Source organism: Crassostrea angulata, chromosome 8, assembly GCF_025612915.1.
Source record: "Crassostrea angulata isolate pt1a10 chromosome 8, ASM2561291v2, whole genome shotgun sequence".
Classification (NCBI taxonomy): Eukaryota; Metazoa; Mollusca; class Bivalvia; order Ostreida; family Ostreidae; genus Magallana; species Magallana angulata.
This window is the reverse complement of record NC_069118.1, coordinates 4,726,386-4,798,474: the sequence shown is the minus strand read 5'-3', so window position 1 is coordinate 4,798,474 and position 72,089 is coordinate 4,726,386. Positions and strand designations below refer to the sequence as shown.

The 72,089-nt window shown below is 32.8% G+C and overlaps 3 protein-coding genes and 2 pseudogenes across 4 annotated transcripts; 4 read left to right on the top strand and 1 right to left on the bottom strand.

The window, feature by feature from the left end:
- Positions 1-2,800: 2,800 nt before the first annotated feature.
- LOC128157728 (uncharacterized) lies at positions 2,801-8,576 on the top strand. 2 transcript variants are annotated; one of them, XM_052820332.1, is made up of 5 exons: positions 2,801-2,873; positions 5,918-6,003; positions 6,830-6,920; positions 7,193-7,260; positions 7,553-8,576. In XM_052820332.1, exons 1-5 carry the CDS (start codon positions 2,857-2,859, stop codon positions 7,810-7,812), a joined length of 522 nt encoding a protein of 173 aa, XP_052676292.1. In that variant the 5' UTR covers positions 2,801-2,856; the 3' UTR covers positions 7,813-8,576. The 2 variants fall into 2 exon arrangements, with proteins under 2 accessions (XP_052676292.1, XP_052676291.1); XM_052820331.1 differs by lacking the exons at positions 2,801-2,873; positions 5,918-6,003 and adding an exon at positions 6,252-6,426.
- An 11,491-nt stretch (positions 8,577-20,067) lies between these two features.
- On the top strand, positions 20,068-28,503 carry LOC128160391 (uncharacterized). The gene is made up of 9 exons (XM_052823704.1): positions 20,068-21,364; positions 21,954-22,039; positions 22,306-22,533; positions 23,020-23,110; positions 23,393-23,460; positions 23,766-23,999; positions 24,346-24,430; positions 26,590-26,692; positions 28,150-28,503. Exons 1-9 carry the CDS (start codon positions 21,348-21,350, stop codon positions 28,441-28,443), a joined length of 1,206 nt encoding a protein of 401 aa, XP_052679664.1. The 5' UTR covers positions 20,068-21,347; the 3' UTR covers positions 28,444-28,503.
- Positions 28,504-31,727: 3,224 nt separating this feature from the next.
- LOC128159189 (uncharacterized) lies at positions 31,728-34,126 on the top strand (annotated as a pseudogene).
- A 12,026-nt stretch (positions 34,127-46,152) lies between these two features.
- LOC128160138 (uncharacterized) lies at positions 46,153-50,392 on the top strand (annotated as a pseudogene).
- Positions 50,393-52,450: 2,058 nt separating this feature from the next.
- Positions 52,451-53,652, bottom strand: LOC128158464 (uncharacterized). The gene is made up of 2 exons (XM_052821320.1): positions 53,481-53,652; positions 52,451-52,753 (listed from the first exon to the last, which is right to left on the bottom strand). Exons 1-2 carry the CDS (start codon positions 53,650-53,652, stop codon positions 52,554-52,556), a joined length of 372 nt encoding a protein of 123 aa, XP_052677280.1. The 3' UTR covers positions 52,451-52,553.
- Positions 53,653-72,089: the final 18,437 nt, after the last annotated feature.

Genomic DNA, 72,089 nt, shown 5'->3' with positions numbered 1-72,089 from the left:
ATTTGCTCGATGTACGTGTTCTAATTACGTAACCAAAGTTCTTACGTTCACTCATCATCATGTATGGATTATGTGAAATAAACAGACTGTCATTTCTTTGTCTTATTTCCACCTTACTTGCGAAAGGTTAAGAATAATGTAGCAATCCTTACTACCGGATGCGACCTGAGACATTCGCATTTACTGGATATCATAAACACTTCCGGTTTGGTTTTCCCCAGAGCTTTAGGATTGTTGTTAGTTGCGATGGAAATGATGATACGCTTTAGGGCATTAAAAAATAAGTAAAGGTTGATACATATTGCCTCATATTGAAACAAATTTCAAGGACGAAATGCAGATTTAAAGTGAGTACCACATGTTACTCAACAATTCAGATACTTTCAATCTATCGTCTCCGGTGTTTTCTTTCAATCTTAATTAAGTGGGTTTTTTTTTTATTTAACACTATTAATAAAGACTTACATATATCCCAAAAGGTTGTCATTAAGTATGCAGAATGTGCTGCAAAATACCAAATTTTTTTTTCGAGGTTTATCCGGATAAATGATTCCATTCAGTATAATTTTTTAAATACGCTGTTGTTTAGAAGACATAACGTTACGAACTGCTGACTTTTTTTTTTATATTACTCCAGTTTATGTTTTTAAAAACGATTCTATATATCAGGTTGAACACTTAGAAGTTTTGTTAAGTGTTAACAGATTATTATTTAGCATATCTACAAATTGTGATTACCTAATGCATGTATGCAATTTCTTCGAAATGTTTATCATTTCCCTTGAATAATTAATATCAATACCTTAATATACCAGCTATGTTTATCACATGCATGAACAACGTTTTATGTTTATGAGGTTTAAAATCCAGAAAGACACACAGCTCCTTGGTGCATCAACATTTATAGCCCTCCCTACTTTGAAAAGTAGCACGCTGGGTTGACTGCAACCGTGCTACGGATGCAATTAAACGCAAATTTGATAATATAGTTGTATTACATAATTTTGATTTTCTTCACTCAAATGTCTTATTAGCCACATACTATATCTTTATACATCAACATCAACCACAACAAACCCACTACATACTAAGAACGGTTCGATGGTTAAATTGAAGGTGACAATTACGCCCTCTCGACCACTGTGACGTAGCAATAACCCAAAGGGAGCTGCTATCCAGGTCACCATCATCGGACCATTTACCCAGCTATCTGCTTAAAAAGAAAAAAGCAAAAACCAAACGGCAGCAAACTACATGTATTTCGTTGCATCAAATAACTGAATAAACTCGATGTACATGTAGTATGTCATAAAATTTTGTAAAAAAAAAAAAAAAAAAAAAGAAGAAAAAATTCAACAATACATAAAAACAAAGGTTGGGTTGAGCGGGTATTTCGAAATGTTCAAGATATTTTCAGCTCCTTTATGTATGAAAAAGAGGAGATAATCGGGAAATAAATAGCATAAATACCAAACCCGTGCGATCGGATAATAAAAACCTGGCTGCATTATCTACAGAGGTTGATATAAAATTAAGATGATTATTGCGGGGGAAGAGCTTTGATAACGGCGCATATTACGAGACAAGCTCAAATATGCGCTATTACATTCATAATAAAACAGTCTCTTCTGAAACTATTTTCAAGAATGCATTATACATTAAATGTAAAGCGTTGGTTCCTAAACATCATATATCTAGAATTCTAATATCCAAATGTAAACAATAAGAATGTTATAGCGTAAAACAGAGAAAAAATCTGATAGGACCACTGAGGAATGTTGGTACCCTGAAGCTTTATACCCTTTATAAATATACCAACACTGTGACACAGTGCCTCTATAAGAGGTTTGATAATGACGGAAATAAGATCATATTTGATCATATGGAAAGTTTCATGCATTCTAAGTCATTATGTATCAGCTAACAAATTCTTAAAACTCATCCGGAATTACACATGTGAACAAATCGAATTGTTTTAAACACTGATTTGAGTATCACGTGATTGCAAGTGCTGTCAAAACAAGTAAAAGTTGGAATGCCGCATTGAGAAAAATTAGAATTCAAAATGTTATTGATTTTTATAGCCAGATGTATGCGTTCAAATAGAGTGTATATTGATAAATAAACAACAACTGTAAGTTTTGAAAAATAATGTTTTGTGTCTTTTTGAAAACAAGAATGAATTAAGTTATAATAAACTGAAGATCTAAGTTCTACCTTTTTTGTTTGAAAATCTCTATCAAATTAGGAAGACGGAAGGACGTAATATCGGGATTTCAATTAATCTGATAGAAGGTGTAATATGTAAAATTATAATTAAACTTTTACCTTTTTTCTTTACTACTAAAAAATGTATTACAATTCATAGCGGGAAAAAGGTCCTGTTGAAAATATGGTAGTCCTGTTAAATTCAATTTAAGGTGTTATTAAATATATTTATCACTAAAATAGGTCGATACCTTTACATGTTTTTGTACATTGTTAAAACATTTCCAGAAAACAAATCCTATTTGAACATTTGGAATACACAATTAAGTAATAATGTGTACTCAGCTATCCAATTTAATCCATTTGATATGGATAATAATACTTAATCTCTGCATTTCATCCGGAACACACTTAATTTCAGGTTTCCTTCCTTGTCATTATATTTGATTTATTTTTAAAATTGTTTATTAATATTTTAAAAGCAAGTACGCACGCAACAAGAAAGTAAGTTTGTTTTTATATACACGTATTTTCGTACAAAATTCAGTTCAGATTTCAAGATTCAATCAAGTTTCATTTTTTACAGTGCATTGTGGACGTTGTGGCGTTCTCGTTTTGTTTTTAATTTGGTACCCCGAGAATTGTTTTATGTGTTGCAGTGAAAGGTATGTGACTTTTCATTCCTTTATTTTGACATTAAAGTATCTCATGATAGCTTTGTAATAGATAAAAATTTACACTATATCACTTACAATTACAACACCACTATTTAAGGTTTCATATATAAACTATTTGTATATAAAATCATGTGCATTGTTAACATTTAGACCATTCTGATGAACATTGAATCTTAAAAATTAAAGACTAATTTTATGCGACCTGTTTTTGTTGGAGTTTTTTCGGTTTTTGAAGGAAGAGGGTTGTATTTTTTTTCCATTTTTGAAGAAGCTATTGTTTTGTTTTATTTCTGGGTGTTTATATATTTAAACAGTAAAATTATTTCTTTGGTGATTCATGCGGAATATGAAGGTAGCGACATTGTAGAAAAAATATATAACCTGCGTAAGCATGTTATGTTATTTTTTTTCTGCATTGATCGCTACCTTCATAAGCCACATTAAACCCTGTTACACCGGAGCTGCGTCTTCACGGCGATCCCACTGCGTCCTAAAATAATGTAAAACGCCAAGGTAAACGCAGTAGAGTCTACTACAGCGCCGTAACAACGCAACGGCATCTTCGTCTGTCGCGGTGGGATCGCCTTGAACATTAAAGAATTCCATGCGACGGCGCGCACTTTGAATATGCACAAAGTACGCGCCGTTGCTCTGCGTTCTGATAAACACGCCGTAGAAGCGTAGTGAGGTCGCAGTGAAACCGCCGAAAGATCTCCAATAGCGCCACGAGAGCTCCGTCGGTGCGCTCAAGGAACGCAGCAAATCACAGTGTAGACGCAGTGATTTGTCAATTGCACTTGCACGGAGACCTCATGGAGTCCTTTGGGATCTCACTGCATCTCTATCGCGCTAGCGCTCTCACTGCGCATCCGCAGCGTTTGAACAAGTTGTTTTTCATTTGGCTGCGTTCACACAGCGATCCCAAAGAGCTGTTGCTGCGTTCATGGCGCTCTGGTGACGTTTCTTCTGCGTTTATACCGCGCTCCCACGGCGTTTCTAGTGCATTGTCATCAAAACCACGAAAACTCGAACAATGGCGGTTGTACAATAGCAAGCGATGTAATAACTATCAAGCTAGATGTAGATGACATTTTAAAAATAGCATTTGCTAATATTCCAAGACCTATCAATGGACGTAGATGGAATTCATGCCATTTGGTTCTGATGTTTACAGATCTTTTCTATGTTTTCTAACAACTAATAACGATCTTTTTTGTAGCCCTGACTACTAAGAGTTTTGTCCTAGTCCTTCACAAATTGTTTAAAATTAGTTATGGTTTAATTACAATGTACCTTTTCATAAAATCAAAACAATTTTTTAATCATTTATTTACTAGTTGTAAATTCTTGTTTCTTACTCATACAATTGTACAAATTAATATTAACCTACCAAGAAGTAAAACACGTCTTGTGTACGCAGTCAGCGCGCAGAGCACGCCGTGGACGCGCGGTAAAAACTAGCGCGTCATGAGCTTTCGATGGAGACTCCGTGAGACCGCAGTTATTCGCCAAGTAGAACTCCGTTGAAACGTAGTTTCACGCCGTGGGAGCTCCGTCAGTACGCCTCGGTCGCCGTCAGGACGCCGTGACATCTCCACTAGTAAAACTTTCAAATAAAACTGTACATTTTTTCTGAATTTTCCTTGCGATCCTACGTCGATTCAATGAATTTTACAACGCCATGAACACGCCGTGTGGACGTAGCTTGTTGTGACAGGGCCTTTAATTACCAAAGAAAGAATGTTATTGTTTGTATTTACATATTATTTCTTTAAACAAATTAATAAATTGGTTGTAAAAAGTAAGTTAAATTAACTAAATTACTGTTTATGTACACCGGTACGTAGCTAAAAGAAACAGCCAAATCGTCTCCCCTGAGTCTGACACTATCATAGTTATTTCTTGTAATTCGTGATTTTTCTTAGATCGCTGTAGGTTTCGACCAATCAATAAACGGGACTTGAAGATGTTGGTCCTGTCAGTTTCCTGTCAGTTTTAGTTGCTAAAGGTTTCGACCAACCGATAAACAGGGCGTATAAATTTCAGTCTGGCTGTTTCTATAGAACTATGAATTAACTATAAGTTTCAGTAAGAAATAGAAGAAATCATATTTGATAAATGTAAATATTATATTGTAAAAGTAAGGAAGAGTTAAGTATTATTATACATTATCGATGTCACAACTTCAAAGAACAAAACTTCAAATCAAAACTTTGAAGACGAAGCAAGCTAATGATAAACAAGTTGATAAAACAAGACTACCAACAGTCTCACTTGAATTCATCTTTTCGTAACTTCTTTGGTCGATACAACGACCTTTTCAGCAAATACAATCTTCCACTGGGTCGCATGTTAACTGACGTTTTTCATACAAATTGTTAGACCATAATTAATCACATAATTGTCTACGGACTTTTCCGATTGTTTTTCCCCGATTACGACAAAGAGCACACGACAGTTGTGATCGGTCAGCAGATAATGCTCATTCCTCCTAGGCACCTGATCCTACCTCTATTTATTTGGAGGTCCGTTTTGCTCTGCTGTGAATTTGTATTTCGTTTTGGATTTTTAAGATGGTTCAAAGTTTGTCAATTTTTCATACATTATTATTATTATTATTATTATTATTATTATTATATATATATATATATATATATATATATATATATATATATATATATATATATATATATATATATATATATATATATATATATATATATATATATATATTACTCATACCCTGATACCAAATAATATCAGCATGTTTTAGAATATGTTCTCTTGAAAACTCTATGTATCAATATCTTTTGTACATGGACATGCTTGGAATTGTTTTAAATGTAATTATGTTGATGATTTATGAATCTGTGAAAGGGTTCCTATTAATACCAATAGAAGTGTCAAACAAATAATTAGACGCGACAGCCGCAACAGCGCAAAGCGTTATTGAATTAAAGACTTGTTATAATAGATTACTCATCTAAACTTTGAAAAAAGCAAATTCTAATATTTCCTGGGTTTGGTTATAGAAATAAAAATGAAGTAAAACGTAACAACAGATACTCAGATGAATGCAGAGTGTCAATTCAAACAATTTGGAGAAATAGAAGAGAAAGTAAGTTAAGAAATATAATACATTATTGCAAGAATTCGTAATTTTAGAGAGCTTAATGATTAATCTTAATGAATACTGACTAAAACTGAATTTAGAATGTGTATATGTTACAAATGAGTAAACTATTCCGATTCAACATTTTCATTTGTTTACTCGGTTGTAACTTTCATTTTAAGAGTGTATTGTTTGTTGGAAAAAAATCAGCAGACTTAATGTACTGCTTACAAATGCAGAGCTGTGCAGTGACTGTCACAAGGAGAAAAAACAATACATGCTTGTGTACGAATAAGATGTGCGCAAAAATTAAATGCACTGTAACTCATAATGATACGGATTGTGCTCGGTTGACAGTAACTTGCAAGATGAAAATAATTAACGCAAATGATGACGATTGTTTCACCTATCATACTGACAATTTAACAGGTAAGATGACCCCATGAATCAGGAATACATTCATGAATCATAAACCAATAAGGGACCAAACAAAATATGAAAAAGCATCTGTTCTAATGAAAGTTTGAATCATAGTTAAGTTGACTATTAAAAATATTTCTATCGCGAACTCTAATGTTCCTCTTTTAAAAAACATCTGTAAAATATGAAATGTACTGTATGAAATATAAGGAAGAAAAACATTCTCTCATAATATGAGGCATTGTTATTGGTATTTTTATGTGAAGCTATCACTATTTCATTGTGCTGTTTATGCGGAAATATGAAATATAAGAGCTTATGCGAGAAACCAATACAATCGAAATGCAGATAGCTCTGTGTTATTAGAAATAATGTCATAATAAATTAAATTGTTGGTTGGGTTTATTTATAGATCAACACATACATATCCTGGAGAAAAACACTTGTATAAAGCATGGGAAGAAGGAATATGAAGTCAAAGATATCCATTTGAGCATTACTAAGTAGGGTTTCTTATCCGATATAGCTGTATATACCATTACAAATTAATTATCGTTTATGACCTTTTATAATTGTTTTTGCATATCAGTAAAGGAAATCTAAAAATGTACTCAATTTAAGATTTGTAAAACATATGTTTTATATTAACTAAAATTGAAATAACAAAAGTTAGTTTATTCAATAAAAGGCAGAAGTATAAGTTGTGTAAGTATGATTTTTATATATTCATTATGTATTTTTTCTTTACTTATGATTTTTGGTTTTTTTTCAACAGTTTTTCAGATACTCAAACAGATGCCATTTTAAATTTCGAAGAAAAAAACAACTCTATAATTCTACGTGGTAGGCAACAGTGTTCACTAAAGTATCGAAATCAAAAGTCTTTAAGAAGACTGGGTGGTCAACAAATTTACTATTAGATCTATCTTAAACTTTGGCATATGATATTGGATTTTTTGGCCAAAAACCAACATTCAGTAAAGAAATATTCCAAATATTTCAGTACAATTTGAATATTTTCCTATAACTTTATACAGAGCTCTTCTTCACAAGGAGGTACAAATAGCCTAAAATGGCCACGGCCATCCAGTCTTCTTAATAGTTAAAACATCACAAAATATTTTCTTTATTTTAGAATTAAAAGATGCAGTGAGTGATCTGCTAATTTCCACTAAACTTCATCGTTCTGTGGTTGTTATAAGTGAAGAATCGTCGGTGTATCTTTGTGTTAATGGGATTCACAAAAAGATATGCATCATCGCCAAATGTATAGAAAAAGAAAACTGTTTCAAAAATAATGAGACAAAAAGCAACGGTACCAAAGACATGCAGTTTTCGTTAACAGATATTTGGAAGCAATGGAAAGGTGAAGTACAAATGTCCATTAATCAATAAAAATACTGACAAGTATGTAGAGTTAAACTTCGGTATCTTAAACACCAATATCTCGAATACTATGGAAATCTCAAGGTACATCTGTGGTGCCGGTGTAATGAAGAATAATGACCCCCGTAGAATAATGACCGGGGTCATTTTTCGACGTAGAATAATAACCCCCCTAGCTGAAGAATAATTGGATTTTTCTGAAGAAAAAAGACCCAGGGGTTATTTTTCTTCATGTCAAACATGAATAAAAATGACCCCATAGAAAAATGACCCCCCCCCCCCCCTACACATGAATAGAAATTCGTTACACCGTATCCAAGATATGACTTTGAAATTTACTTAATTTTTCACTCTGTTCAACTGATTTTGAAGTTATAAACACCGAATTTGTAAATAAATCGCTGTATACAGTTTTTTATATCCGTAGCAGGCACACACAAAACACTCTTATATTGCCACAAATTGATTGTTAACAGTTACGTCACTTCTCTTATCGACATACGGCGGGAAATGACGCTAAGAAAGACAGATTCATACACAATGAGGATATTGTGTGATAATTAACGAACAATAATCATGAAAAAATAATTGTTATCATAATATAAGGAATATTCACTGGCGAATGAATTGTCAATCTTAGAATGATACATGTATAGATCTTTATGGAAAAAGACTAACGGGACAAGTTACAATTGTACGTAGGAATATGAATTCTTCTTATTTACATTTCTTGAGGAAAGTGATTTTTTAAAAATCATTTTGTGTTAGTTTTGTTTTCTTCTACGTGATACATGAACATCAATATTCTAAATATTTGTTGTAATGTTGTATTTGTGATCCTGAATAGACTTTATTCTTTTAGAGCAAATGTGTGAATAGTACCTGACTATAGTAAATCTTAAAACATAATAAAAACTGATCGATTATAATAAGAAAAGATTGTTTCTAAAAGCGTTGATAAGAGGTTAGGGCCCATGTTAGGGGTTTATATCCCCCTTGATTTTGATCACACGATCTTAATTGTATCCAAAGTTACCAATGCTCATACAAACTATTGATGCATTAACCATCTTGATATTAACTAAACTTACTAAAGTATGCCGACGATAAAGTAAAATATAGTTTCTGTACGAGTACTCTCAGTACTTTGACGATTTTCCTTTTTGGCCGTTAACCTCTACTGGCGTAATGGCTGCTGCCAGTGCCTACTAACTTCAGCTTGGTTATAATGCCTAACAGTGGAGTAAACTTTTCATAATTTTGGTTTCATCATTAATTCTGCGTGATGCACTTGCATACCCAGCAGTTTGTAATAGTGGAAATCCTCGATGCAAGTATAATTCTTGAACAATGGGAAGAATATAAAAGATGCGACGGCGAAGATGCGAAGACGAAAGTGCCAAGTTGCGAAGGCGAAGAAGTGATACTACTATCGCTTCATTGCCTTTGCAACTTCGCACTCTCGCCTTCGAATCTTCGCGCTTTCGCTTTTTTAGCTCACCGAGACGAAGTCAAGGGGAGCTTCTGCTATACTCCCGACGTTGGAGTCCGGAGCTGGTTAAAGTTTTTGGTGCAGGTCATGTATCTAAGCTATTACTACTTCACCTAACCCGAATGGATGGTGAGTCTTATGATGCAGATGCACCTGACAGGCATGGATGCTGAATCAGAGCCATAGGTTGGGGATGCTTGAGGAGGTAAAGGTTTTAATTGCTGGTGCCTTCTGATGATGGTATCTTAGTTATTACTGGTCCTAACTTCACCAAACGTGCATGGATGGTGCGTTTTATGATACTGATGCACCTGACAGGCTTGACTGCTGAATCTGAGCCATAGGTTTATGATGCTTGATGAGGTCTAGTTTTTCGGAATAGGTCACATGTTTTATAGATAAAAGTTTGCATAGTTGTTTTAGCTATATTATAAATGAAACGCAGAGGTTGCTTCAGATGCAGAGCCTGATCTCCATCATCAAGTATGCTAAAGAAATCTCCTACCTCACTCAAACCTGCTTGGTAGATAGTTGTAGTTGTTGTTAAATGATATAACATGATTCCTATGATATAGTATTGTATGATATGAAACACTATTGCTTAATAGGATACAATATAATACCATATGTTATATTGTAAAACGTTACATGATACGATATAATATTGTATCATTTTTTTTTTATTTTATGATACAATATTGTATCATAATATTGTTCTGTATAGTATTGTATATTATGATACAATATTGTATAATATTATATTGTTTAATTAATTAATTATTGAATCACATAATACTATAACATATGATATTGCAATATATAATATTGCATCCTATGATATAATATTGTATATTCTATGATATTGTACCATACAGTATTGTATAATATGGTATTGGTTTCTGTTATATAGAATTATGTCCAATGAAATTGTAAATATGATATTGTAACATTATAAAATATCGTATCATACGATATTGTATAATATGATATTGGTTTATATGATATATTACATGAAATTGTATTTTATGATGCTGTAATATATATAATTGTAAAATATGATACAATATGTATAAAATAATTGTTTTATATAATATTTTATTTTATCCAATAATATTGTATCATTTGATATGATTCAATGTTATATCAAATTATATTGTATCATATAATACAATATCATATTTTTTATCAAATATGATACAGTATCAAACAATACAATATCAAACTATATTATACAATATAATAATACATGTTTTAATGTTATGATGTATTATTGCAATATGATATTGTTTCATATAATACTATACTGTATTATGTTTTATGATATTGTATTATTTGATCAAATACAATAATGTATAACACAATACAATGTCATATTAAACGTTACAATATCATATCACAATTTTTGTACGGTATTTTATGGTATTATATGATGTACATGTATATTGTAAGTATGATAGGATGCAATTTTTTATTTTATATAATTGTATTGATTAACATATGATCATATGATTTTCATACAATTTATTAACAGATGATTTACGATAATGTGTCAAAACAGAATCAATGAATATCCAAGATCATAACAGATGTTTTTCATATAATATGATAAAGGTGGTCTCATAAAGGTGATGCCTCATAAAAGTGATGCCTCGTCTCGGTGAGCTTTGTAATCTGTGATTACCTATGTTTTATAATTGCGGAGCTCTCTATCGTTTAAGAGTTCCGAGGCATATTTTAGAAATTTTATTTTTATAAAATTAATAAAATTAAATTATTCAGTGGGATAGGGTCCGGACCACCTCTCCCCTTTTACTGCGTGAAATTATTAATATTGAATTTTACCGGGGGACGGACCCCCTCTCCCCCCTCTAGATCCAGGCATAAGGAATGAGTGTCGCATAATGAAATTAGAATGTTACTGTGTTTGGTACACGGTAAACAGACGGCTGGTAAGTGATAGGAGTCTGGAAGTGCATACATGTTTGTACACATTATGGTGGACATTAAATTTTGTGTGGAGTATATAATGATTAGGCATAGCCAGCACTGGTAAACATATATGTTACATGTACACATGAAAATATTTATAAACATTCATAGTAAGCGCGATGGCCTATTGCATGCGTACCAATTATAGCCTGGATTAATCGTACACCCTTGGCGAGTACAGTGCCTGCATTAAATTCTATGTAATCGACCGAGACTTGCTGAATGCAATCAAAAAAGGCGAAGGCGAAAGTGCGAAGATGCGACGGCCAGAGTGCGAAGTTGGGAATGAGCGATAGTAGTATCGCTCCTTTGCCTTCACACTTTAGGCATCACATATTCGCGATTCGTCGTCGCATTTTCGCACTTTTGCTCCTTCGCCTTCGCACTATCGCCTTTGCAGCTTCGCATCTTCGCCCTATATTAAGGTTGGAGTGGCCCTATCGGAACACCATAGATATATGTAAATGTAATTGTTAAAGGGGCATGGTCACGATTTTGGTCAAATTCTATTTTTCTGTTTTCATTATTTACAATGCTTAAGGAAAGCATTTCTACTGATCAAATGAAATTTGAGGGTCAGTTGTATAGTTATAAGCAAGATACAGGGCTCACAATTCTTTGTCATTGACAAGTAAACAAGCAGGCACGTAGCATCAGGGGGGGGGGGGGGGCAGGGGGGGGGGGGCCTGCCCCCCCCCCCCCCCCCCACTTTTTCTCGCAGCAACAAAGAAAGTGAGCGCACAAGATAGTGAATTTGCAGGAATTCTCGACACGAATCAATTGTGATTTAAATGTCTATAACCTCGAAAGGCTATGTCATAGTATATTATGTTGAGAGTCGAAGTACATGGCTATTCCGGTTATTAAAAAACTCACAAACTTTCAAAAATGACAATGAGAGGTAAACCGATATAACTAGTTATATTGGAAATGTTAATGCAAACATATTTTAATGAAGTTATATTGTGTATATCCTTAAAAACTAGTAATAAGAAAAGAAAACAGTGTTCATACAGCAGATCTAGAATTCAATAACGACAAATTAAAATATACCGGTATATTATAATTCAACATTATGTTATAATAACAAACATTTAAAACAAAAAGTTTAGATTTTAAAAAAAAAGACCACCAGTTGGATTTGAACCCAAAACACTGCATGTTTGTATTTACTAATCCAGTACGAAACCACTGAGCCATGCGAGACTTGTCAATATGCGATGTAAAGTACTGGTTGGAACAACACTGTCATATCAATGGACTTTGTTTTTTTTCCTTCAAAAATAATTTTAAAAAGTACATAATTAGTCATCTCTGGGTCATCTCTCCATTTTTTTTTAAAAAACGACCTTTAAAATGTTGAAATGTGTTATCTTTACACCTTTCAAATTTGTGGAGAGGAGACCCAGAGACAACAAAATCATTTAAAAACGGTTGTAAATAAGTAGGATTTTGCATGAATTGCATCGTGTTGCTATATTTAGACCCATATTATGATAAAAACCTTTTGCATTACAAATATTTTTCTACTCATTCCACTTCCAACAGAAACCAAATAACGGTTATAATTCGAAAAATGTTTAAAATTAATTGATGAAATTTTTACTCTCCTTGTGCGCCCAGATTCCTGCCGAATGTACATCTTAAGCGCTCACTTTCTTTGTTAAAATTTACATATAGAAAATTGAATTACCATGGAGTTGCCCCCCCCCCCCCACTTTATTGGGAGTATGTAAAAAATTGATATGAAAATAAGGAAAGAGGATTGAAATTGAAGTTATATACTACGCCAGCCCCCCCCCCCCCCCCCCCCCCCCCAACACGGATTAGGATTTTGACGATTTTGAAAAAGATTAAATTTCCCTTTTTTTTTTTTTTTTTTTTTTTTGCTTGTCAAGATTTTTTGGATGAGTCTGGCCCCCCCACTTTCAAAATCGATGCTACGTGCCTGACAAGGATCGTGCCCTGTTGTTGTTTACATAGGTTTAATATAAGAGTAAATCTTTTTTAAGCTAATTTGTCTTTTTATTCATTTTAAGCATAAATAAACAGTTCCTTACGTTTAACACATTCATTAGGTCTAAAATCAGAATTTTCACTTCAACATTCAAAATGTAACGAATGACACTCAAATTTTGGTTGCCTATTAAAAATGCCTTACTAAAGCATTGTGAACATTAAGATCGGAAAACAAATTGACTAAAATCGTGACCATGCCCCTTTAAGATGACAACAATACCCCGATGCAATACGTCAATGTCTTGTTATAACGGAAGGATTTTAATTAGGATTTTCTTAGCTATACCCCTTCTTTCACTTTAAGTTTATTTGAATATGAATTATAATTTCTGTTACTTTCTGTAAACTGCAGCAGTAAAAATTACAATAGTGTAAAGACTATTTCACAAATACTAAAAACTATACTGAAAAACTTTAATCTACAATGGGGTCATTATTCTACAGGGGTCACTTTTCTTTATGGGGAGTGTACTCATTTTTATGAAAATGACACTTATTCTTCAGACAAAGGGGTCATTTTTCTGCGTAGAATAATGACCGGGGGGTCATTATTCTACGTCGAAAAAAGACCCCCGGTCATTATTCTACGGGGGTCCTTATTCTTCATTACAGGTCCTTATTCTTCATTACACCGGCCATTTTTACTATATAAGTGATTAAAAAAAAACACGCAAAACGGCCCCAGTCACTTAAAGACATTCGTTATCTCAAAGTCAAGTGAATTAACCGCCTCAATAATTTCACACCTTCAGTGCACTGTCGCTCTGTTTTGCCAATTTTCCGGTCTTTTGAACAGATCTGTTAGTACAGGACGTGCTTTTTTAAGGTCAACTATGATTTTCATGCCTAAATAGCCCTAAGCTGTTGAAAACCGTTCTCTATAATTAGGCAAGCCAGGTTATCGTGTGATCCGATTTCACAATTGTGAAATCGGATTTCACGATAATTAAACAAAGCTTGTGGTGATTATTTCGTAACTAAACAAAGCTTGTGATGATTATTTCATAAACACACTAAACACATCAAAGTGAAAAAGAAATCAAGAAATTAATGAATTAAATACTTTTTGAGGTATATAAATCTGTACCAGAGAGTCAATCTTCAGTTCAGGTCATATCGGATAAACAATCTACCGAAAAACCCGGCCTCAATCATGGGGGATAGTTAGATTATGTGGCAATTGTGCTTTACTTAAAGTTCAGTTCAAACTATTAGAACAAAACTCCAGGCTGTTTCAGAAGTCGGGAAACATGTAAATAAATTGAAATATTGAGTTTCTTTTTTTTCGGTCTTTCTTTTTACCGTAATCAATTTACAAAGTGTATTGTATATCCGGTTATCAGAATTGCTGACAAACAAAGACGATCACAAGTCTTCTTTTATTCAGTGTTACTTTGCAAGATGATGATGATAGAACAGCTGATGTTATATAAATATTTATTTTTGATAAAATAACCAAAAATCTTTAAAGTGTCTTTTTTTATTACAATATCAGAAATAACTATGCACATAATGTGTATACGTATGTATAGAAACATAATAAACGTACGCATATCTATACAAACATTATAGACCATATTTCATCAATTTCGATATCTCGAACCTTCGGATATCTCGAAGTTTTTTCCTGAGTCCCGCCAAGTTTCGAAAGATCGAAGTTTAACAGTATATCTATAACGAATTATATTAGGATTATTTTAAAATGATTTAATTAAATATCATGAAGGAAAATTAGTAAGGAAGAATCCTATGTTAATCAATTTTGTTAATCAACAAATTGAATTTTTATTTATTTTAACAGCTTAGACGGCAAAAAATATCAAATATTTCGTATTGTCTCTTAATTACGTTTATATTAGGCATCGAGAAAAATTAAGGTCTATGACTATGATATTGTGGGAATGGTGGGTTCAATGTCTCCTTATTCTCTAACGTGTCAATCAAACGTATTACAGGACAGTGCAAGAGACGTATAAGGCTATTATTTTCAGGTCCCAAATTTGGGATGTACGGGTACCACCAGGTGGTTCCAATGGGTTTATATCTCCCTTGATTTAGATTTTGACCACAAGACGCATTTATTTAAGTATGCAGAAGATAAAGTAAAATATATTTTCTGTTTGAGTACTCTCATTAATTTTTCTTATTGGCCGTTAGCTTCTACTGGTTTAATGGCTGCTGTTAGTGGCTGCTAACGTCAGCATGGTTATAATGCCCTAAAATGGAGCTCAATATTCATTATTTTGGTTTTATAAATTCTGGGTGATGCAACTCCATACTAAGTAGTTTCTAGAAGGGGAAAATCGTTAATGCAAGTATAATTCATGAACGATATCGAGTCTACTCTTTCATCGCCAATAAACATAATTTTGTTTATAGTGTCTTGTATCACGAAATCCTTTTAATGTGTTGTCGCTTGTAACATTGAGATACATGTAACTTTGTAGGATTACAACCATACCCCTATACAATTCGTCAGTATCTTGTCTTAACGGAAGGATTTTTATAATCTAAGACATGCCCCTTTTTTCACTTTTCGTTTATTTGAATATGAATTTTAATTTCTGTTACTATCTGTATACTGCAGTAAACATTACATTATTATTGTACAGACTATTTCAAAAAAAATTAAAAAAAAAAATTATACTGAAAAACTTTAACCTATAAGGGGGCCATTATTTTACAGGGGTCACCTTTTCTTCATGTAGAGTGTGTCATTATGAAAATGATAGTAATTCTTCAGGCAAAAGGGTCATTTTTCTACGTTTTATAATGACTTAGGGTCATCATTTTACCGGGGTCATTATTCTACTTTACACAGGAAATAATGGAAAAAAATACCTTTAATGAGTAGTGCTGTGACTTTATTCAGTGGCTGTACACTTTTTGTTTGATACGCTCAACCTTGGAAACATATTTTTATATTTCGAAGTAGATGTCATATTTGAGTGTAAGGTAATATACGCCATTACCAGGAGTATTTGGTCATAAATTCCTAGCATCTCGTTCCATATCTGTTTTAAAAGAGATATATGATCGAAACTCTATTTTAGTTTAAGTTGTTGGGTTAACCTTTGACAGATATGTTAAATTCGGGGATATTTTTTTTTTTACAAAAAAACTCGTTTAAGTGAAGTGAATGGCAATCATACATATGTCATCTCATGTTGTTAATAAGATTGGTATCAGTCATCGAATTCGAACAGCGGAATAAGAGCGAACTGCAAAAAAACTAATATAACAAATGCCTGGGTTTTTATTTATTCCATCAATTTTTTTTTTTGTTATTATGTATTGCCATAATTAATATGACTCAGATATCAAGATTTATTTATCACTCAAACTCATAGTCAACTTGAAACATATAGGACAAAATTACCTGCGTTGTTCATTCAAAAAGACGTTCAAAAACAGATGGGAACGATGCAATAAAAAAAAAGAGTCTACCCTATACCATTTTGAGATAAACTGTTGATGATAATAATTGTACGCATTTAAATTTTGTTTATCTTTAAGCTCTTGGTCAAATGATTAGTTATCTTTGTAGAAAGAAAACAACAAAATCCAATGATTTCAATCTAGTGTGTTAAAAATGTTGTAAGTTCTTCCTTTAATTGTTTTTAACTATGAAAACCCTGTGGGTTTTTTTTTATTCCTGACGCAGTTATGATGTGTACATAGTTTTTTCCCGGGTATAAATCTTCCTAAAATGTCCATGTAAATCCGGATGTTTTATTAGCGACTTTTTTGTTACACATAATTTGATCATGCATTATTCTGTATAACATTTTGGAATACTTTTAAAGTAATGCACATAAATTCTTGGCTTTCGTAAAAGTAAGCTAATCGCAGTCTTTCTTATTACCTCCTTCATAGGAACACTCCATATTATAAGAGTTAAAAGCTTTGGTGGTCGAATCTACGTTTTTGAAAGCATTGCTTAACAACCATTTCGAACTTAATATATTAGAGTTTATTTGTACAAAAATGCTTCTATTTATTAGTTTTTTCACTTGGTCAATATTTTGATGTCGGCAACTTTTTAATGGAATTTTAAAAACTGACACAAAATAGTGTTTTAACTGTTTATTAATAGATCAAGGGGAAATGCAACCTCCCTAATTGCAAGAATATATCGATAAATGCTTAGACAGCATTCGAATTGAAACTTGTTTATATATGAAGTATTTTAGATTTTATGTTGGACAAAGTCAGATCGCAAATAATATGCAAGATATGTTTTTATCATCCTCTGAATTTATAACGAATGACAAATGGAGAATGAAACAACGACTTAAGATTTATTTAATCTAAATATACACTTAACGTTTATCAATACCCAAAGGACGTTGAAACTTTTTTCCTTATCCTATTATTCTCAATTTCTACTGGTAGATCTACTTATTTTATCATGTTTCACAAAGAAAATAAGATTTAGGCCAAACATGGTTTTTAATATTTTTAAATGAGAGTAAATAAAACTTACTCAGCAGTGAAACAGTATATTTTATTCAGGTTTGTTATCTTGTCCTCTATATGAATTTAATACGTACAGAATGGTTGGACTCTAGATCTAGTACACAAAGAATATGTTTGATATGAAAAAAGTAAGACTTTTCTACATATAACATGACATTGTTTATTGCTAATTACTTTCAAAAAGAGAAACCCAGCAATCAGTAATTATAGCCGTTGAAAATACAACTGACATGTACAATTAATATATTCTCATAAATTAAGGATAATTGCAACTATATAGTCATGTCGACCACAATTACTAATATGTATGCCACGGGACACGCTTTGTACAGACGAAAAACATAATAATTTGTTATGCGAGTTCACACTATGTTAACATCACCAGTTTATTACCTCCACATTCATAATATAAGTGTCGTATTCCGCATCATCCTTAAAATAGTATAACAAATTAAAAATCCAATTGCACTTCAACTTTACGTTTAGTTTGAGGCCAGGTCGTTCTAGTCCGTGGCTTATAATTACCTCATTACTGGTAATCTTGGTCGGGTCTCAGCAAGTATTCAATGTTGTATTTTATTTAAGTATTCTACAAGAGGAAAACAAGTCATAATTTTGTGTAAAGAATAAATGTTTAGCTATAGAAGCGAATCCCGACGTATTTGATCAATGTACGTGTTCTTATTACTTAACCAAATTTCTAATGTTCACCCATTTTAATGTATGGATTGTGTGAAATAAACACATTCCTTTGTCTAATTTCCACCTTACTCTAGATTGGTTAAGAACAATGTAGAAATTCTGACTACTTGATGGGATCTGAGACATAAGCATTTGCTGGATATCACAAGCATTTCTGATTTGGTAAAGTTTTCCCCAGAGCTTTAGGATTGTTGTTAGTTGCGATGAAAATGATGATACACTTGATCATTGATCATTGAAAAAAAATGTAAGATAAATTTTATACATATTGCCCAATTTTTAAACCAAATTCAAGGACGAAATGGTCAATAGATAATAAGTGAGTACCACATGTCGTTCAATTATTCAGATACCATCATTTCATCGTTTCCGGTGCTTTTCCTCAATGATTATTAAGTGTTTTTATTTGAAAGTATAACTTGAGGATTATATCAATCCCAGAAAGTTCTTATTAAACGCGAAGCACGTGCTGCAAATATTTGTTCCGAAGTTTATCACGGATAATTGCTTCCATTGTATTTTTTTTTATTTGTGCTGTTGTTTGGAAGACATATCGTTACGAAATCTTAAAATGTTCACATCACCTTATTTTATGTTTTTTGTTTTTGCCTTTTGGTCAGGTTGAACACTGAGATTTTGTTAAGCGTATAACAGATTACAGTTAGGCATGTCAACAAATTGTGTGGAGACATGTTGACATTATATTTTCATTAAAAAAATAAATGTCAATTCAAAACAATCCGTGTTAAATTTTATATACTTCTCTATATCTGTCCTATGTTTGTTTTTTATGGATTTTTTTAGTTCTATAAAAAATAAATCAGAGTCAATTCTTTTTAGAAGGTAGGGGTCCCAAAAAGTTATTGTCCTAATTTTTTTTTTTAAAGTAAACATTATATTTAAATGACAATATATATATTTGTTATATTCAGTAGTATATTCTCACATATAACTTTAAAAAGACGAATAGTCAATAATTGTAATATTAGCTCGTCCAAAATATATTGACCAGTCAATATTTTTTTTATATTGACAGGCTAGGAATACAATCTGGATAATATTACCTCTATTTTAATTAATTGCCTCTGATTTGTTGATTCGTAAATGGTGACGTAAATGACTCTTTGCGACTCCAAAACAAGGTGACGTCATAGAAGGAAATCAGTTATGAGAAGTAAACAACGGACGCACAATGCGACGGTTTGCTATCATAACGGATATAAGGATTTGTGAGTTACTTTGAAGTAAAATCAAGTTGAACATCTGTAACTTAATTATTCCGGGTGGCGGAATATCACCACTGACTGTTTGATGCCGAGGATATTTTGAAAATGAACTTTACATATTAAATTCGTGAATTCTATTTTGAGCTGAAAAAATTACGGCGATCTGTTTTCAATTACTTTCTTAAATTTTAGTTTGTTTCTTTATATAACAACATAAATTTTGACTGTGTATTCGGGCAACATTGATTATATTAGCCCCCTTAAGACGAACATATTGTCCTCCGCTTCGCGACGGGCAATATTTCGTCCCGCGGGGGCTAATATCATCAATGTTGCCCGAAAACACAGTCAAAATTTGTATAATAAATATCCTCAATGAACCTCCATAGATGCAGACAAATATATCTTGTGGGTTTTGAGGCCCATTATAAGAATTGGGTATCCTCCCGTTGAGACAAAGTTACAACTTAAATAAGCAAGCTTCAGCTTGGACCCTTTTTTCAACAAATGGTTATAATTAGGACACCAATGAACCCCCTTCATATTTTTTCTGATTTTTATTTCTGTAAAATAAGTCTGTAGTAGCGCAGTTCAACAGCTGTTTAAAGGGATTAAAAAACAATTTCTTGTTCATGTATGCATAATTTGCAAACAAAACAACATGTAGAATCTCATATTTAAAGCTTTTAAATCTCTTGACAACAGTTGTGGTCGGTTTCGGGCAGAAAAAAGCCAATTCAGGAAATGTTTACATTTTTATCCTTAAATGTACAAGTTCACGCGTGTTAGTGCATTGTTAAAACATTGTCATAAAACAAATTCCATGTAAATACTCCGGAATACACGATTACATTATTATCTGTACGCAACTCTGTATCTCGTTATGCAATCCGTTTGCAATGAATTGCATTAAATTCTATGGCTAAATTTTATCCGGAACACACTTTTTTTTTTATTAATTTCCTTCCTTGTTATAATTGATGCATTTGTTAAGTTGTTTATATTCACAAGCAAGTCCACAAGAAGACAGTAAGTTTATATTTTTATCTTATTTATTGTTTGTATAAAATCCAACTATTTAGATTTCAAGATGTAATCAACTTATTTACTGTAGATTCCTTATTTTACGCGACTACTTATTTCTGCGATTCAGTCGTTTTCCATCAAATCGCAAGAACATAAAATTGCGCACGCCAAAGTTTCATCATAATTTAATGTAGTTTACGTATGTTAGAAAAATAAAAGCGAGATTTTAAAATTCGTGAAAAATGCTTCTCGCGATTATACGCGAATAATAATTCCTTGGGTTTAATGAGGAATCTATAGTATTACAGTGGATCTACATTGTTCTGTCAGTCTCGTTTGGTTTATTTTATATGGTACCCCAAGAAGTACATGTATACTTAATATCTGAATCTCAACCGGTACACACTTATTTTGAAATTACATTCCTTGTTATAATAAATAATGTATTTGTTTCATTGCTTGATTTTAAAAAACATATCCGCATGCGTCAAGACAGAAAGTTTTAAATCCATCCGTTCAGTTTTCAAGATTTAATCTTTTATTTTACAGTGCATCTTCATTGTTATGTCAGTCTCGTTTTGTTTTTCAATTTGTACCCCGAGATTTGTTATATGTGTTGCGATGGAAGGTATGTCTTTTTTCATTCTTTCATTCTTATATATAAGTATTTTATGACTGTTTTGTAAAAGTTCAAATTCTACAATATATGACTTACAATTATGACGCCATTATTAAACTTTCATTTTTAAACATTTTCTGAATAGAATCATGTGTATTGTTTTATTCAAGTCAATGTGGGTAACATCGACGTTTAAAAATAAAAGACTAATCTTAAGTCATGTATTTTTTATAGTAGTTTGTTTTTTAATCATTTTGTTTTGTTCTGGGGATTTTTTTTTTGGGGGGGGGGGGTAAAAAAGGAGTTGTTTTGTGTTTTAGTTTAAGGTGTAATTTATTGTGTTAGTATACATAATTTAAGTTTTATACATGAAACTAAGTATACTTCTGTAAATACCTTTATGCGAATAATTTTTTTTTACAATTTTTGATAAAGCATTTTTGATTTATGAAGTGTAAAAAACTTATTTTACGCGACAACTACTAAAAATTAAACCGTTATTAAATAAAGACACGTTTTATAGGGTTACTGATTTTAATTACAGGAACGCAAAAACAAATTCCTACATTTCTTCTCTTGTTTTTTTAATTTTCAATAGACATAAAAATAAAATAAGTAATAAGAACACATTCTCAGATGACTGCAGAGTGTCAATTCAAACAACGTGGACCAATGAAAAAGAAAGTAAGTTACGACAAAACAGCTATGCAGGAATTCTTATTTTAAGAGGGCTTAATGATAAATTTTAACAAATAGACTAAAATTAAATTAGTACATTTATATATGTTACAAATAAAAAAGAAATTGCTCCATTATAATCAACAGTTTCATTTTAATTACTCGACAAGATGAAGAAAAGTTTTATTCAACTGACGATACATCTTTATAATATATTTCTATTATTACTTAGATTTGGGTTAAAGCCTTGTCTGAAATATGTATTATTTCAGGAAAAAATTCAGCAGACTTGTGGGATTGCCTACAAATGGAAACCTGTTCAGTGAACGTCACTAAAAGTAAAACCAATACATGTCTGTGTACAACAAAGCTCTGCGCAAAAATTAAATGCGATGTGCTTCAGAAGGATTGCAATCAGTTGACAGTCTCTTGCAAGATGACGACAATCCCCGCAAATCATCATGTTTGTTTAAATTATTCTTTGATTAACGATCTAAGAGGTGAGAGAACCCCAAGAACGAAGTGTACATTCATGAATCATTTCATGACTTTAAGGAACCAAACAAAAAATGAAAATATATTTTTAATAATGAATTAAAACGCTTTAGTTTTAATTTGAGCTGATTTTTCAAGGATTCCATTGATAGTATAAAATTATGTAAACTTATGCTAGCTAGAAAACATAATTCGGGAAAATACTTGACGCATTCATCAAAAAGAAATGTTTGTACTTGAAACACCTTTAAAATATGAAGTGTATCCTCCATTCTAAAGGAAGAGAAAATATTTTTTTCTTCAAAATGTACGGCATTTTAATTGGTATGTTTATATACTGCTCTCAGTATTGCATTGTGAAAGTTCACGCTAAAATATGAATTTTAAGAGCTGATGCAAAAAATCAATACGATCGAAATGCAAAAAGCTCTGTGTTTTTAGAGAAAAAAAAATTGATAATAATTTGAATTACTTTTTGGATATATTTATAGATCAAAACATACATATCATGGAGAATGGCACCTGTATAAAGCATGGAGAAAGGGAATATGAAGTCAAAGAGACTCAACTGAGAATCAAAGAGTAAGGTTCCTTATCTTGTACCAGCTGGAGATATCATAACAATGCATTTATCGTTTATGACCTTTCATAATTGCCCCTGTAAAACAGCTGTAAAAATTCTAAAATGTTCGTAAACAATATTGTATAAACAACCAATAAATAGACATTTTTAAAAGTTACTTTAAACAATAAAAGGCCTTTGATTTGTGTATGATATGATATAATATGATTTCATATGATATCATATGTTATGATGTGATATATTATATTCATTCTTCACTTATGATGTGTTTTTCTTAACAGTGTGTCAAATATTCAAACAGATGCTATTTTAAATTTCAAAGAACAAAGGAACTCAATGATTCTCCATGGTACGCAGCAATATTTTGTATTAGTTCGTGTGCACACAGCCATCGAAATCAAAAGTGGTTAAGAGGCTGGATGGTCAACAAATTAACCATCAGATCTACCGTAAACTTTGGCATTTGGTATTTTTGGCCAGAAAGTAATATTCAGTAGAAAAAGAATTCCAATATCATAGCTTTAAAATTTGATCATTTTACTATATCTTTATACAGAGCTCTTCTATCAAGGAGGTACAAATAGTCTTAAAATAGCCACGACCATCCAGCTCTCTTAATATTTAAAACATCACAAAATATTTTCTTTATTTTAGAATTAAAAGATGCAGTGAGTGATCTGCTAATTTCCACTAAACGCCATCAATCTGTCATTGTAATAAGTGAAAAAGCATCGGTGTATCTTTGTGTTACTGGGATTAACAAGAATCTATGTATCATCATAAAATGTAGAGAAGATGAACATTTTTTCAAAGATAATGAAAAAAATGGCACGTCAAGTACAAAAGACATGCAGTATTCGTTATCAAACTTTTGGAAGCACTGGAAAGGTAAAGTACAAGCCTTCATTAATTTATAAAAATATGTACATATATGTATATTTTTGTCGTTTTACATTGGGTTGTTTTCAAAAACGTTCAAATACTTCTGGCACTATACATGAAATTTGTAAGAAAGAATTCTGTATATTTCACATTGTCTTAGAATAATTTGTTTGAAAAACTAGATTGATACATTGAGAGAAATGAAGTCTTTGATTTGCCTGATTAGTCCGTAAAGTATTTTGCAAATGCTTATTTAACAAACATTTTATTGGGAAAGATACTGTTTGATATTTTACATGTTTTTCTTTATTCTTAGAAAAATACATATTTGATTTTTATAATCAACTTTTAGATAAAATCCTGCTCGTTATCTTAGGAGTGTTTATTTTTGGTGGAATCTTAGGGTTCTTGTTTGGAATTACACTAACAAGAAAGAGGTTTGTGCTTTTAGTACTTCTATTAGATAGATTATTTATAAAAAGTGAATTGATTTTGTCCTTTCTCCCTAGCAACATGTCCCAGTTTCTACACCCTTACATTTATAATTCTTCTCTAATCATCCCAAACGTTTTTCTAAATTGAAACTCGATTTTTCACTTACGTATACTTTTAGCTTGTGTGTCATGTAAGAGTAAATCTCTTTAGATATTGAAGTACTGGTTTGATATGATTTAAATATGATAACGTCGCAATTGTCGACAACAAAGGACCCGAAAGACAATTTTTATTAATGTCTAGTTTAATATTGTAAAGTGGATGAGCAAGGTGTTCTCCAAATAAAAATTAAAACAGCTTCAGTTTTATAAATTTATTTACAAAAGAACAAATGAAATATAATTACAATATCACGTTCACACCTACACTCGCCCATACCACATACTCATTCAATTAGCTGTAATTGATAACCATACTTTTTATACACAAAATTATGAACAAATTATATATTTGTGTATAAAAATACTTTTGACAGAAAAACGTTATACCGATAAATAAATAGTTTGTGTAAATCTAAAATATGGTTGTCACACCTTGAATGATTACTTATTCTTAACTAAAATTGATTAACACATCTCAATCATTGTTTCGATCACTTATCTCAACTTGAGGGACGACCACTGATTATCTGTAAATATCTGAATTACTCGCTGATGTGATGAGATAGACTTTATTGTCTCCCTTCAATCCCTCTTCTAGGTTGCAGAAAAATGATTCCGTAGAATATTGACTAAATTTTATAACATATTCTGTGTTTACTTGTTTAAGGTCAATTAATATTCTTTTTCCTTAGAGTGGACACAGGGGCGGTGGTGATGGGGGGACTACATTGCCTATTTGATACTTAGATTTTTTTTATATCACGGTGACCTTGTTTGAATAACCAGCTTCAGTTCGCTTTTCTGATCACCTATCATTGTCTCTTATCATTATTTCAGTCTGTCTATTATATTAATTTTCAAATAAAAAAAAAAAAATAAATAAAAAAAAAAAAAATATATATATATATATATATATATATATATATATATATATATATATATATATATATATATATATATATATATATATTCAAAATTCAATATATATAATTCAAAAAGAGTGAAAGGTGATATCACACAGTATAAATAATCAAAAAAGAAAACAGAAAATGAACAGTTCCAAAGTCTCTATTCACTAGCGCTTTCTGGATATACATCCTTCTTCAGGTGAACGTACATAAGTTGAACTTATGTACGTTCACCTGAAGAAGGATGAATGCCGGCTACACGTGTCGACTCTAATTTCTTGAATATCTATGTAGTTTATTAGCGATGCCAAACTTCTATGGGGGTTACTCTTCAACGTGTGGGGGGGGGGGGGGTCGAAGATCTACAGGTCTGGAATGGTATTCTACTGTAGAAAAAGGACCCTACTTGTCATAGAATACTGACCCTTTGTCAGTTTTCTCCGTAGAAATTAGACCCCCGGGTCAATATTCTACAGGGGTCATGTTTCATCGTTACACCGGATGTAGTCCTGGACCTAGGTGCCGTGGTGGTGTTCAACATCAGAGTTGTTCTTCCCATTTGGAACTTCAACGTTGTATAACCAAGTCAAAATGCTACAAAATATTTCTTAAAAAAGTACATGCAGGCATTCTGAGTATGGCAACATTTGATGATACCTTTCTAAAATTATCATCTTATAAGTGTCTGTCTATCATTTGTAAACAAAGTTATGTTTCATAGCAATTTGTTAACTATAACAAAATAAATATGACGCACACTTCCGGTCAATCAGTTCCAATAAATCACTTTCGTCCAAGTCATTTAAATATATCAGCACTTTTAATCGAATAAAAAAAGTAAGTTTAACAGGTTACCTCTGGCCAAGGTTACTTGACGCTCTGTAGAGCAAATATGAACTGTCGTCAAAGTCTTGTCTTGTCACACGGCAGCCAACCCAGGAACGACCAGGTGTCAGCGGTCCTACTTGAATGCGCATTTGCAAAGAATTATGGCTAACCGCATTATAGAATTAAAAAGCCACGAAGCTAGCCTGGTGCTATCATACAAGTGGTTGTTACAAATTCATGAATGACTCTTTTCTTCATTTTAAGAAAAATAAACCTGCAGACTGAATATAAGAGACGACATCCACGCCACGCTTGTAACTCAGAACTTTATGCAGAAATCAGTGAATCTTCTAACATTAAAGAGAAGGTAATAGAAATATCAAAACTACTTTTCAATTGCTTTAATCTTTTATTTTATATCATTCTGATACGAGGTATTTCACAAAAAAGAAATTACGAACATATTTACTTTAAAGCTTGACATAATAGTTCAATTTTATCCAATATTACGAAATACCATTGATAACATTACATGTAAATATGTCTCCCTAAAAGTGTCTTATTCAATAAATCCTTGTCATCTCAGAATCATTTGGTTTATATCCATTTACAATGAAATTTGGCTTAGAGAAAGGCGAGGGAAATATTTCAGGACAAATTTTTGGTTTTAGTTCGTACACGATACACCAAATGTTTTCAAAATACAAATGTATTATATGGTACAACATATGCTCCTCTTATACCATTAACCTCGCTAATTATGATTTAAGAAGCCTATATAAAAATAGCCGAGCGAACGTACTTTGTTAAAGTCTATAACACCAGGTTTTCATGCGTCTAAAAAACTGAATGTTATTCCTGTTTCTATTTATACCGTTTATGTAAGCAATTCATCTCTTACTTACCTTTATACTACAATATTAAAATCATAGACTCGATTTTTGGGCTTTAATACCGAGAAATCGGTAGAGTACTCTCTTTTTTTTTAATATATATTTTAAACATTATTGGTACTTGAAGATTACCAATTTGTTTTTATTTTTTCTCAATCAAGCTTCGCTAATTAATAATCAACGAATATTCCTTTTAAAAAATTTGGAAATCATCTGGCTTCTTTGGATTTTATAATTTTGCGCATGCACATTACCTTCACGCTAAATCAAGCGAGGCTCTTTTGTCTATGATACCCAAATATCACATTTGCATGGATAAACTCAGAAACGATATAACCAATCCATGAACGTGTAAATTTTCATTGACAATTTGTCATTTATTCTTTTCATAAAAGAAAATACGGGAGATAACTCTATCTCAGTGCATTTTTAAATATGAAAAATCCCGAGAGGTCCGAATGTCCATATGATGTGTAAATTCGAAGCGATTAAAAATCGTTGGTGAAAATAGGGTCGGGTGAAAAAAAACTACAGCCCTAAAATGGTTTGTTACAAATAATTTGCCTGTTATTTTCAATGCAACTTCATTAATTTTCTCAAAAATCGGGGTTTTTTTGCTTCATTACGGGTATATGGGAGGCATTTTACCTGTGGTGAAGGCATGTCCCGAGACACAGTTAGGTGATTCTAACTAAGGAGAGTTAAATGAAATTAATAGCATTATAATTAAAGGCTTAAAGCTTGGTTATGTAAATGTCAACATGGTGTGTCGATGTATATATTTCGTAAGTGTCCAATATCATATGCAATGTCACCCCGTGCTCCTACGGGTCAAAGTCTAGTAAAACATAAAAATTGTGATAAATTTGTTTTATGCCACAATAAAAAAAAAAATTTACTAAATGTGTAAAATGTTTGTAAAATGTTGTAGGGCCGAAATCAAAACTCTTCTGAGGAGGTAGAGCTTGAAAAGGAAAGTAAAAGGAGTGCAAGTGATGGTTTGGTTTCTAGTAGCAGTAGTATGGACGGTGCTTACAGTAATATCTACAATGTTTTACAGCAAAACTACGGACAAAGAAGAAATTCCTATCCTTTTGATGACATGGACTCAAAAAAGGTGTGCAATAAATATTACAGTCTAGAGAAATTGAATGTTTCTATGGAGTTCGAAGGACAGTTACATATACGGGACAAAACCCCGATATCCGTTGTTTTGTCAAAATGAAAATCATTGAATTTTTAAAATATGTATTTCTAAAGAGGGATGGACTATCATGTCCATTTTATGAGAGTTACTTGTATAATGTTATGAGAAAAAAAATATAAAAGTTTAAAACAAAGATATTGGCATTTCTCTTTATTTATTTGGATTATCAGATGTGGAGACTAAAGAATTCCAACGAACGTTAAGATAAATTTATTTAGTTTTGGAAATCAGGTCTTCCCACAATCTGTTGAAATTTTCAGGGGTACCAATTACGCCCCATTGTTAACAGACCCATTTTTATAAACATATGCAGCAGAATTTATTCAAATGCTTGTACGTGAAAAAAAAAACATTCGCTGTGGCTTTCATCTCGCTGTGGCCTTCAACTCAACATTCATGGTAAATCAACGACGTTTTTTTCAATTATTAAACTATAATTTCCATACTTACGTCGACTCGATATATTCCAGTAAAATAAAAGATACCACAAAGTCTGCTTCATCTGGTTCATATTTGGATGTTTTATTTGAAAGGGACATTGATGGTAACCAAACAACAAACCTTGTAATAAAAGTGATAACATCATTTTTTTTAAGTCAACTTTCTTTCCTTAAGTAGTAATAAACTTTCTTCACCTGCATAAGGTATTTTTGTCTCTCAGTGAATTCAAAACGCAATTGCATGCTCTACGTATATACAGTTTCTAAGGCGAGGCAAGTTACTAACCAACAAGTTGATGAATCAGGACTATCAACAGTATCGATTGAAGTCATATTTTCGTACGTTCTATGGTCAATACAACAATCTTGTCAGCAAATACAATATTCCACTGGGTTGCATGCTGGCTGACGTTTTTATACTTATTGTTAAATCATAATTTATCACCTAATTGTCTACAGATTTTTTTTGTTTTCTCGATTACGACAAAGAACACACCGCGGATGTGACCGCTCATCAGAGGATGCTCCTCTATGACACCTGTTCCTACCTTTAATTTTTTAGTGGCCCGTGTTTGCCTAGCTCCTGTTTTGTATTTTTCCTTTCAATTATCGATTTTGAACACAGATAGTTATCACCACGTCATTTATTAATAGTTATAAGCTTAAGAAATGCTTTTAAAAAATGAAATTAGATCTGATGGGTTGAAGAACATCAAAATTTTTCATTGAATGAAACCATAAAATGGAAAGTACATCATTTTATTTAAATTTTATTTTAATGTAATTTCTTATTTTGTACAATGTTTTATTGTTTTTTAATCCCTGTGCAAACCGGAAAGCGATTTAATACCAGTTACTTTTTGACCAAGTTTAATCAACTATCAATTTCTAAAAATCAAAGTTATAAAGTACAATTGCCTTTTGTTAAGAGAAATAAGAAAGCAGTGGATATTATGAATACTGTTCATTTCAAAAAGTTCAAAATAGTGCCTAAAATGAGTTAAAAAAATTGTTAAAATCATACTGAAAATAGGTATGCATAAGGTTTTTAAGCCCAATCACTTCCAAATCTACAAAAAATCTATTTACTTGTTTTTTCCATTTGAAGCAGAAGTAAGGCTGTTTAGATTTTTTAACTTTGAATCATCAAGCGCTATCTTGCCAAAGTACCATTGTGTACTATGCTTTTTATAATTTTTATGATAAAAAAGTTGTGAAAAAAGTACTTGAGCAAATCTGCGCTATACGCTTTCGGGAAAATATTTATTAATTATAAGACATTTTTTTATCTGTCTGCAAAATTGAGGGAACGAGCTTATCATAGATGAAAAGTGTTGGTATAGAATAAGGGGGGTACCATTTTTTATGTTCAAGCAAAGAGAGGTAACTCCAATATATGTTTACGCTTTGACTGGTCCTCTGTTATTGGAACTCTTTTACATAAGAAGTCAGTATCTGGTACCCAATTGAATAAACGCATGTTTTTCTATCTTCACTCTCTTCTTTCCAGGTAATTATTACATATTTTGAGACTTGTAATGTATTTGTAATGTTGGAGAATTATATCTAAGATCCAGCGGATAATGTTTAGATTCACATGTTTTAGTGTCGCGCAATAATATTATTTAATTGGGATGTTACTGGCTTTGGCCAAACACTTGTGCGGCGCATGTTCCCGCCATTGGTATTTTTGGTATTTTTATCATTTTCAACTGGAATTTAGACTCATTACTTATCTGTCAAATAGAGAATAACACTATTTATCTATTCATTCATATTCATGAGATTGTTACATACCTAAAATGCTGTAGGATTGATTTTTGGAAAATTACCGTATTTACCCTTATAAGCCAAAGGCTACTTGAATGTTGATTTGTGAGATTACCGTAGTTACTCTAATGTAAGTACTGTGAACATTAGAAGTCAGCATCTGGTAAACGCATGTTTTTCTATCTTCACTCTCTTCTTTCCAGGTAAAGTGGCAATTGTTACAAAAGCTATTGAATGATGGTTGATAATGCCAAAATTGTTGTGATATCCATGTTCTGTTTAAGGCTTCTGAGGTATATTTTTGATATGATACTATCACCAATCGGTACAATGGGTGTGTGGTTGCCTTAATAAATCATATTGGAATAAAAAAAAAAAGATTTCTGGAAATGGAATTTATCAGCAACTTATATGTAACGTCTATAAATTTCAAAGTGTATAAATATTTCTAAAATATGTAATATATATTTTAATCTTTAATCAATATCATTAATACTTTTTGCTGATGCTTATCTAATGACTGTGTATGCTCAGCAATGAAAATAATTGAAAATTTTAACTTCCATTTTGTTTTGATTGTCATAGACAAAATTTTGCACTGAATACTCAGAATTTATTCGGAATTGTACGTATTTGGGAAGCATTGTAAAGTCTTTGTAATAAGATAAATCCTAGCACAATATTCAAAGTTTTTAAACCTATATATGATTTTGTCAGCATTTAAAGTCTTCATCATAGAACAAACCTAATTGTTCAAAAAAAGCAAAGTCAACAATTTATCTATAGATAGATAAAAATGTGTTCAATTGTTGGGTATTAATACGTCTGTTTTGAGATAGCGTGCAGAGGTAAATTTTGTCTCGGAGTAAACCGGAAGGTGAGACAGATGTGTTTATATCTCGCTTATCCCAGACTCTCGCTCTCGAGACTTGGTGAGCAAGTCTCAAGAGCGAGATAAGTCTGGGATAAGCAGAGTCTGGGATAAGCAGGATTAATTTGTTTATATTGACAACTATGCCTGTCTATCATTGCTGCGTGCCAGAATGCACATCTTCAACAAGAAAACTACAAGATTTTGATAAATATCCACACATGAAAAATGTTACTTTTTATTCTTTGCCTAAAAAGTCTGACCAAAGGAGAAGAAACCAGTAGATAAGGCTCATCAGACGAGAGAAGTCTTGGGTACCGAACAAATATACAAGAATATGTTCTTGCCATTTTGAGCCCGGCTCAAATACTCCTACATTTTTTCCATGCAACAATTTCAAGAAATCGTTTTATACTAGGTATATCTGTTAATGAATAACTCATAATAATATAATATGGACTGTTGAGCATTGGCAAACTTGATGAGCAGACGACAGTTCTTTATTTTTATCTATGAAAGTTTATGATTTCTTTCAAGCTCAGTGTTTATTTATAGAATGTGATGAGTATCAGGAGTATAAATTCAGCTGTTTTCACGTCAAATGTGTAGGATTTTTCTCTGCTTGTTAATGTGAAAATTGTTTAACACTATTATTTAACTCTTGATTGTAAAAATCCTAGCTAGCCCTTTTCTAAAATGAAATTGATTTAACAGGAAAACCAGCAACTCTATCCAGATGATAGATGATATCAGTGATCATACCTGTTAACCCTCCCGCATTGCAAGGGAGACTCCCGCAAAATGGCCTAAAAACCTAAGATCTCCCGCATCCAACCTATCTCCCGCGCGGGAGACAATTTTCTCCCGCAATCGTATTTGTCTTCCCCATACCCCCCCCTCCCAATTCTGAATCTTTACATGCAAATTTCAACAACCACTGCGGGTTTTTCTCTGATTTTGAGTTAAAAAGCTGCTGTGTAGCTTGAATATATCAAAATCCATCCAAGTACTGTCTACCGTGATCATAGTATGACACGTTATAGTCCAGTTTACTTTTTACGATTACTTCAGGTTTTGACTTATATCAGTTACGTATTTAGTTATGCATAAAAATAAGTGAAATCTTAAAACATCTTGATTTTACTCTGTAACACCAAAGAAAACAATACACAGCCAGTGGTGTCACTTAACAGGTGTACAGGTAAAGCACCAAAGCCACGTGCATTGAGTCGTGACTAATTCTGTCTGGACAGCACGGTCGGTAAAAATCAAAGTGAGTTTGGAACACTGAGTGTTTATACAAGCTACCGATACAAGTGAAGCTCGAGAAAAAAGTGTAAAAGCATTTAACAACAGTTTTTAAAGTTTATAGTACCTGTACTATGAATTACAGGGATGCTATGGACATTACAACAGAGATCATTTTTAAACGATACTGGAGAAATACATGTTGTTTTGTGAATTAAAAATCTTTCCTATATATAAGGCAAAAAATAATTTTAATGAATATCATTTACTGGTATTTTCTTAACTGGGTTTCACTGCATATTCAAAATACGCAAAATAAATTTTCTGTGTTTACCCTAGATGTCAGCATGCAGTGATGGTTCAATAATCAACAATAAGAAGACTTAAAAGTGGCACTATTAACTACTTGTATTGTACTATGCAAACAAATTAATAGTTTTCTGAACACAACACAAGTTGTAATTGCACACTGGTGTTCATAGAAATAATAAAATTTAAAATGATTGCAAATGCATTAATTACAATGGGAAAATAAAGTATCTAACAGTATTTCACGTGGAAAAAACATCGTTTACGCAAAATCCCCCCCTTAGCCAAGTTGGTAAGGGGTAGATTCTCCCACATAGCAGCTTCGAAAGGTTAACAGGTATGAGTGATGAGGAGGAAACTTCAACAGATAGCAATAGTCGCATACTTCTTCATCATTATGAAGAAGGCAACATCCCCTTTGTTGCTGAGGAAAATGAAATCAACACCAGTCATGATAGATCTGAGGGTAATTACTTATCAATCAAAAACATGCTTTCTAGCCTGTTATCATACATATTTCAACTGTTGTTTAATTTTTTAAATTGCAATAAAAATGAGCAGGAATAACTTTATTTCATTATAAAATTATTTTTTTTATCAGGTGTAAAGCGTGAAGAGAGTGGAATGTGTTACAAATCCTCCCTTCCTCGATTATGTTTATGTTGCTGGTACATCACCAAGTTCTATTGATGTGAACGTCCATGATACAGCAGAGTAAAGGGACATAAACATGAATGATATCAACATAATGTCTGATCAAATCCACCAATTTCAAGCAAAACTTAATGATGACCAGTCTTTTAAGAGAATGTTCTATTGAGACTGTTACCAATGATGAAAATGTTATGTTGTACACAGGATTACCATCACTTGCTATGCTATTAGGTATTATCAATATTTTAGCTATCAAGTGTTTAGCATTAAAAAAACTGGTCAGGTCCACCTAGTGCTCAGAGGAAAAATTAACAGAGGAACAGACATGGAAAACCTGGTCCATCAAGAAAATATCTTTTTATCAGGAACTAATTCTTTCACTTGTTCGCTTATGTTTAGGTTTTTTTGAGTTTTGTATTGCTGATCTGTTTGGAGTATCTAAAAGTAGGGTTTCCCACATTTTTATTACTTGGATAACTTTAATGTAAAATGCATTTGGAAATTGTTTGAGATGGCCATCTCGAAAACAAGTAAAAAAGTATATGCCATTGTCCTTTAGAAATCAGTATCCCGATACACGTGCAATTATAGATTCTTAGTACTGATTTTTTTACAACGACCTAGATCTCCAAATGCTCAGGCAGCTACATATAGTACATATAAGTCTAAAAACACAGCTAAATGTTTGCTAGCTATTTCACCAGCAGGGAATTTTACTTTTGTTTCAAAACGTTATGGTGGCAATGTGTCTGATAGATTTATTACAGAAGATTCAGGGTTTATAAATTTTGTGGAAGAGGGTGATGACATAATGGCTGACCGAGGTTTTATAATAAGAGATCTGCTCACTGATAAGAAAGCCACCCTAAATATTCCTCCTTTTACCAGAAAGTGTCCATGGGGGAAAAAGAAACGCCTTAATGTTAAAGAAATAAAAGAGACCCGTAAGATAACCAAACTCAGAATTCATGTAGAGAGGGCTATTCAGAGACTAAAGTTATTCAGGCTTATAGGAAATGTAATTCCATGGTCATTTAAACCAGTTATTAGTCAAACGATTAAAGTTTCAGCATTTCTTTGTAACTTAATGCCAACTCTAGTGAAAAAGTAGAAGTCCTTATTTTGTTGTTTGTCAAGAATCAGTTTATTTAGAGATAAATAATGACTTGTTAATTGAAAAAGTATGCACCAATATTTGCACACTTTGATTTCAATTTTTTCCTGGAATGTTTAACATTCACATATATATTGTCATGCAGTAAATATTTTTCAACTAGATAATTAATCAAAACATAGTATTAGCATTTTGAAGTACTTAAACAAAGTACTTTATCAATCATGATACAGATATAATTGTGTTTTGCTAATTAATTATTGTTCATAAAATATTTGCAACATTAGTCTCATTTCTCTCTAAAAGAGACTTAACACATTAATCCTTACATAACAATACAGAATAATTACATTTTTGCTATTTTGGTTGTTCAAAATCTTTGATTTTTTAAACAATGAATTCCAAAGTAATTGATAAAAAATATTCTATCACTGTAAATTTGATGTTTTTTCAATTTTGATACCACCTTCCAAATAGAATACAAATTCACACCACTGTACATTTGCCACAGCCATATGTGTTTGTATTTGTGCGTACCAATTAGAGTTCTCTTTCAATTCCATACACCCATTCTCATCACTTTGAATATGATAATTTTCCTTGAAAAACTGATCTAAAGTGTAATTTCTAAATTTGTAGGGACATTTTATAACAAGTACTCCTGTTACACAACACTTACACTGCAAAATTCCATCAAATGAAGCACCTAGGAATGGTACATTAGCATTAACAATAATACCTGTAGTTTTTAACTTTACCTCTTCTGTGTTCTGATACATACTTTTTTCGTATACATTTCTTGCCGAAACTTCTCTTTCCTTACCATAGATAGTGGCAGGTGTTGAAAATGATGTACAGTCATTACTCAATATTTGCTTTACAATATAGCTTTATGGGTCATTTACTTTATAGTTACAAACATTGTGCATGGCAGAAGATGTAATTCTGCCACATCTGTATTCATACCAATGGACTGACTCGGATTGTTGGTCAGTAAGCTTGCTCATTTCAGTACAATATGATTTAATAAAGCATGCTGATAGGTAGTCAAAAATTGATATATTTCCATTTGGATCAATATTTGCAATACATTGTGGAAGAGTTTTGGGTACATTTTGATCATTATTATTATCAATGTTCATGTCAAGAACTTCAGTAATTTGAGTGTCAAACCCTTTCACTAAATCTAAAAGCATTTTATCAATATCAGGATTATTTTGATTAACAATGGTAGGGTCAAATGAAAGAAGACGGGTTTGCTCAGTTCATCCAGCAGTTTAAGTTTTGATTCTTTACGATGTACACCTCAACTGCATTTTCTGTCAGTACATGTTTCAGTGTAACTATCAATATGCCTCTCTGACCACAGTGACAAACTGAACAATAGGGTCACAACATGTTTACATCCACTATCATCTCTTAATAAAAAGATTACAATTAAATTATTATAAAATTGATATACATGTATCTGAATGATGCAAATATTTTATGTTACAGTACATTATTCTGACATTTCAATTGTCATATGATTTCAATGTTTTAAAAATGTTTCAGTAAATTTTACATGTGTATCTACTGACTGTTAAAAACTGGTGCAATATAACTTTTTAAATTTTTTAAGATTACCTCAAATGTAAATAGCATTCAGGGGTATTTTTAATGATTTTGCATTTAAATAATTACTTGCTAATATGTATGTAGTGAATGTGTATTTTTAAAGAAGTTATTAAATTGTTGCAATAATAAATTGTTATCATGATCCTGAACACAAATTTTACTTTCTTCTGTAGTATCAGTGGATATCATAATTGGGTGGAGAATTATTCATATTTATAAAATTGAACACAAGTTACCCAGTGCAATAACAGCCAGCAGATGTACAACTACCATCAACACGATTTAGTAGGCACAATGTTCTGTATGGAGCAGCTGATTGTGAGGTTTCTCTAATACAGAGTGATTTTACATAGATGTAGTTGTGGGATAGCTCATGAAACTTCACATAGTGAATGTGATTAGACTGATGCAATCTGTAACCGCGTTATTGTAATTATGTAGACGTGGAGGAGACCAACTGACGTTTGCTTTTGATAATGAATAAACAAATAAATCGGCCTGACAAAAAACGGGAGTGTGTCTCAAATCATCAGTCCATTTATTGAGTTCTGGGGATTTTATACACGAAAATTTAACTACCCTTCCATCAATAATTATACGACTTTTCTGGCGCAGAAATTCTTTTGTGTCATCCGGAGCTTTCTTAGCCAATTCCCGAAGTTGATGGACACTATAGTCACTGACAGTCATTCCTCGTTCAATTAAAAACTATTTTAAGTTGCGGTTTTAACATCAAATCTACATTTAAAGACATAGCTTTTTTTCGGCGTGTTGCTATTGTTTACGTTGACGATGTGTCCCACCTCTGCCTCCACTCGTGTGTTATTTGTGCCTCCTACACAAGAGAGTTTCTATCTCGAAACCGGCGTATTGGTCAAACATATACCTTCATTGTCAAAGTCTGTAAAGCAAGATAGTGTAAAATGTGACAATTTTTTTTTATTCTCATCATGATTGTGCAGGCAAAAATGAATAGGTTTTTAGGCCAAGATTGATTTTAACACATGAATTACAAAACGGCTAAAATGACGAGTTGACATGTGTAATTTAAGTTAAGGCAACTACTCTGACGATAAAAGTGTGTCTGTGCAATTTGAATCTATTTTCATTTCAATTTTAACTTATCACTTAAATTGTGTAGATTTTAAAAAGGTTGTATGGTTAACAAGGTCTTTATAATTGTATCCATGTTTTATTTATAAACAATTAATTGTTAATTAAAAAAACCCAATTCAAATAGTTTAGCCCCATTGTTTTTTGTTTCCTAAATTTATATTTAGACTTAAAAGTGCCACACTTTTTCAATCCTCGTCATGTTATTCTAAATATATCAAGGATTTTAACAAAAGTTGAGTTTATTCTTTCCTGTTCAATAATTTAATCTTGCAAATGCCCAGTCAAATAATATCATTGTTTTGAATATCCAGCATGAATACTTTTAAGGTAACTCAGGTGACTCGTTGGTACCTGTTTTGGCCCGTTGTTGTCCTTCGTTATTACAGCAGCTTATCATTGAAACTACTATGATTATCAAAGTAATGTCATCTAGAGAAGAAGGGGAACTCTGAAACCAATCATATAGCAGAACAAGTAATTATGAACAAGAAGGTTTTTTTTTTTAAATGTGAAGAGTCAGGGACCCTGGTCATAAGAGGAGATTCTAGCTAATACACATTACTTCTATAAACATCTTCTTGTCTACTATTTAAAATTCAACCGACAAGCTGAGCAAATGGATATGAGCAACAAGATTTCTACTAAAATTGTAAACTTTAATGCTCCATTTTCAGAAACTTAACGGGGAATGCGTGGCATTTGTGGTAATATAATTATATAGCATCTTTATTTCTATTATTACGGTATGTATCTTGACTACAAATCAATTGCATTGTTGAATAAAATAGAAACATCTATATAGGATGCTCACTTCTCCTAGGAACCTGATCCTACCTCTATCTATTTGAAGGTTCGTGTTGCTCTGCTTTGAATTTGTATTTCGTTTTATAGATTTTTTAGATGGTTCACGGTTTGTCATTTTTTCATCTATATAAAAAGTAAAAAATATACAGCCCCAGAGCATGCTCTTATGTGTTGGGCTCTCTGTTGGACATATATTTTGTAGTTATCAACCAACTCTTTAAAAGTATTCTTATTTACTACTGTGCATCTAGCAGGCAACCTAAGTGTATTTATTCATTAACAAAGAGGTCTTTTTCTAGATTTTGGAAATATGTAACCCCTGGGAAATGAGTACTGATCTTATCTTGCTTATTGGAATGAGGCTAACTTGTCATGTAGTGAATTTGCAATGACTATAAAATCTTCTTTATTGTTGACCATCTACATGTAGGTACATGGTTTTGATGAGTATGAAGGCTTACAACCAAATTCTCAAATCCATTACCGCTAAGTCATTCTCTTGTTTTATGTTAAATTGGGTCAAATGTCATTAAGTTAATAATAACATGTTATTTTTATCCTGAAAAAATCATTTGCAAACTTTTGGGTATCTAGCAGGCAAACCTAGTTACACTTGTAATTATAAGGATGAACAAAGAGGTGTGTACTGAAAATATGAGTTTCATGACTCTTGGGTTGTTTGTTTAAGTGTCGAAATGGTGGGGGGTTCTTTTTATCATAGAGTGAATATTGAACGATGAACGGTGGCCACATTGTGAAATATTGGGCCCTCGACAAGGGACTCTGGTTGTATAAGAATGTTGCTTAATTTTTTTGGGGGGGAAAAGAAAATTTACAGGTCATTTTTAGACAACTCCGAGTCAAGAGAATATTTTTTAAGTATTTATACTTTAGGCATGTTATTAGACATCCTTTTTCTTTACCACTTCTTTCATTTTTTCTAAGCTACCAGTAGTGTCAACAGTGCTCATACAATAAACTGGCTTTTGTTATTTGAATTAATCTTAAATAAATCATTGATCACGTTAATTAGGGAGAACCTTGGTGATGCAGTGTAAAACTTTTCGTTGAAACGTTTTCCCTATTCTTAAATACTTCAACAACAAGATGTCATCTACAAGTTCAAATTTTTCATTGCAATTTCGTGCTCCGCAAGATTCTTCATCAGAATAACCCCATCACCCATCTTGCTTTTCAAATATTTATTAGAATTTTAGGGTTTTTTAAGTAACTCATGCAATAGTATTAAAAATGTTATTAAGTTTAAAAATAGTCCTATACTTAAATCAGTAACAGCATTGGCAGTGTTGCATGTTTTCTAATAAAATCAGTGAGAAAATTTAAAAAAAAGATCCAACATCCCGATGTTCGAGATTTCTGTACTCTTTACTCATAAAGAAATTAATTCATCTAGGATCTCATTATATATAATATAATATAATATAACATCAATATCGCAAGAACCTTTAAGTATTATAAAATATCAAAATATCAACTTTCCGAGTAAGGTTAACATATTCAACAGATTTTTCAAAGTTCTAACCTCGCAACAACCGCTTGTAACTAAACATTTTAAGAGTCACAAACATTCGAAATAGAATATTATACGCCATTTTATGAATTATATCCTGATGATCCGGAAATAATATTGTGGCAATAAATACTGAACGAACATCGTGTCGCATATAGTTGGTATTTTCCTGGATACTCAAATCTTCGTATTTCATTATTTCCTCTTAGAAATCGATTTGAAAGAGTCATCATCGAACAACTGAGCAGTTTATCAAGTAAGTACTTAAAAAATTGTTTGGCATGCATTGAATTGAAATCAGTTACCGTATATCCGGTATCTCGATGATCGATTTTTCGTTTTTTTTTTCGCGATCTCTTTACAATCGCAAATAATTGAATAAGCAGAAATTATATCCTGTATCATTTTCTATAAGAAACTGTTAAAATTGCCAAAAATAACTGACGCAGATAAAAAATGTATCAGATTGTTTCCCCATTTTCACAAATTTTGTGACACGCGAGAAAAAAAACCCAGATATACGGTAAGCCTAATTGATTAAAAATTCAAAATTATTATTTTTTTTGGTAATTTTTAGTGCATCTTCAATACTCTACACTAACTGTATTAATAGCTGAGTCGTTTGCAACATATCTTGGAACGAGCAAGAAAAGGTGGTAAATTTTAATAATGATGCATTGTGTTTCAAATTGAAACGTTTGATATGTCTTTATTGCATTTGTAAAAAGCGAATCATTTGACGCAAACATGAAATAAATATAATAAATTTATCCAATCAAATTCCTTATTTTTTTCTAATTTTTTTTTTATTATTGTGTCATTTTGTCCTTTTTTTTAATAATCAAGTTGATAACATTTTTATAACAAACAGCGTATTTTAAAACAAGAAAAACACATTCACAAAATTCATCATATAATGTTCATATAAAAAGAACTCAAAAGATCCATTTGGAGAGAAAGACTTGTGTGATAATGGTGTTGCATTATCTTTTCCAGCTCAAAAAGTAACCAGTGTTTGAAAGACCTATGCAAGTCCTTATTTACTCTGTCAATTCATACGATTTGGAAAAACGAAAAAAAAACAAAACGGTATCGTTTGACCATTTAAACATTCTATAGTCTTTTTTTCCTTCAATTTTAGAATTGCATGTCAAACTATTCATTTTATCCTTAGTTTACCAAATTATGCCTGCATATTTCATAAAGGTTAGAAAGGTACACTGTATATTTCAAGTTGTTTTTTAAGTACGAAAAGGCCATTAATCTAAAAAATGTATAAAATGTTTGTACATGGAGTGTATAGAGACAAATAGCAACCCTCTGTACATAATTTACCATTCATCAGCCATCGACATCAATTTAAGCAAGAGATTCGGATATCCGAGCACGGATATTGCTTGAAGATCTCCTATTATCATGTTTGGTGGTTTTTTTTCATGTTAAGTTATAAACATATTATACTTATCTTCGTCAATGAAATTGCATTTCGTTTTTATTTGAAAACAGATTATTCTAATCATAAATAATTTTCCAAGAAACAAGAGAAATAACAAAAATCTATGTTAAAAAAATGTGTTAATTGTTCCCCCTCCTTTTTTTTATTATAATTGCAATATCGCATTGAATATTGAATTTGAAATACCCACTATTGATTAAAAATACAATGTTATATTTTATAACGAATAAACTTTATGCATACAAGTTATTTTAAAAAATCTTTTGTTAAACTACGCAATTATTCAAAAGCAGAAAAATTCTGAGAAGTTTTGCAAAGAGTGTGAAACGAATACGTATCTATATAGGCCTTGAAGTATCTGTATCAGCCCTGGAGACTGATACGGAGTGAGATTTTTCGTTCATAAAATATGTATTAAACCACCGTTGAAATCCAAAACAAAAAGTTTGCTGTAGAATTATGATTATAATTAAGTGTGCTAATTTAATTTTCTCAAAATATCTAGTTCCAAACAGATCTACCCTCAAAATTACGTGATTTCCGTTTGTTTGTAAACAGACTGCACACTCCCCAGGAAGCTGCTGCATGTGCCTCGAAAGAAGTATTTCCTGTGAAAAAATTAAAGATCATCATCTAACAAAATACATGAAATATCCTTCTCAGTGGTAAAAACAATTTTAACGAGGCCGAGTACAGATCGAGTAGGCATGCTTTCCCGCAGCGTTTCATTTGTATTGTGACGGCATCTTTTTGCTTGGTTGACGCTATGGCGTTAAAGTTTCAACTGCAGATATTCAGCGAAAATTATTGAAAATAGCTCGTTTGATGCGAAAAATTGATGTTATATTGTGGAATAAACATAAATGTTTCGTCGGAGCTATATTTGGGCTCGGGTCGAAAACGTGAAGATGGTTCATCAAGCCTAGCCCTCTGCCACGTTTTCTTAACCCGCCTAAATATAGCTTAATTCATATATTTCAAATCAGAAGCTATGTATTTTATATATTGACCCTTTAATATATGTGATGTTAAATATTTGTTTATCACTTTTATATGTCTGAATGTTTTAATAATGCTATAAATATCCTAATTTCCGCCTTTGTAAATAAAAAATAGCCATCACCTGACGAATCAGGGAAATTGGGCATACAAAAAACAAAAAATGTCAAAAAAGGTGCAAAATTGATACATTTCAAGCAAAATCCCATAGGGTCCTATGTTAAAAATTAACAATCTTTGAGAAGATCCCTTAAACAAACAGTGTGGTAAACGGCTTATTATTTTATCTTAAAATAATAATTGTATCAGTAGAAATGCATGTAAAAAATTTAGTTAAAAAATCTAGGACAGAACATATTAGACCCGGCCTCGTTAAAACTGAGTAAAGAAAAATATGAAAATGCAATTAAGAAAAAAATAACTCTGAAGTAAATATGAAACTACAATTAAGTTCATTTTGACTGGTCAATTACCTGTGTGATACCTTAATCCGTACATGACTGGGAGTTTTGCATCGGTTATTGTTTTACATCAGTGTCTATTGATTTTGCAAAAGAGGTTGTTAATTACGTTTTAAGCTGGTCTATTTCGTATTTTTGCATGTTTTTAAGTAAGTCGTTCGTTTTGCATTAACGTCTTTTTTACCCTTTCCGCCGCCAATATGCTTTATGTGCTTTGTACAATCAATGCACATGTTGCAACTGTTCAAGATCATGAATTGCAAATATAGAATTAATTCAGAATTTCAATAAACAAATAATGAACAACGACAATAAGTTACCATTCATCTCTCTCTCTCTCTATTTTGTAAGATAGTAGGCACGGTTGGTAACACACAAGACTGGGTGTGTTTGAACCTTTCATACTATTTGATAGTGATCTGCAAATCTTATTTTTGTTCAAGATGGGTGTACTTTGTAATTTGAATAATTACAAATTGCCCACGAGCAAAGTAAATTTTAATATTTTCTTACTATTCCTTAATTTAGTGAAATTTATTGTGGATTGTAGTCTTTTGTAGTTAGGAATTGCTTTCGTGTTGATGCTCAATTTTTTTTCTGCGAAACAATGAGTTCCTGTTGCTCAACAAACAGTTCCTTTTAGCTGTGAAATGTCTCATAGGTTGAATTTAAACAACACCCACCCCATACAAATTGAATCACCACAGCGCTGATTGTATGCATTTCGACAACCAATGCAAGTTAAAAATAACAAACAGCAATATAAAAAAATTATTGTGATATTCACAATAATTTTATTATATTGCTGTTCATTTCATAATTGAAATGATTTGAAGAATTTTAGAGGATAATTTAAGAGAAAGAGAGACGGGGAGAGTGAAAGAAATAGATAACACCAAACATTACATTTGAAACTCACGTAACATCGACATTTGAATGCTTCTCTTTATAACTAAAATTATGAGGAATTTTCTATTTTTGCAGAACATATTAGTTTAAACGATAGGTGCTATTAAAGCGCGTGGGAATATTTTGATTTAAACTTTATTACTGAATAATGCAGAAAGCCAGTGTGAAATATTAAAGTGTGAAATATTAAAGTGTGAAATATTAAAAATACATTTATTATAATATGTTTATTTATATGGAAAAAATTCTATGTAAATTTATGTCTGGGTATATTAGTTTTTTGGGGTTTAAAAAAAAAAAAGAAAATCAAATTTTTATCAAAAACAACTGAAAAAGATCACAGGAATTTTTTCTCGCTGAAAATTGTAAAACGTAGATTTGCATACTGATGACATCATATATGTAAGTGTAATGTCGTAAAAATCTGATCGGAAAGCGAATTGCATGACTCAGTGGCGGAAGCAAGTTGAAAGAAAAGGGGAGGAGGGTTAGACTGATCATCAGAAGACAAAGAAATGATAATTCCCAAAATCATGAGAATCAAAATTCTAACCCGTGGACGTGGGTGGGGGAAGGAGGGGGGGGGGGGCAAGTATACCTGAAACTAAAAACAATCTTACCTACCAAATTAATTAAGGAACAATTATGTTTGCTGTGGGGTTGGGGCCGGCCCCTCTCCGATGCTATGCCTCTGGTGGTTAATTCAAAAAGAAAAAAATTGCAGGAGCTCAGCCCTCCCCCCTCCCAAGCCACTAAGTTCCGACACATATGCCATGAAAGCAGATTCAAAATTGAGGAGATGAATGAACTCTAATTAAGTATGCTGTTTGATTTGTTAACAGTTGTCAGGAAGTATACTGGAACAAAGTTAACTTAAAGGTATGAAATATTTACTATAAAAAGTAGTATGAACTATGAAATTAAATTTGTATTCCTCGGTCAGGTTTTCCTTGTATGTTTTTTTACGGTGATAAGGACAACTAGAATAACACTATCCAGTATACTTTTAGTTCCATTTTTAACACTTTTCGATTGTTTGCTTAACAAACAGTTTTTTTAAGCTGAGAAATGTCTCATGTGTTGAATTTAAACAACACCCACCCCATACAAATTGAATCACCACAGCGCTGATTGTATGCAATAAGAGCTTCACAGGACAACCAATGCAAGTTAATATCACAATAAATTTTTTATATTGCTGTTTATTTCTTAATTGAAACGACTTGAAGAATTTTAGAGGATAATTTAAGAAAACGAGAGAGGGAGAGAGTGAAAGAAATAGATAACACCAAATATTACATTTGAAAATCACGTAAAGGGGAAGTTTTCAGTTAAACATAAATGTTGTTTTAATCCGCCTCTTGATACATAAATATTTTATATACATTTCAAGTGTCGAGGATATATGGTACAATCCTTGAAAATGTGGTGCAATTTCCGTTGCAAATATTTAAATTAAAGGTACCTGACATTTGAATGCTTCTCTTCATAACTAACATTATGAGGAATTTTCTATTTTTGCAGAACATATTAGTTTAGGTGCTATTAAAGCGCATGGAAATATTTTGATTTAAACTATATTACTGAATAATGCAAAAAGCCAGTGTGAAATATTAAAAATACATTTTTTATAATATGTTTATTTATATGGAACAAATTCTATGTAAATTTATGTCTGGGTATATAAGTGTAGCAGAGCAGTCAAGGAAAATGAAGATGGTGTACTGTGTATCTAATGACTTTATTTTTATTTTGAATATAGAGGCATTGACCTACAAAATAATACATAATATGAGAAAACAGACAAAAATGAAAGAAAATCCATTAGCTATAGGTTACCACAATACATTATACGTTTCATAAAAAATCAATTACAGTGCGTGCTGTAAAGAAAGCTAACCTTTGAACTTTAGAGACACATTCCAAGTATTGTAAATTTAATTACAAAAATACACTTTAGTATTGACAATGCAATTAAAATAAAACCAGAGACTAAACATTTACACTGATAAGTAAAAAATAAGTTAATATGAAATTTACATACCATAAGATGCCACAGATATCAACCGGATGGTATTTTCTTGAAACGGTATATTGCTCTAACTTGATTAGAATTATAGGTAACTTATTTATACACCTAGCTTCAAAATAATTGGTAAATATTATGAACCAATGAAATTACAGATAGGAAGAACTCAATTTACTTTCGCAGTAAAACTTTGACTGATATAATTTTAAGATTCTATTGTACAAAACGAAAAATAGAAAATACAAAACGAATAAATACACATAGACATATTACTCTACTATCACATACTCCCCCGGACTTTATTAATTTGTCCTCAGATTACACAATTTAATACTAGTATCAAAATAAATACACATAGAAATATACAATCGACTAAATAAGAACTCAGCATGAATAGACCATTTCCGAGTTTCGTTTCGTCAAATCAATGAATCTCATTTTTATACGCGGAATCACGTGACTACGGACAAGAAGTTGCTTAGCGCACGTAAACAATCTCGTAAATGTCGGCTGCCTTCAGCGAAAAAACAGTTCACAATTGCACGAGTTTCTCAAAACAAAGGGAATTTCAGTTGCTGGGTATAAAAAGAATGAGTTGGTTAAAATAGCAGAATTTATTTTCAACTTTAAATGCCCTACATATCCTGATTTTACTGGCGATAACACAGAGAAGGTCATCAAAGAGAGAGATATAAAACAGCAGGCTGCGATGTAAACCTTTTCAAACTTACTGGCTTCACTTCAGACCTTTGCAATATTCCAAACTTTACTCTTTATGATATATTCAATAATCTGCTTTTACACTGGGCTGATTATGACAAGAAGAAGCTCAAAGCTTTCAAAAGCGCAGAAGATTATAGACTGTACTATGACGGGCATGTGGAACATTTAGAATGTGTGCGTAATGGACAAACGTTTGTTTTCAAGACAAGAGTAAAACCTACTCAGAGGGACAAGACATTCGATCAAAAGAAATATGAATCTTGGTTTATCATTTCAAATGCCACTGGGGAAGTTTTGGCTGCATACTGTGAATGTCCCGGAGGGTAAGTTGAATAGCCTATGAGCTACTTGTATTTCGTATGTTTTTCTACTTTGCCTTGATATCAAATTCCACATTTTAAAAGCAATTATTCTGCAGTACAAGCTATTTATGAGTATTTATGTTAGCTGGTTTGATATATATAGTGCATGTAAAAAAATATCATTTTTATAACCACAAAAAAAAGCAAACTTCAATATGCTATTGATCATGCAAATTTCAAAATGATTTTAACCATCTACATAAACATATACACTGTCTATGGGTGTTTATAAAGCTTTGCAGTGATAAACCATTAATATTTTTAATTCCAAACTGCATACATGTAGTTTATTACAGGCATGTAGCATCGTTTTTTTAAAGTGGGGAGGGGGGGGGGCAGGCAAACTCATGCAAAAATTCTTGAAAACAAAAAAAAAAACCCAAGAAAACAAAAATAAACAAAACAAACAAACATGATGATTCCACAGTAATTTAAGAATCCCCCTTATGCTATGTGCCTGCAATATCTGTCCACACAATAAAGTTTTGTAAATTTTGGAATTAAGTATTTTATATCAGTTTTATAAACTTATTTTAGAGCAGATGGAGCTTGAAGACATATCGGTGCAAGTTTGTATGAACTGGAAAGTTATGAGCAGAAATCCGTCACGGATGGTCCATGCCAATGGAAAAAAAAGGCCACGAGCACATGATCAGCCAGTAGAAATAAGCAAACTAAAGATCCACAAGGCAAGCTACAGGTATAAACAATACAGTATTTAATCATAGAAACCTTGAACATGGAAATGCAAGTACATGTACCAAAACAAGATATGTTATCAGATTCTACATTTAAAAATTGTAATTTAGTTAAATTATTTTTACTTAACAAATATAAACCTCAGTTTTGCTTTGTAATGTTCTATTGATTGACAATGAAATTAATTAATTGAAAGTATTTTACATATTGACAACATATATAACCATTTTATAAAAATAAATGTATGTTGAAGCAACCTAATCATTAAGAGTTGAATGCTATGTTATGTCAATTGTATTTCAGTGACAGGAATGCGCCAATTGAGGAAGTAAAAAATGCCTTCTTTGATCCTCGACATTTAAATGACAGAGCCCCCATTAGCGAGGAAGACAAAACTGACTTTGCCCGTAAACTCCATCAGGTAAAACATAAAATTTCCAGAATCTGCGATTGGTATATTATTAGTTGCTGAAAAATCTTTGACAAAATTTGAAAGTTTAGGCTAAAAAAATCAAAGTAGACATTTAATATAAGTTGATGTCCAATTGGTTAAAAAATGAATCCCTGAACAAAGAGTGTGTTAAAATTTCAAGTATCTGCAATTAATAGCTGCTGAAAAATCTTTGACAAAAAGAACAAGTGCACTTAAGCTATAGAGAATGGGCCCTTTTTCAGTGCCGTTTTTATGTAGAAAATATCAACAAATTTCTTTTTTCTCGTAATAGTTAAGCACTGATGGATACTTCTGATTTATTTGCATGCTTAAATTTACCAACATTAGCATACAGTTTAAAAAAATGAGGATTTTTAAATGCCTATAAAGAATCTAAATCCGGAAAAATCGAACCGAACCTACTTGAATTGTGTCTATTTAAATCAGAGGGAGGAGAAATTTAAATCAACATTGTTCTGTTGGTGGATCGTTTGGTGCGTTTGCTGAATTATACTTTATGCATTACTAGTATTTTACGTCTGAAAAAAATCATATAAAGCTTTGAAGTTGCATATTACAATAGTGATCAAACAAACATTCCTGACCATACAAAGTTGTTGGAAAGCGATGTTTTACAGTGAGCACATTTGACAAACGTCTACCTGGATAGAACCCACTTGATCGTTTGAAATAATTTATTCCATGCATGGGTTCAAACATGGGTCACGCAGGTAAAAGCTATCGCTTGCTATAGGAAAAACCTTGAAATTTTCATACGTTTTTCATTTTTTAGGTACCAGCCTAATGTAGTACAAACTTCCTATTTTCACAGGAGTTTTCTTAATGTATAATGCGTATTTTGTCTTTTCCACAAGTTTGTACTCGGTTAGGCCGACAGTAAACAAAGGCTTTGAAATGAATGCCCATCCTCGATTTACTATACAAAATCACGAATGTCGACTAACCCCTACTATGTTGTAAAGCTTCGTGCTTTTTATATACAATAAATTCAGCGCTAAAACTTGTTAATTCTTATGGAATAGATATCAATAGGTGATGTTAGGGGAAAAATATGCTTAATTTGAATCTTGATTTTTTCACTTTTTATCGGGGCCCATAAGTGCACTCGTCCTTTGTTTGAAAATTAAGGCTTTAAATATAAACAAAGTCGTCATTTAACATAGTGGAACAGGTACAAAAATGGAGTCCATTTTATGGCATGCCTAAACAAAGAGTAGGTATGTTAAAAATTCAGGCACCTGCGATTTATAGTTTCCAAGAAAAATGTGACAGAAATTTGTTTACAGACAGACGGACGGACAGACAAACACAAGGGCAAAACAGTAAACCCCTCTCTCCTTCGAAAGCAGGGGTATAAAAAATCATAGTTTGATCATCATAATTATATTAAATACATATGAATTACATGTATGACTGATAATAAAAGGTTATAAATGAAACATTTACCAATTACAAAATACAAGTAATGTACGGTATTAATTATGGTCATACAATATTGTTTTCTAATTTCAGATTAACCAAGATGCTTGTGCTCTTGAATTCCTCCCTCTTCCAGAAATACAAGATGTACACGAAAAAAGTTAACAAATCTGCAGTGCCAATTAACATTATAACAAAAGCGAATAATTTCCTAAAAGAAAATCCCGACATCTCTAATACTGATGAGCTTTCTTCTAAATTGTTGGAAAATTTGAAGTTTTCGTGTGAGGAAATATCCAACATACAGGAAATGACTTTGGGCCAAAGTGAAAACAAATGTTGGTTTGAAATGAGGAAAGGTCTCCTGACAGCATCAAATTTTGAAAAAATATGTACCAGTAAGTCTTATAATGATAGCTTGCTAGCTGAACTGATGGGTTATGTCCACAAACCTTCAAACAAATTCAGTAAAATGTGTTGTGACTGGGGACTGAAAATGGAACCTAAAGTGCGCAAACTGTATAAAATCAGTGAATGTAGAAAACATAAAAAACTCAAAATCTTTGAGCATGGACTTAAAATTTCTGAGCAACACCCATTTATTGCTTGTATCATTGATGGACTAGTGTCTTGCTTATGTCATTCTAACAAACTTATTGAAATTAAGTGTCCGTTTTCATTGCGGAACAAGCACCCGAAGGAAGCAGCGCAAATGAAAGGATGCATTCTGGAGAATGGAACATGGCATGTAACAGCAGATGGACCTTATTACCACCAGATTCAAGGCCAGCTTGGTATCTATGGCTTGCAGCAATGTGACTTGATTATCTATACAACTAAAGGATATGTAGTAATACCTGTGTATTATGATGACAATTTCTTTCAGATGATGGTTTCAAAGTTAAAAAAGTTCTATGTTGCAAATGTATTACAAGAGTTGACAACAGGTGATGTAAAAAAAGCAATTGCTCAAGAGTCTTAAAACTACTGTACATGGTACATGTGGTACACATCCATATACTGTAATATTGTAACTTAAATTTACAATACAATGTGAATCCTACTTTACTCTTCTGTTGTTTAGATTGCAAAGAGCAGTACATATGCATACAATATGATCTAAATAGGGTTTAATTTTCAATGGAATAATACCTTGAAGAATCTTAAAATTTTTCAAGTCCCCTATAGCTCTTTCCACATGTATTCTGCCTCTTGCTATTCTCCTAGTCTTAGTTGTTGCTCTGCTGCTCAGCTGTTTTCCACATGTAAAGGGTGGTATATTTAAAGTGCAACCTTTAAGAGCGAGAGCACCACTTATCATAAAACCCCTATCAGCCATTATATCATCACCATACTCTAAGTTATTCAGAAACCCAGATTCTTCAACTATCTTTTTATCTGATGCAGAACCAGCCCAAAGTTTTGAAATAAATGTAAATGAGCCTGATGGGGAAATAGAAACCAATAGTTTAACAGTGTTATGGTGTTTGTATGAACTCCATGTCACACGCTGGCTAGATGGTAGACTTGGTCGTTAAATAAAAAACTCAGTGCAGTCAATCACAGCTCTAGTTCTCGGAAAGCACTTGAACACTTTAGGTAATTTCAAACGAATTTGATCTCTGGTCGGCCATTGGATTAAAAACTTGAGTTCTAGTTGTAACAAATTAATCCAGGTTATAAATATGCGGCTTATACTCGAGCACGATATGGCAAAGATGTCAGCCAATACCTCAACATCAAGGCCTCTTCTGATTCTTACAAGGGTTAGCAGAAATTCTTCAAAGGAGGATAGTACACGTGCAGGTCCTCTTTTCTAATTGAATGAAAAGAAAATTATAAATTGCTATATATATATATATATATATATATATATATATATATATATATATATATATATATATATATATATATATATATAGCAGCTGACAAATGTAATAAAAAAAAGACTGTCAATAACCAAGACTCTAAGACACATGATAGAGCATGTCAATTAGTTTCAGTTGTTTGTGTTAATCAGTGATAAAAAATCTGTTTGATTTTTGTATAATTAAATTTCAACTACACCATATAAGCAACCATGCTTTTGATATTGATGTCCTTTTATATTTTGCTAAAGACACAGCTAATTGATTGACATTAATACATGCTTAACATATTTAAAGTCTATTATTTATTACCTTGACCTTAGTTTACAGTGGACCACATGCTTGGGCCATATAAGCACCATGCATGCAATGAACATTTTTTATATTTAGCTACTTTTAAATTTGTTCTTGCAAATTACCATAATCGTTCAGTATTAAATTCAAGGAAATTCTTTACATTTCCATTTGGGGCATCAGGTAGGTCTCTTGCACTTCCCTGCCAGTATCTCATTCTCTCTGCCTTGCTTCGGATTACATCAAAGATTAACATCAGAGTGGCTAATGTCACACCTGTAATTCATTGACCAAATTTTAAAGTGCAAATTTAAACATATACATATGCAGTTTTTTTTTATATTTTAATTACCAAAATATTGACTCTTGAATAAAAAGCTGAGAAGCACACAGGAACAAATCAATTAAATTATCTCCTGGGGGGGGGGGGGGGGGTTGTGGAGGGATCATGAATTTCACAATTACATTCTCCTCTTCTATTGTTTGATTAAAAACCAAATTTAGGCAAGTTTGGCTCACAAATTAAAAACTTAATATGTAGATTATTTGGTAAAGGACAGCTTTTGAAAGTTGACAAGGGTCTATGACAATAGAGTGACCTTAAAAAAAATACACATTTGGTAACCATGCAATGCATATGTTTAAAATGGTATAATTATACTGCATGGACTAAATTACATGTATACTAGCTAGCTTTTGTAAAGATTTAATATTTTTGAAATGTTGAATATCACCAAGGACCATACACATAAGAATGGTTATATAGAGGTTAAATCAAAAGGATATAAATGTTTGACTACTGTGACATGTACATCCATAAGTTTTTGGGAGCTAGAGGCTTGCAGATACATTTTCTAATTCCCAAAGGGAAAGTAGCTATGCAAAGTTAAGTGACTCATTAGCTCATACTTACTGCACTATTTTCTGGTATTCTAGCTAGCTGTCCTTCAGTGTATATAGGGTACAAACAGACTTGAAGTATTAAATCTGAGATGTGAAATATAAATTAATTGACATATAATATGTACCTGTATAGAATTTACAGGATGTGTCATCCTTGGTAACATTCTTCACAAAGATGGTACTGCTTAGACTTCCCCCTTGAAGATCTTGGTCAGTGCAGTCCTTAAGATCATTAAACGTCAAATCTGTCTGCACTGCCATGTCTGTCATGACTCTACCTACAAAATTACAAAATAATAACTTAATAGCTATATAATACTGAAACTGATTAACTGTATTTTTGAATTATACAATAATCATAATGAGGGTTTTTTAAAATGTGACAATAGATAAATTTAAATGTTGATCTCAAGGGCCAGCTTAAGTGTGTTCAGTGGTGACAGCTGTATAAAACATTAGAATTTATTTCCTTGGTGAATTTCCAATTCACTTAGTACATGAAATAACTGATACAGCATCTTGTAGGCCTTAAATTACACTGAGGCGTTCAATTAAAATGACTTCCTTTTAAAAAAAAATTAATGGATCTCACAAGCTAGACCATATTATATGACATACAAATTTTTAACTGTTAATTGTACTGCATGAAACATCTCATAGTAATATGTATATTTATGTTTACTGTCTTTTTAATATACAACCACACTTAATTGTGCCATACAAGTCTCAATTAATAACCTCGATGAAGTATATTTATATACAATTAATCTATCTGTGACATTTTATCTAACTTCAAATATTTGCCAATCTCTGTCAAAAGATCAGCTGATTCAAGCTATAACCTGTTTAACACCATTACACATAAAGCTTAATATAATTATATACACCTGACACAGGTACCTGTACCATTAAATTATATTATAAGCTATTGTAATACAATGTCTGACCTACATATCCATGTGCATTTGTATAAAAAATGACATAATGTATTTATTTCATACTTACCATTATGTACATCATGCATTGTATTGTTTTCATCTGTAGTGATTTCAATCTCCAGAGTATCCGTTTCTAATGTCAACAACTCCATCGATGTTTGTACGCAACTAGTGTCACTAGACACACCCACCTTCAGGCCATCTCCGCTTCTACAGTCTTTTACATGGGATGTGTACATGTTATGATCATGTAAAGCTGTTGGGTTTTGCTTCTGTTTTGGTTCACTTACAAGTTCTTCTGTTTCCGTTTGTATGAAACACCCAGCTGTAGTTCTTGGCAAGGGGCCTCGTCTTTTCTTGTTTTGAAGACGAAGTGTTCCATCTCTGGGCTTGTGATACCGTACGGCACAGGGTCTGGATACTTAAAAGTCCCATTTCCGCTGTAAAAATGCTTCGTACAAATGTATGTGTCTCTTGTCACTTTCTCCAAAGTGAAATTAGCACGACCACAGGCTTTGACCCACTTTTTACAGCGGTCTACATCCGTATGTTTACTTGGAAATTTGACAAAATCAACGCCTTGCATATTTTCTTTAAAAGAATATATATTGTCACTACGACAATCACCCTACGCACAATGTTTCACGACCATTTTCGAGCTCAGTCACCTATCGTATTCAGTGAAATCGTTCTGAAATAGTGTATTTCAAACTTACCGCTGAAACGACAAATTGTCCGTAGTCACGTGACATGTTAAACAATTTTTAAGATTTCGTTAAACGAAACGATATCTCGGAAATCGTCTATTGAACACTGTTGTATTCACAAACACACGCTTTACTAAATAAGCGGTTTTATTTCGGTTCTGTTCACAGTTCTTTTCCCAGAATCACCATTTTCCGCTTTAACTGTGTACACTGAATGGAACGGTTTGTCAGTTATGACGTAAACTTCCGGCTTCCATTTATCTTGGATCTTATCACGACCTTTGACTCCCCTGTTTCTGACATACACTCGATCACCGATTTCTATTTCTTCTTCGCTTCTCCCAGTGTCGTGTCTTCTTTTACGGTCGTCTGCTTTTCTTTTGATTTCCTCTTTTGCCTTGTTATACGCAAACGCCAACTTTTCGGAATGCAGTTCTATCCACCGGTCGATATTGACATCGTTGAACTGAGTAATCTTTCTTCCAAGCATGAAATCAATAGGTAATTTGGGATGTCTTCCAAACATGAGGAAATAAGGTGAGTATCCCGTAGATGCGTGAGGTGTTACGTTGTAAGAAAACACAAGTTCTCTTATATACTCCGGCCACTTTTTTTTCCTAGCAGATGGTAACGATCGTAGTAAGTCATGCAGGGTCCTATTGAAACGTTCGCACTGGCCGTTGCCTTGGGGATGGTATGGCGTTGTTCTCGTCTTCTTCACCTTATAGAGATTGCATAATTGTTTTATTACTTCCGCTTCAAAACATTTCCCCTGGTCTGAATGGATACGCTTACACATACCGAATTTGAAGAACAGTTCATTCACTGAAACTTTAGCCACCGTCTGGGCCGTCTGATCTCTTGTTGGTACAGTGATCGTCCATTTAGTGAATATATCCGTTATCACTAACACATTCTCCAGTCCGTGGGCTTTATCCAACATAGAAAAATCTATTGCTACACATTCTAATGGTTCAGATACGAAAGCCGAGAAGGATCATTCGAGATTCGAGATTCGAAATACGAGATTCGAAATACGAGATTCGAGATTCGAAATTCGAGATTCAATATCTAAATTAACCAATCAAATCATGGATCTGAAACCTGTATCCCAGCAACATCAAACTGTTCTAAATAAAGATCATTCGTACATGCTCTTTCCTACAAATAAATGTCTTAATAGCTCTTATATAGTAGTTATAAAATGGTTAAGTTAACATTGATGAATTAACCCCACACAGTATAAACAATTAAATTAGAAATAACACTGTTGGCTTTGCGAATCTAAGTGGTTTTGTTTGCCCTGTATGTATTTCCCCCCGAACAATTTTAACCCGAAGTGTATTCGCCCCAACTGTGTAAAAATCGGCTCGCGAAGAAAGATCTGTTTAATCTAAATGTTTTAGCTATGAAACGAAACTCAATAAAATAATCGACATGTCAAAATATAGGTTATGATAAAGTTTTAAACCATAGAAGATATAATGATTTACAACCTCAAAGACAGGAATAGTGTATTGTAGGGTATGGCAATGCCATTGTCGATATAAGAGAGAGAGAGAGAGAGAGAGAGAGAGAGAGACAGACAGACAGACAGACAGACAGACAGACAGACAGACACAGAGAGAGTTTTGTAGTGTCAAATTCAGTTTAATTTAGAATTTGAAATTGATTTGATTTGTTACAAGCATATATAGACAATAATTTAGCCTCTAAAACGAGAAAAGAGAGGAGGTAGCTAGGGTAGGGCAGACCAACTAGCAAGCTTTAATTTTAACGGTGTTAGCGCACCTGTGATTTACATCGACTCTCTCTCTCTCTCTCTCTCTCTCTCTCTCTCTCTCTCTCTCTCTCTCTCTCTCTCTCTCTCTCTCTCTCATCACCTAGCATTTCCTTTTCCGTGAGGGGGTTTGGGGTATTTGTGATGTCTTACATTAGCTAGCGAAAATGATAAAAAAAAAACATGAAATTTTCTTTAAATTGTGTGCGGATGTTGTACGCCAATAATCTGTTTTCAGTATATACATTTCAAGAAGGGGGGGGGGGGACTATATAGTCCTAATTAATTTGTCAGTTATTCTGTCCCCACTTTGTTTTCTCTTCGTTTTCCAGGGTTTTTTTTATTTGGCTCGGCAAAATAATATAAAACTTTCTGTGTAGCTCCATAACGATGCACTGTAGATAAATTATGAGTAGTTTTACTTTTGATAAACAGGTACATATCCGTACTTGATTTTTAATTTGACTCTTATAATGGGATTGAATATTCCAATAATTATAGGGTAGGAAAGAGTAGACGGGACTTTTTTGCGCATATCCTACTGTACCATTCATTCAACACAGGTATTAGCACTCATCGAGTTCGACTTGCTTTCCTTTTCTTTCATCCACTGGATTTAAAGCTATTAATTTTTGAAAATATTTTGAATTTATGGCCTGATTATATATAAATTAGAGCTGCGCTGGTGCATATATTTACCCAAATGGACCAAAATATAACCAAATGAATCTAAAAAATTTGACAAAATTAGTTTTAAACGTACGACTCTTTTTCAATTCTAATCGGGTATGTCCTTTAGAAAAATCTTGAGCCACACACATTTTAGCAAATAAAACGGCAATTGTTTCATTTTTTTAAGGGGAGGGAGGTGGTGCCGGTAAAGGACATGTATTGCTTGTGGCAGTTGTGCTATACTCTCATTTGTTATGATAGGTAATACTACATATTGATATAAAATGAAAGTTTCCAATTACACTGTACATAGCTTCTATCACGCATTTTGACCCGTGCGATAGTTTAAAACTATTTTCAAAGCATTTAATGTCATTCAACCGATCATTTTTGAAATTTAATTTTCTGGATCCTCGCCTGATACGTCCGTCTTCATGTATAGTAGAATCACATGTACGTTGACCATATGTACACATTAACGTAATCGGCTATGTGTAATGTAGTAGTATATTAGATACACACATCTTTGTTTGCAGTGCTTATTTACATCTTTAGAGATTTACTTACAAACTAGAGACGAGCTCGTTGCAAGCAACGATTAGGTCTTCCGTCGTAGCTGCGTCATACTTGTGACGTAATATAAAAATTGATACCTGACCATGGTGCAATATTAGATGTATAAACACTGTGTAAAAGAAACAAAGTACATGTATATAAGCAAATACAGATCTTTAAAAGTTGTCTGAAGTTTGATTCGCCGCATGTTGTTTTTTTGCATGTGCATTTTATTTTGAGAAACTTATCGAATCATCATAATTGACTCAATATACACAGAATATGGACGACGATTATAATCACACAGTGGGTATGCCCGGTATGAACGTAAAAAGACCAAACATTTTACTCGCATTTTTTATCGAAAGCAAGGGCCAATGAATCTTTTAGAATGTATGCGGAGATCCTGGAAATTTTACAGGGGGTTCTGAAGAATAATTTTGTTTTTTGAGGGGGGGGGGGGGGGAGGGGGGCATGCGCAGATAAGAAAAATTTTCCAGGGGTGGGGGTTGAGTGTCTGACGGTTATTTGAGTTTGCCTGGGGATGTCCGAGGCATATTTTTGTAATTTTATATTGTACATGTAATGGAAAGAAATTTTGCGGGGGTTGGGGTGGGGTCTGGAACCCTCACCCTACTCTTCTAGATTCGCGCATGGGGAAGGCCGATGCCGGTAATTTGACGGTAATTTTAACCATTTTTATTTAATTAATCATTTTCAAAATTATCGGAATTCCAATATTACCTTTAAACGCAGTTAAAACTTAAAATACGAACCATTTAGTCTTGGTGAGTATTCGGCCAACATGCGTCCGCGTACGAAAGAAATGGCAAGATTCAAGAAATTTGGATGGACGATCTGGGTCCTAGGTCGTCCATCCGATTCTTTTTCAGACTAAGAGCTACAGAACTGCACTTAGAGAATATCAAACTGATTATGTTTATTTATTTTGTCTCAAAGAATCAGTTTTTTAAATAAAGTTTTATCTTAAAAAAAAAGAAATCGGGCACAATTTTCAATGTTAGCATTTTACAATTTAAAGGTCTAATCAAATTTTGAATGAAGTTTCAAGATACTACTCTTCGTTGTTTTATACGAAATATTGCGTGGAAAAAAGATTTACATCGCATATATATTATAGAACTAATTTCTTCTCTTTTTTATTTACATCAAAATAAATCCAAGAAAAAATCTAAATATTTTTTTTTCCTTTATATGTGTTAATGAAAACGTTGATCAGCAAGGGCCGGTTCTATGTCGTGCAAGCACCTACTTAATAGATTGTTACACGGATCTACCACGATGACAAATATCGAAAAGGCAATATTGTGGGTGAAGGATGAAAGTGTAGTTTGTTTTTTGGGTTTATTTTTGATAATTTATTTATCTGGATCAATTTGGTCTGTTGGTTTGTTTTGTTTATTGAAAAGGGGAATAAAGAAAATGAGTAATTTCCGATATGAAGTCAAGCATATATTTTCATATTATCATTGACTTAAAACATGTTGGAAAAAAGAAATATTGCATCAAGCAGTTAGTTATTATGCGCAGATTATGCATTCCTCTATGGTTTTCACAATTGCATGTATCAGTTACTACACGTATTTGCTTACGGAGAAATAAATCTCACAAGAGATGATATAGTTATCAGTTAAGTTCCAGATTGTCTTCTGCACATGCAAGCACGTGTGTAATCCTGATTTAAAAATAGGTATAATGTCCGGGGAGGGGGGGGGGTCATCGCAACAAAACTGTGTATAAGCGTACTAGAGTGTACATTGTTAATTAATAATTGATGTTGAATTGTTATTAACAAACAAAATCATAAATTTATAATAACATACACTAAAATGCCAGGGAGTTCTGCTGGACGCGATTTCATTTGTCTTCAATTAATAGGGTGCAGGGATGCCCGCCTACTTAATACATATGCTCACGCGTCAACAGATTAAAAATGACTGTATTTTGGATTTATAAATCGCTCTAAAACATTCGATCTGATATATCGTTGTTAACAATTCAAAACTTTGAACGATTAAATTTGTTTTTATACCTGGTACCCCGACCCTCACGGAAAAATCCATTCAGATCAATGGAAATTTCATTTACAAGACTTCGCACCAGAATCAGGATGTCTCATTCATTAATTTTTTCGTAGTTATAGTGGACGAGTCCAAAATAGGAATTTTGAGACACATCATACAATGTGAACATATGCCATGAATGCAGTTTACTTTGCGTCTATTTTCTTATTTTGAGAGTCCTTTTTATCATGTTTATCATGGCTTGAAAATGACGGAAGGCCCTTGAATGTTGTTATCTTTATGCAGGCACGTAGCATCCTTTTTGAAAGTGTGGGGGGGGGGCAGACTCATCCAAAAAATCTTGACAAGCAAAAAAAAAAACAAAAAAAAAAAAAACTCCCAATTTCAATCCTAATTTCCTTATTTTTATATAAATTTTTTACATCCTTGATAATTCAATTTTTTATAAGCAAATTTTAAAAAAATTAGTTGCTGTGAGAAAAAGTGTGGGGGGGGGGGGGGCACCCACAAGCTTGAATTAATAATTGCCTGAAGATGCATCTTTAATGTGTCAACATTTATATTCATAATTGATGAAAACGTTATATGGGATGTAATAAGCACAATGAGCAAGAGTGTTCAATTAAAAGGGAATTTCACATTGCACGTGTGTAATCCTGATTTTAAAATAGATTGCCATATTTGAAAGGTCAAAAAAAAAAAGAGGGAGGTGTCATCGCAAGATGATACACATTGTCTAAGTAGTACAATGTAAGTAATAGTTGGTGTTGGATTATCATCATTAACAAAGAATCATCAGTTTGGATTAATTAAAACAAATATAGATTCATATAATTGGAATATTTACTGGAGGGGCTACGTACAAGTAATTCGCCGAAGTGGGGTACGTGTGACCCGATTTTCGATCAATTGGGCGATTTCATTCATCTGGAAAAGGGTTTCACTCGCATGTACAAATGTAAATGTACATCTAACAATTGCTAGTCAATTAAGTGTGTATGTTAATTCGATAGATTTCTTCTAAAACATTCAATCCAAAGTATAATATATGTAGTTATTAGTTGACACCCTCCCAGTGGATCTATGCCGATGGATCTATCTGAGATCTCAGCTGTTGCGTGAATGGTAAAGAAAGACTTCGCGCCATAATACGTCTCATTCATAATTTTGGCTCGCCGATTAGTGGGCGAGTCCAAGTTAGGCCAGAGCACATGATGTGTAGATGGTCTTACCCACTCTATTTTCTTAACTGGTCATATAATAAATAGAGATATCATGGATCTTTCACTTTTGTCGGAGCATGTAATAAATGGAACCAAAAAATAAAGTAATTCTAATTGAATTAAATTGAAGTTAAAATGTAAATACCCCCTCCCACCTACGGATTAGGATTTTCAAAATTCCCCATTTTTTAAATTCCTTGTCAAGATTTTTTTTTGATGAAGCTGCCCACCTAAACCCCAGATTTTGCATCTAATATATAACAAATTCAATTTTCAATTTGGCTGTTTGAGATTATTCGATACATGTACATTCTTAAAATGATTTAAAATAATGAAATGATTTAATTTCCAGTGATATACAGGTACATGCACTCGATCGAAGAAAAAGATTGAAATTGCTTCTAAACTCTGCACGTTCAGTTTAATAATTTATGATCCGCAGCGAAAATTAAATTTCATTTCTTATAAGATAGTCTAATTGATACATGCATGCTTCCATTGAATAAATTTGGGTAGTCAGGCAAGCTTTTTGGAAAGCTATTGCTATGAAAAATTTCGGATGGTACTCAATTTTTCCAGAAGGAGAGCTACATATATGCAGCTAAGGTAACTAATAATGCTTCCGATGAAATACTTTGTTTAGTAATGCAAGGTTTTAAGAGAGCAATACTTATTTGTTTAAAAAATAACACCCTAATACTTCGCATTTCATTCGCTGTTTGTAGAACAAGCAGAACCAGTATCAGTTCGATCCCTATCGTATGTACATTGTTCGAATTTAATAGCCCTTGCATTGGATTGCTTTGCATGTACAAAATATCTTTTAAAAATTCAACACTGAAAGTGTTTATCTATATGGCTATTAATCTATATGTACATGTACACATAGCGTACACATGTGATTCAAAATACCCCAAACGGAAAAATTAACTTATTGAGTCTACATTTTATAGAATTTGCAAAAAATACATTGCGGGTCTGAATGTTTGTTAATGTGTCAATCTATCAATATACAGTTTGTTAATTATTTTCGATTGCTAAGGCTACATCGTTTTTGATGAACATTGAACAACATTTTTTCCATGCCATTATTTCCACGGAAGATAGCGAGTACAACTATAAAGCACAATTTATTTAATTATCTCTTTAATATTGTGTACTAGTATGTAATAAATTATTTATAAATTGCTGCCGAAGGTTGTTTGGTATTTTCGTTTGTAGATGCATTGCAAGTAAAAAACGTGAAACGCGGGGCAAGTCATAATTAATACATGTATCCCTAATAACCATTACTTAAAAATAGCGGCTTTGGGTTCAAATATTATCGTATACGAATATTAAGTTCACTTTTTAAAATCATCTCCACGATGATAATATTATATCCATCGGAAATCAGTATTTTGTTTTGCTTTAAAAGAATGTTCTATCGGGAGCAATCCCGCGTTCGTTTAAATTGCCAGCGTACATTTGTCATGTCAGTAATACACATTGTGCTTTATATGACGGCCGTGTATACGTACTGTAGAAAAGTTGAGTTTAATTACCATGCATTCGAACCATTTAATTAACACATCTCCCAGTACTGAAACAATTCAAAATGTCTCTGTTACAGTAACACAGTGGGGCGTTAAACATGTGTACGTCCAGCTCTAAAAGCATATGCACTGTCGTCAAGGCGACGGCCTGAATACAGCTAGCGACTCTTCTATCGATCGGTTACCTGAGTCTCGTAATGCATCTAAATATAGAAAGGGGCACAGTTATGAAACAAACAACAAAAATAAGGTCAAAGACGTTCATCTTTATGAAATGAATATGTACATATGAATAAAAACATTTGGGAATTTTATGTAGAATTATTTTTGCGCGCTGCATGTATCAGTTAGTGCATTACAAAAAGCCCTTTCATAACCTCCTAAACGTGCGCACCCCCACAAAAATGGACCGAACTGACAACAATTGTTTCTGCAAATACTGGCTATAAATTACGAAAACATTAAATTGAATACCACGGAAGGATTCAAAATTAATTTCTTTACAACTTTGCTTCAATAATGCATTAGAAATTGTTATTCCTTTACAAGTTATTGACAAGAAACTTTTGACGCATCTAACTCCTTAATTATAGGGGCCAGCCCCTTTTTCTGTATACCGAATGAAAGGTCTTGGTAAGACCAAGATCTTTTAAAATACATGTTATAACAAATTTTTATCAGGTAGGAAACTAACACGGAAAATACGCGAATTTTTTTGAATTTTTTTCTTGCCTTTGTTTCAACATCTATACCACCCCTTTTATTTGCATTTAAATAATAAATAAAATATATCTCGCACAAATTCAATGTATTAGCTTCCAAACCAGCCCATCTTTGAGACTCTGCCAGCCATCGTTATAGCTAAACCCCCCTGGACAAAAGAAGTCGTTAAATTTTACCAAAAGGGGAATAACTCAAAACCGAATGGGGATTTTCCTCAACTAAAATATGCAACGACAACATCACGCGGCATGTTATCAGTCCTGAAAATTTCAAAACAATCGGTGAACAAACGAGCGAGATATTAAGGATCAAAGTTGGCGTCTAGAAGAAAAAAAAAAATAATAAGAAATTTGAAATTTTTTCAGAATAATAGTAAGGTCTTCCGTTGGAAACGGAAGACCTTAAAAACGTAAACATTTGTATGACTTATATGTAATTATTGTCAATTTTGGTGCGGTGGGGGGTAGGGGGGTAGGAAACTACAGAGAAACCTAACTTGGCTGTGAAACATATGCTTTTATTCTTTCTTGTTGATATATCAATGAATGAATTATAACAAAATATATGTACAACAATTAATTTTGAAATATTCATGCACAATCAAATAAAAGGTTTTACTGTTCTCTGCACAAGAAATCGGCAATGTGAACAAATTGGCACCCTATCATCCCTACCTTTGAGTGTAGAGAGTAGGTATCCTTCTATATTGAAAACAATTCCAAAAGTAAGACTCATAATAAGTTGTTCACTGAGGAAAAGGAAAAAAAATTGTATTTATTAATAATTCCGTATGATGTGATAATATCTCAATGATTTGTTTATAATCATAGTACTAGTGTATCACTGTATGCATACATTAAAACAATAAGTAATGCTTATATTTATTAGTGAAACAGGACAGATTATTTATATTTAGATTATTTAGATACATGTACTAATCTTCATGCGGGGATCTAGAAAGGAAGGGGTCAGGGGATCTGGACCTCCTCCTCGGGAAAATTGGAGCTTTTTGAATTTACATAGTAAAATTTTTTTAAATTGGCCTAAGACCCCCTACAGAAAAAAATAGCTACGCTTATGAAGTTCTCTACCATAACCGCATTTTTACACAAAAGGGGTGAAAAAACCCGGGTTTAAAACTATTACTGGTGGTGAAATACCTTAGGGTTCAAACGCATCAGGTGGAAATGCACCAGGGCAAACAAAATCACTTAGATCCGCGAAGCACACTGCATTATTACTAGTCTACTTAGATATTCTGTGTAAAAGTAAATACAAATAATTATTTAGTTAGGTAGGGAGAAGTGAACATAGCATATATTTGTATATAAGAGCATGTACGTATGATTTTTATTTAGAACAGTTTGATGTCGCTAGGATACATATTTTCAGATCCTTGATTTGATTGGTTAATTTAGATATTGAATCTCGAATTTCGAATCTCGAATCTCGTATTTCGAATCTCGTATTTTCGAATCTCGAATCTCGAATGATCCTTCTCGGCTTTCGTATTCAGATGCTGTTAAATGTCCCATGTTGGTATGCACTTTTGGAGGAGGAATCTTCGAAACTGCGCAACGATTACACTGTTTACAATAGTTCTTTATTTCCACAAACATTTTGGGCCAGTAACAACTCATTCGAATGAAGTTAAACGTCCTTTCAATACTTTGGTGTCCTAGTTCATCATGAAGACCCACTAAAACGAATTCCTTTAAACACTCTGGTAATAGAATCTGTGTAAGTTCTCCAAGTTTTTGATCCTTGATCTCTCTGTACAATACTCCATCTTTCACTGTAATGTGCTTTAGCTGTCTTATAAGAATCTGAACACTTTTACTTTGCTTCCTTGCGAAACTAGCTTTCGGAACTGTATATGTTTCTATAAACACTTTACACAGGCTAACTGATTTATCTTTTGACTGCATCTCGGCTAATTCTTCCATATAATAAGTTGGAAAGGTATTCACAAAAGAAACATCAGAAGATTCAATAAATATAATCGAACTTTGTGCTGATTTAATTTCCGGAGGAATTATGGATCCCTGAATGCACTCAGAAAGAATATCACTAGGTAGGCGAGATAACACATTAGCATTCACATTCTGCTTTCTAGGTCTGTATTTGATTTCAAAGTCGAACTCCGCAAGTTGTGATGCCCACTTCTGCTCGTACGCACCGAGCTTCGCTGTTGAAAGAAACTTTAACGGATTATTATCTGTTATCACAGTGAATTTATTTCCAAGAAGATAATCTCTAAACTTTTCCGTGACACTCCATTTCAGGGCCATAACTCTAACTTCAGACTGCTCATATTCTTTGCCGTCCGCTCATTTGGTCGAAGACTTCGGCTAGCGTATGCGATCACAACCACCCATCCATTTTGATTTTGCGACAATACGGCTCCAAGTCCGTGTGCGCCTGCATCCGTTTCCACCACAAAAGGTAAGGTAAAATCCGCATATCCTAGTAACGGGGCTGTCGACAACACTTTCTTTAGCTCTTCAAAGGAATCTTGACACTGTTTAGACCAGTTATCTCCGAATTTGGTTTTGGGGTGTTTCATGTTGTTTTTAGATATTTCTAATAAAGGTGCAGCAATCTGAGAAAAAATGGCGAATAAAACGACGATAGTATCCTGCAAATCCCAAAAACGATTTCACTTCTTTCACTGTTTCAGGTACTTTCCAATTGGTAATACTCTTAATCTTTTCTTCATCTGTACTAATTCCGTTTTTGCTCACCACATGGCCTTAATATTTCACAGATGGTTTGAAAAATGTGCACTTTTTCATTTTCAACTATAATCCATGCTGTTTTAAAATAGTAAAAACTCTGTCAAGTCGCTTGATGTGTTCCTGAAGGGACTTGGAATATACGATGATGTCATCTAAGAAAACTAACAGTATGTTGAAAACTTCTTTTCTAAAACAGTGCTGCATAATACGTTGGAACGTTTCCGGTGCATTTGTAAGTCCAAATGGCATGCGGTTGAATTCATACAATCAAAAGGGAGTCGTAAACGCGGTTTTCTCCTTGTCTTCTCCTGTTAATGCTATCTTGTTGTATCCTGAGGTAAGATCCATTGTGGAAAACATAACGGAACCATGCAGAACGTCAAAGGTTTCTTCGACTCTGGGTAACGGAAACTTGTCCTTAATTGTTTTGTCGTTTAACTTCCTGTAATCTACACACAGTCGGAGTGAGTTATCCTTCTTTCTAACTAAAACAATTGGCGATGCAAATGGACTTGTGCTTTCACGTATCACATTATTCTTCAATATTTTTCGAATGTGTTGCTTCACTTTCTCTAATTGGGATGGTGGAATGTCAACATACTGTTGTGAGATAGGTTTACTGTCAACGAGGCAAATCTGATGTTTGATGGTATCTGTACAGCCAATGTCGTCATCGTCCTTTGAAAACACATTTTTATGTTTCTGAAATAATGACGTAATTAACTCTTTCTCCTCCATGCTGCAATCCAAATGATATATATCAGCCAGTATTTCAAATTCCTGTTCTGACGTAATCACTACTTCTTCACTCTGGAGCTCATGAATCCTAATTTCTTCTACATTTCCTACACTTTGAAATTCAATTTTAGAATCTTCACGTTCTATTTCACATCTTGATACGGTCCCAATTCTCGTTCTTGGTTTGATGAATCTGTCCTCATCTCCCACATTTGCTGCCCGAACACACATTTGACCTCCAACAATATTAGTACAAGTATATACCGTTTTGAAATTTCTGTGTAGATGCGCTCCGTTGGTCAAAGGATTCACTACTATATCACCGTCGATATTGGGTCCGGTACAACTAAGAACTACAACGGTATTGGCTGGTATGCGTATAGGAACTGTTCCACTTAATCTAGCAAATCCATGTACAGATTTTTTATCGCACTCGGTTGTTTTTGCGAACACTTCACTTAAAATCCCGTCAGCAGGAACATCAAAGTTTGAAAGAATATCCCTGCATAAGTTCAGAACGTTCATTCCTAAAATGCCGGGTACAGCTTCTTTACATTTTCTTGTAAATTCATCAGTTGCATCTTTGACAATAAGAAACCACGCTGTTTTAATACACTTCCACAGTACTTCAAATCAAATTCAACGTACCCAATGTATGGAATAGTTAATCCATTGGCAGCTTTAAGTTGTAACATACATTTTTTACTGAGAGTCCAAGGGGCTCTAAGAACTTCCTGTAAAAACTTTCAGTAATTGTAGATACCATGGATCCTGTATCGACTAAACACGGAATATCTACATCACACACTTTAACACTTATCACCAGACACTATCCTATTGCTCGATACTTGAATGAGTCTTTTTCACTATCATCTATTGGTTGACTCGTAGCAATAGATGCTACTTGTTTTCCGAACCGTTGTTCCTGTACGCTTTAGCGCGGCAGTTCTTCTTGATATGACCCTGTCTTCCACAACCGTAACAATACACAGATCGATTTAAGGCCCGGCGATCCATAGGATACTGATTGGAACGGCGCTCCGTAGATGACTCGTTGGCATTGGTAAAACGTTCTATAGGTGTCTGAGTGATATGGCATTCCATAGTTTGTTGTTTGTTTTCGCTGTCTTTCATATAGCCGGTCAGGGAATCAATCTGTTTATGTTGTGCTTGAATGATTTTTAACAGATCGTCTGTACTGGGCGAATCGGACGATTTGTATTTAAATTTGGATGATCGCTGATCACTGACTGTGGTCTGTCTGAAGTTTTCTTGGTTTCACATGGAGAAACTTGAGTTGATTCGAATTCTTCTTCTTCACTGAGTAAAATCATTTCATCCCGAAAATGATAAAAGTCTATTTTGTCAAACTTTCTTCTAAACAGACGTTTAGCTTCTTTCCGCATATACTTGTCATGAAGTCCGTTAACAAAACGCTCACACAAAGTTCTTTCTTTATCAGGAGATACGGTGTTGTCTTTCTTTATCACTGTTTGGTATAATTCAACAAGGACATATGAATATTCTCGAATCGTTTCACTTTCCCTCTGCTGACGTTCAAAGAATCTTTGTTGAAGCGTAATGATGCTTTCCGGGTTTCCGAACGCTGACCGTAGACATTCCAATATCGCTTCGGGGTCATGGCGAATATCGGCGCGAAACTTTTTTTCCTCCTTTGCTTGGCCTTCTAGATGATTATATATCAGATCAACTTTCTGTGCGTCGGTCCTTCCGCGGGCTGAAAAAGCTATTTCCAAATCGTCTATTCAGTCATCAATGGAAGGATCACCATCATTCTTTCGTCTACCGGAAAATGTTCTTAGTTTACAATTTTCCGCAAAAAATGTATGTTTCTCAATAACTTTGGCCTTAGATATTTTTGCTTCAAGTAACTCTTGTTCCAGTTCATAAACACGATTTTGGAGTTTCTTTTTATTCATTTTGGACAGAATAACGGTACACAGAAAACAGTTCACTTTATATATATACAGTTCCAGGTAAAGACTATCGGTAAATACTCATACAGTTGACACAGCGGGCCCTGAGTTTAAAGTCCTTACGATATTGGTAAACTCTACTCATGGACGTCTTTCACCAGCGCCGATTCCTGGCATCTCTGGAACATAATTTCCTGAAGATTGTCAATACCTCTAGATGTTGTTGTTTTCTCGCAGCGCCATGATGTAACCGAGCAGTCAAGGAAAATGAAGATGGTGTATTGTGTATCTGATGACCTTATTTTTATTTTGAATATAGAGGCATTGACCATAAGATGCCACAGATATCAACCGGATGGTATTTTCTTGAAACGGTTTACTGCTCTAACTTAATTAGAATTATAGGTAACTTATTTATACACCTAGCTTCAAAATAATTGGTAAATATTATGAACCAATGAAATTACAGATAGGAAGAACTCAATTTACTTGCGCAGTAAAACTTTGACTGATATAATTTTAAGATTCTATTGAACAAAACGAAAAATAGAAAATACAAAACGAATAAATACACATAGACATATTACTCTACTATCACATTAGTTTTTTTTGGCGGGGGGGGGGGGGGGGGGTTAAAGAAATCAAATCTTTATCAAAAGCAACTGAAAAAGATTACAGGAATTTTTTTTCGCTGAAAATTGTATAACGTAGATCTGCTTGCTGATGACATCATATATGTAAGTGTAATGTCGTAAAAATCTGATCGGAAAGCGAAGTGCATGACTCAGTGGCGGAAGCAAGTTGAAAGAAAAGGGGAGGAGGGCTAGACTGATCATCAGAAGCCAAAGAAATGATAATTCCCAAAATCATGACAATCAAAATTCTAATCCGTGGATGTGGGTGGGGGAAGGAGGGGGGGGGCAAGTATACCTAAAACTAAAACAATCTTACCTACCAAATAAATTAAGGAACAATTATGTTTGCTGTGGGGTTGGGGCCGGCCCTCTCCGATGCTATGTCTCTGGTGGTTAATTCAAAAAGAAAAAATTGCAGGAGCTCAGGCCTCCCCCTCCAAAGCCCCTCAGTTCCGACACCTATGCCATGTAAGCAGATTCAAAATGTAGGAAATGTATGCTGTTTGATTTGTTAACAGTTGTACAGAAGTATACTGGAACAAAGTTAACTTAGGTATATGAAATATTTACTATAAAAAGTAGTATGAACTATAAAATAAAGTTTTTATGCCTCGGTCAGGTTTTCCTTGTATGTCTTTTTTTACGGTGATTAGGACAACTAGAATAACACTATCCAGTATACTTTTAGTTCCATATTTAACACATTTAACACTTTTCGATCGTTTGAAACTTTCTTCAGGTGGAAAGTGTTGCTAAAATGCTGTGTACTGTATTGTTTTGATGCGACGCGCTGTTTTAATGCGAATAGCAAAGAAATGAAAACAGAATATTATTTAAGATTGTAATAAAACGCTAAATTGTGAAATTCGTGACCCTTCGCTCAGAAGTTCAGACCATAGCCAATAAAACCATATATAGTGAAAATGTTTAAAATTTCTACTGCCTTATATATTTGAAATAAAAACTAAATGCATGGTTATATTGGTCATAAAACTTTCCACCAAAATTTTAGATTTTTTAGCCTAGGGCACAAGAGTCCATGCCCTTGGGCGGGTTCAATGCGGCGGCCATATACATTGAAAATGTATTTAATCCTAGAAAATGTTTACTACTTCCATTGCAGAGTGAGATAAATTGAATGTATGTTTATAATGCTCATGAAAACTTTTAACTTAATTGTGAAATTTATAACCCCTGGATGAGGGGTTAAGGCCCTTGGATGGAGCTAATATGAACACATAATAAAAAAAGGTTTAAATCTTTGGTAAATTGGTACTTTTACAGTTGTGAAGACGCATTTTTATATTGTCCATAATAAGTTGTGGTTTAACTGCCCATGCATGCGGTCGGGGTTAAGGCTTTTACTTCTTTTTTTAGGGGGAGAGGGTGAAAATATTGCTTCATAGTGTACATGGGTTTTCTTAAGGTCTCTTTAAACACTCAAGTATTCCCCCGACTCCCCTCCCCCACCCTCTCCTTTATGAATTGATGTTTGCAAACGTCAATTAATAATAGCGGGGATAACAATCAGAAGAGAATCGGATTCGAGTTTATAAAACGAAGCTTAAAATACAAACAAGAGACACCCTGAGACAGGTCTATCTATGGACTCAGGTGAATGTAACGGCATGTGGACCTCTTGTTAATCTTATATATTATTGATATATTTCAATTTCATTAAATTATTGGAACTATAAATTGTCGTTTCAAAATAGATCAAAGTCAAGGCCGGTGTTATTGAATGTACGTAGTTTCCCACACAAATGACAACATACTTCCAGGATCATGTTGAATTTTCAAATGAAAAGTTTGTATTTTTATTTCTTATATTTATCTATTTTTTTTTTGATTAAATCTAAAACAAACCTTTTCTAGTAATTTTAATTTTATATATTTGCCAACTAAAAATATATATTACTGTATTTATGATTTCAGTGCATCTACATTGCCTTATAACCTCCATTTTATTGATTGCTTGCTGTAAGGAAATCCGCTGTTTTTCAAATAAAAGGTAATATTAAAAATTTAGGTACGTACATATTTTTAGTTGATAGACTAATGCGAAACCCTGTAAATGAAATATATTTCTTGTTTTGATATCTTTCAATGTTAATCAAATCGTTCTTTGTGAGTCGATGATCAACTTTGAATTATTTTTAGCGCCTAGCATCTGCAAAAACATTTTCCATGTGAAATTAACTGTAGTTTGTATACATATATAAAAACAGAAATTTAGAAATGTAATATGTTATGAAAGATCATAAAATACACTTCTGTGACAAATTTGTAGAAAACGTGTTTGTTAATTGTAATATTTGTCAGTTATGATCAGGATTTTTTTCTTAAGGCCCGTATACGACATATTAATGTAATTAGGCAATTAATAGGAGATAACAATTCACCTGAAATGAAATTCCTTTCCGAATTGAATGTATTCAATAACATGGCCAAACAGTTTCGTTAACACCCTAACTGATTAACATGGTTTAAACAAATCACGAACAGTTAAAAAATATTTCATACAAAAATGTTAATTTTATTAAAATTCGTATTCTGATTAATTTATATATACTAAATGGGTAATTTGTTCATAATACAGCCTCCCTAAATGATTTAAAGAGATTCGATTATTAAAGTATGATGGAAGATGACTCAGTTTATCGTCCATAGAAAAACCATTAAAATGTACTTTGAGAGAATAATGCTAATTTCCAAGAGCAATTGCGAACTGTAGAAAAGTTTACTTTTAATAATTTAAAAAACAAACTCCAGGCCCTACTGCTCATAGAAATCGGTTTTACTAGTATTTGGGAGATTAATATTATAAAGAACTTAAAAACATTTTTCAAAAGCGCTTATATGTTTCTCCCTATGATACTTAAAAAGCGATGAAACGACCTTTTAAAATAGTTATATCGTAGAACAATTTGTTGTTTTGTTTGTTGTAGTTGCTTTTTTTTGTGATTTACCAAAGCTAAAATAATAAAAAAGGGGGTATCATTAGAATCACCTAAAACTATTGTATTTTGACTGAAATAAATTTGATAGCTATATACAACAATACATTTGATACAGTCAGTGACGTCATATTTATTTATTAATAACGTGAAATGTTTAGCCTTAAAAAATAATTATTTATTAAGTCTTGATTCTATATATATATATATATATATATATATATATATATATATATATATATATATATATATATATATATATAAAAGAATAAATGGGTTTGAACCCAGAAGTCACTATTTTTTTATTCTATTCTTGAATACAAAAAGGACTATAAATAGTTGCCGTAGATAACCTTGATAAAACATTTTACATGTAGGCCTACTACTTTTTTACTTAAGAATTTAGATACTTCCGAGGTCAGTGAACCAAA

What these genes read in the sequence shown, in the direction of transcription:
- LOC128160391 (XM_052823704.1), top strand. An exon ending in TTTGATTAACGATCTAAGAG is followed by an intron (nt 22,534 to 23,019) that starts GTGAGAGAACCC and finishes ATATATTTATAG; the next exon opens with ATCAAAACATACATATCATG. An exon ending in ACTCAACTGAGAATCAAAGA is followed by an intron (nt 23,111 to 23,392) that starts GTAAGGTTCCTT and finishes TTTTCTTAACAG; the next exon opens with TGTGTCAAATATTCAAACAG.
- LOC128157728 (XM_052820331.1), top strand. Translation starts at nt 6,294, where the DNA reads ATGTGCGCAAAAATTAAATGCACTGTAACTCATAATGATACGGATTGT. An exon ending in ATCCATTTGAGCATTACTAA is followed by an intron (nt 6,921 to 7,192) that starts GTAGGGTTTCTT and finishes TTTTTTCAACAG; the next exon opens with TTTTTCAGATACTCAAACAG. An exon ending in CAACTCTATAATTCTACGTG is followed by an intron (nt 7,261 to 7,552) that starts GTAGGCAACAGT and finishes TCTTTATTTTAG; the next exon opens with AATTAAAAGATGCAGTGAGT.
- LOC128158464 (XM_052821320.1), bottom strand. Translation starts at nt 53,652, where the DNA reads ATGTACACATCCCATGTAAAAGACTGTAGAAGCGGAGATGGCCTGAAG. An exon ending in AATGCATGATGTACATAATG is followed by an intron (nt 52,754 to 53,480) that starts GTAAGTATGAAA and finishes GTAATTTTGTAG; the next exon opens with GTAGAGTCATGACAGACATG.